This window comes from Amblyomma mixtum, chromosome 4 (assembly GCF_055824585.1).
Source record: "Amblyomma mixtum isolate Tamu chromosome 4, ASM5582458v1, whole genome shotgun sequence".
In the NCBI taxonomy this organism is placed as follows: Eukaryota; Metazoa; Arthropoda; class Arachnida; order Ixodida; family Ixodidae; genus Amblyomma; species Amblyomma mixtum.
In genome coordinates this window covers 126,581,351-126,637,116 of record NC_143015.1, presented here as the reverse complement: position 1 = coordinate 126,637,116, position 55,766 = coordinate 126,581,351, and the positions used below count along the sequence as shown (strand labels likewise).

The 55,766-nt window shown below is 44.0% G+C and overlaps 1 protein-coding gene across 1 annotated transcript; it reads right to left on the bottom strand.

Moving 5' to 3' along the window:
* Positions 1–1,757: 1,757 nt before the first annotated feature.
* LOC149348169 (uncharacterized) lies at positions 1,758–30,698 on the bottom strand. The gene is made up of 14 exons (XM_089585755.1): positions 30,649–30,698; positions 29,131–29,166; positions 27,991–28,138; positions 24,823–24,909; positions 21,729–22,067; positions 19,320–19,637; positions 17,467–17,620; positions 15,422–15,511; positions 13,120–13,364; positions 11,809–11,887; positions 7,286–7,527; positions 4,749–4,970; positions 3,242–3,385; positions 1,758–2,117 (listed from the first exon to the last, which is right to left on the bottom strand). Exons 1-14 carry the CDS (start codon positions 30,696–30,698, stop codon positions 1,758–1,760), a joined length of 2,514 nt encoding a protein of 837 aa, XP_089441881.1.
* Positions 30,699–55,766: the final 25,068 nt, after the last annotated feature.

Below are 55,766 nucleotides of genomic sequence, written 5' to 3'. Positions count from 1 at the left end.
GGTGAACTAGCAGTTTTAAAGAGAATCACTAAAAAACCACTCTTTAAGAGCACTGGCTGCGATTGGCTTTGCTTTAATTAGAATCGTTTACTTAATTCGTAGTGCTGACAAATCTATTACGTTTGAGATTTTATTTCTCGCTCTTCTTGCTCAAAAATGCATTCTGTTTGTTTTCACTTGCAAGAAAAGCTTTTCTTTTTTGTTGTTTTCAAGCACCTTTTCCCCCACTGCGGCGTAACGAGCGCTCGACCAAACGCTGTCTGCGTTTGACCCAATTCTCAAACTCTGCTGTTTGTCTAAACCCAAGAGCAACAACGCAACGCGGCTTGGGGGCCCAGTGTCTTGGGTGCCAAATTCTAAAACTCTCTAATGTGACATCGTGTACCTCTTCTCCACTATCCCGATCCCGTCCGGCAACTGGCGTGGAACGCAGTACTCCCTCCCCACTCTCCACACTCATCGTCGTCCCATTTTTCCTTCGTCTTACCTCTCCCCTCAAACCGGAGAAAAGGATTTTCCTTTCGTCACTTTGCTATTTGCCAACCGACGTTACAGACGCGCATATATTTCTTTTCCGACATAGGGGATCTAATGCTATAACATTGAAAGTTACGCGTAACAAGAGCGCGTTCGTGAATGCCAAACAGCGCTTTATGGTTAAAATTTTCAAAAGCCCTTCACTACGTGCGTCTCCCTTCATTCGGTTACGCCCTCTGTTAACGCTTCCCTTACGACGTAGTTCAAGTGCCCTCCGAGAGCGAGGCAGTTAATGTCGCATTGCTTTTCCCAAAACACTTTTTTCTTATCAACAAGGAGTGCCGTTGTCTCTTTTGCAGTTCGCGAAGCAGCTGATACGAACGGGAGCTCCTGGCGCTGCTCTGCTTGCCGCTGGCATGAGGTGACGTTGATGTGCAAAATTGTATTGTATGTATTGTAGTCACTCGTCCTGAGGCCCTAGGGTTTAAGGATAACAATGGTCACGTAAATAAATCTGCAGTGGAAGTTAGCAAAAAGCGAGTGGAGGATTGGTGGCTGAAAAGCACAGATGTGACATCAGGTTAGAATTGTAGGAAACCGTAGGTAAAGATGATGGCGAATCTTAAAGGGAATTGACAGCACAGTTAAAAAAAAATAAAGAAATAAAAGCTGAGCATAGTGGCAATTGCCACAGCCCCATTTCAAAGGGGGCGCTCCTATCCATCCATCTATCCATCCATTGTAGAGAATTAAGTCGTATCACCACCGGATAGCAGACTGCGTTCAGAGGACTTAGCAGGAAATGTTAAATCGCCTTCACACGGAATAAAATTGGCAAGTGCGGAGAAAAACCCATCAAGATGCTTTGAAAAAGGAAAAAAAGGGGGTAAGTTGCATTAAAAAACAAAAACAGGATATGCCCACCCTGAACTTTTTTGAGCAAGTAGTGATAACAGCGTGAAAACTACCTTACAACTAGTCCAACAGGAGCTAGGTCTGAGGGAATACGGCCTGCTAGAGCAGATTTCGTGCGATGAGATGAGAGCGTTAGAATATTTGGCGATTCTTGCTGTACTTGCTCTTGTGCATCTCATCTAATTGCGACGATCTCCGTGATCATCTCATTTTTTCATCCTCGTGCTAAGAGCTGAGAACGTGGAAAAATAATCGGTTTTAGGAGAGGAGACGGTGCCGGAAGTGTCTCGCTCCTCGAAGGAGAATATTTCAGAGTGCCTACCACAAATGCACACAAGCGTTATCCATTGCTTTTAATAGTTGCTTCATATGTAGTAACATTCATTCGGAATTTCTCTGCCCCCACGCTGCGCACACGGTTTATCCGTGGTCTGCTTTCGGGTGTTGTAGAGGACCATGCAGAGCTGATCGGCAGGCACAGGTAGGACGCCATCAGCGCTGCCTCCTATAGCGCAACGGAGCGCACAGTGTACGACGAAAAAGAGCTGCGTGCTTGAGAGTTCGAATCCCGGCAGCTGCCCCATCCGGCCGCTGTCGCGGTTAAACTCATCTCGCCGGGTCGTCAGGAATGCTAGGTAGGCAATCACGGAGCCGACGGCCTCATCAAGGGACGCCCTGTCGGCCAGCTCACTCTCGTTCAGCCTCGTCTGCCGCCAGGTGTCGTTCTGCGCGATAATTAAAAAACAAATGAATAAAAATACAAAAGCGCGAACTCTGAAAACCCTCTACTGTCAAAATACTGCGAACGCTAAATGGAGCAGAATGCGGTTGCTAAGTTTGCTAGGTTAGGCAGTGCATGAAGGCATCTTTTAGAGGTAAGAGGATCTTTGCGAACTGTTTATACATCGTGCTGGTATTGTGTCGCATTTCAGGCATCGTAAGAAACAAGCTATAAAAGACGCAGGAACTCTCTGTCAAGTGGCGTGTGTCTTACAGCGTAAAACAGAACCAAGTACCAGAGAGTTTGAAATTTTTATTCTCGAATCCCTTAATGCATTTCCGTGTTTCCGTGCCACTCTTTCCAGTTCGTTCTACAAGTCGCGTGTGTGTGTATATACATATATATTGTCACGAATATTACTCGGCACACAGTTAGAGACACAAGAACTGTTCCAGAATGCCGAGCGGTCACCAGCAAGATGGCGAAGCACTTCTTCGTCCACTTCTGAGCTGTATCATTTCTCCCTCCTCTGCAGCATAGCCTCGATGCGGCCCACTTTCACAGCAGGAAATAGGGGTAGACACGCAAAGTTACACAGTTATATTCGTGAATATTCGTTGACAATATCAACAAAAAAGCAAAAAAAATAAATAGAACGCAGGAAGGAATTGAAAAGGACCTCTAAAAGCGATAACTGAAGCATAGTAGAGCGGGCTGTAGTCAAACTTGGCTGCAAAAAAGCGAGTACTTGGTACACTGGTATTTAATTGCTGAGCGGTCACCAGCAAGATGGCGAAGCACTTCTTCCTCGTCTTCTGAGCTGTATCAATATATATATATATGTACATGACTTGTAGAATGAACTGGAAAGGCTGGAACGGAAATGCGTTAAGGCCACCCTGCTAAAGGCCACTTCGACATTTTTGCTCCAACACTACTTTTCGGGCTATTTTGAATGATTTAATTTCCTTTCAGAGGCTAAATTTTTCTTCAAAGCATTCTTCAGAGCTCATGTTTTGCATTTTGCCTGTGCGAAGCTGCTGGTTTCAATTTCAAAACTTAGCGATCCAAATACAGACGTTTCAAGCCAACCATAAATTCTACATAAGTGACAACGAGGCGCCCAACCTTGATGTGGCCAGTGCGCAGGCAGTAAATGCTGTCGGCGTCGACGGAGCCGATGTGCTCCCAGAATCGCCGCCAGCGTTCAGCCAATGCCGGGTCTCCCAGGCGCCGCTCTACAATTTCGTGCGCCATTGATTGGGCGATGATCTGTGTACAAATGAACAGTTTATTTTAAACACAAAATTTTTTATATTGGGGCCGAGAAAACACTCTTAGTCTCTTGGGCGCCGATTCTTCAGTGAAAGTGACACTTTCTTGCTCCAGTACTGCTTTTTAAAAGCGAAGTTCAGCTGTGTACTGCAACCCAGTAGACGTGATTTCTATTTTGTACCGGCATGCTTACAACCTGGCTCTGAGGCGATGTAGGGCAAGGAATTAGTGCAGGAAATCTGGCTTGTTGATAGACGCTAGTATTTGAAACAGCAGCATTGATTGAACTAGAGTAACAAATATCGCCGTAGATAAATGTGCATTGGTCGTCGCGTGTCGTTGACTGTGTCCAGACTTTGTATCGTTTAAAATAAGACGAGACAGTGAGAGGAAGGTGTTGAAGACCTGTGTAGGCTTGCCCAGCACAGCACAATTTTTGTTTCAAGCAGCTTGATATTTGGTGAAAAGCTGTTGAAGCAATCAAGGTTTAAAACTGCCCCTCAACCATCGAAGCCTATATCGCATCCATCAAAAATATCAGAGCTTCCTTAATGAATTAATGGAAAGTACTTTTATCTGCAATGACTGGTATTGCTAAGTGCTATGAGACGGCTTAGTTTGCAGAGACAGTGCCTTGCACGTATTTTTTCTATTGTTTGAAACCCTGAAAAAAAAAATCTCCCACATTATTCAATTATAATATTTATTTTCGTAATTACTTAATTCTTCTTACTTAATTAATTACTTAGTTTTTTTTAATTTCTTAATTTTATAACCATGATCTCTTTCCCGTTACTCACGACCTCGCAAAGCAGCAAAGCTGCCACAGACAAGGATAGAAAATGCATGATATTAAGCAGCACGGTCTCTAAACCGTTAGAAAAGTGAACCAATGCCTACTGAGAGCGTCAGAGCGTTTCATTAAAGTCCTGTCCTTCACTGAAAGAAAGTTGTAATGTACTCACATCCCTTTAGCCGAGTATTTGAGCCTCATAGAAGCATCTGCGCCGCGCAATATATGGTAAGCTAGCGACATGTAGCAGCGGTAATTTATGATCTGTGCGCTGGTTTCTTTCTTCCTAGCTTTTCATGGTTTTCTTTCAGTTCAAGTAATGTACGGACTAGGTCGACTAACCAGTCAACTCTCCAGAAAAAGTTCACTTCAGTTTTTTTTTATTTTTCTAATTTCATCAAAAGTAGTTATTCGTACTATGAGTTGTACCAGCTAGTAGAAACCTTCGTGCTGCCTCCAAGAAGAACCTCATAATGCAACTAGCCATCTCCTCAAACAAACTCGTAATATACAGATTTCGCGGCGCAAATAATAAGCCAGCTAATTAGAGCCTCCACGACATAGTACCTGGCCGAGTGCGGCGAAGTTATATGCCCGTGGAGCTGTGACGTCATAGTAGGGAGGCCGGAATAAGGCAGCCAGGCGTTCCACGTTGGCCACCGATGCCATGGCGGGAAGCAGTGCCTGCACCAGCGGCGGCAGCGAGTGCCAGGCGCGGAGACGCCGCAGCCAAGCCAGCGGAAAGCTTCTCCGGCCTGTCGCCAGCTTCTCTGTCAGCCCACTGGCATTCTGCGAGCATCGTTTGGGAGATATCAGGCGCAGTTTTAATCAGTGAGAAAGTACTTGAAATGAAGGTCTTTTCGGTCATTGCACAGATCCAAATGCGCTCCTCAACTAAGTGAGACACTATATGCTATGCATACCGAAGTCGAGCAATAATGCTGACAGTAATTTACGGTCTGTTTAGCAGGGCCCTGCAAGCTTATGAATAAAATTGGCGGGGGCTTAGCTTTGGTTAAGCCTGGTAGGTTGCGAAAGCAGTTGTTTTATACTGCATATGCAGCGCCTCTAGTGGGAAGAGCGCGGCGCGCAGTGCCATGCGGCCGCCGTTACCCGACGAGCCGAGTTGGTAGCCCGTCTCTCGCTCCTGGTATGACGTCACGCTGTGACGTCACTAGGTATGGTATGACGTCAGGGGTCATTCTAAAGGTCAAACGTCGCCAAGTGGCCGCCGCTACGCGAAAAGCCGTTCTTGGGAGTAGTATTGCTCTCGCAATAAAAGTTATGGTAAGCTTGGAGTGTTAAACCACGCCGCTTTACGAATATCTTCTAGAAATAACTTTTGAAATGGGTTGAGTGAAGAAGAGTTATCTGCAGAGAAAATTGAAAGTTTAGCATCTTCGTGCTGTGTTTTTTTCTCTAGACAATTTTCATACACTTCAAGGTCGGCGCACATCCGATGGCACCAAGCACCTAGCCGTACCGCAGGGCTGCGGACGTCGTCGGGAAATACCCTGTAGGCGCATCCTCCTCAAGTGCCGCCGCGCCACCTCCCATTTTTTACAAATATTTCAACGCGTGACACAGTTTTTGAAAGTTGCTGGAAAGGGCTCGCTAAATTTAAAGCGCAATTATGAGTTTTATGCTGCATGTAAAAGCGTATTATTTGCCTGCGATGGTTCCGCCAACATACTCTAGAGATGCGTCAGTTAATATCTGTTAAGGCAGAAGCCTACGGCGCCAATAGGCTAATTCCCCCCCTACCGTGTCCGTCTGAAGTCGGGAGGGGTTAGGAATGGCGACAGCGGGTCGCGCGCTTCGGATGCCGTCCAAGGCTGCGGGAAAGACCGCGACCGCCTTGTCGGGGACCAAGGGGTCGGCGACCGTCTCCCATTGAAGAGAGAGATGACCTGTCAAGTGGGGGGGAGGGACAGTAAGGTCGGCGACTTTTGAAACCCCCGAAGCAGTGGACTTGCTGGCGCCTCTGGAGTCGGGCTCTGGCGAGCACTGGGCTCCGCCTACTTGTATGTGCAGTGCCACTGCACAAGTATTGGTTGGAATTGGGCGAGAGCCGGTTTATTAAAGCTCCGCCCAATTATCGAGGGGATAAAAACCGCTGCAAACAAAGAGCGAGGAGCGCGCCGAGTCTCAGTCTCGGCCGCTTTTTTTTTTTTACAGCCCTTTTTTAAACAGCCTTTTTTGACAGCCCTTCTTTAAACCGCCTTTTTCTGTAAGTTTTTGCATTTTGGTCTCGTCTTGATTAAATCAGTTTTTTCTGTTAAGAAGTTTGGAGTTGCTGCCCCAACCGGCAACGTGTCGCCGGACGAGCACGAGCGGACGAAGTACCGCTGACCAACGTACGATCAGACCAACCGCCCATACTCGACTGATTTCTTTAACTATATCCTTCGCTCAAAACCTCTTACAGGGTCCCTTTAATTAAAATACTTATATTTGTCGCAATTGTACAGCTGCCTTCTTTCTTGTACTATCGTGTTAAACTTGTTAGTGATATTTATGTGGTACTTTTTGAGATTGTTATGAGTTGCCGAGAAAGCTCTCCTAATTACGTTTCTTATTTTCCAGGCAAGAAAACGGCAGGTATATCTCGCAAAAGCAGCTGTTGTTCAGTATCGCACACGAATCACGTGATTCAAAACATAGTGCCTTTTCCAACAGTAAGCAGGCAGCGAGGTTTGCTTCGAAGCATTATAGAAGAGCGCGTACAGCAACACTAACAGCCAAAAGATGTGGAGAGGTGTGGACAAGTGCTCGCGCTAAGTTACACAGATCCTTTTTTCTTAAGGTGTGCCACTAGTGTCCTCCTACACGCTTACGAACGAACAAACAAAAGCTTTTTTAAAAGGATATGTAAAACAGTTCGCGAGAAGCACACAGTTTATCGCACTGCCTCAGTGTTTTTCGTATACAGAGCTATTGTGAAAGAAAAAAACTACGCACAACACCGACCACACCACTAGGCATAAAAATAGGCGCTAAATGCAAATAATGCCCTTTCTGTTTGGCGTCTGTGTTTTCAAGATGAAAAACCTCCCTATGTCCTTTTTGCCTCTGTCGGCCTCTGATAAAATATTGTCCGCAACCTTCCTCACGTCACCGAACGCTGTGAAAACATTGCCGGGGTGCGCCCATCTAGGTGTCCTGCCAGGAAACGACACCACTTGAGTCGTCTTGGCTGCCTCTGCTGCTTTCGAGACGTTCCCGATCGCTGTAACGTCACTGGCATGGCCCGTGAGCTCTCTGAACACAGACGCGACGGCACCCTGGAATTCTGCCACGAGGTGGGCCACGTCCGCAATGGTTTGAGTGGGCACAGAGTCGGCGCCTGAGGATCAAAGGAAGCACAGTTTAATACCCAGCATGGCCGCAAGAATTCAGAGGCACTATTGGAGCCTCATGAAGATTGAAAAAGAAATACCGTTAAGCAAAATGAAGTCATGATAACAATATCCGTATCGATAGCCCAATCCCCCGGCACTGAACGCCTCCACTCCTGTTCGGTATTGCAACATTACAACTGGCCACACTTTGGAGAGGAACCATTTCCAGCCAGGCTCACACACATCATGCGCCACAGGTCGGTGGACTCCGCGCCTTCATTCTATAAAGCGCCGGCTGAAAACGGCATGCACATTTCAGGCCCGGCGCATATGCACCATTTTTACATCATCATCATCATCAGCCTGACTACACCCACTGCAGGGCAAAGGCCTCTCCCATGTCTCTCCAATTAACCCTGTCCTTTGTCAGTTGCCGCCACTGTATCCCCGCAAACTTCTTAATCTCATCCGCCCACCTACTTTCTGCCGTCCCCTGCTACGTTTGCTTTCTCTTGGAATCCAGTCCGTTACCCTTAAGGACCAGCGGTTATCTTGCCTTCGCATTACATGCCCTGGCCAAGCCCATTTCTTCCTCTTGATTTCAACTAAGATGTCATTAACCCGCGTTTGTTCCCTCACCCACTCCGCCCGCTTTCGATCTCTTAACGTTACACCTATCATTTTCCTTTCCATAGCTCCTTTACATATGCACCATTAATTTCAATCAAACACAGTCTATATTTACATATATTCTACGCTTTCAGACCGTGCGCGTGCAAAATGTAGACTTCGACAGATTTCTTCACAAGCAATAGTTTGCACTTCTAGAAGTTATTTAATTGACGCTTCGTAAAGATCACCTTACACAAGGAAGGCATTTCAAACGTCGATGATACACATGGATTGGTGAGTTTGCTTGAATGCCTTACGGTAGTTTTGCTTAGGTCCCCTACAAATATATTCCCGTAATATAAAAGAATTCAGGCTCCGCGCCTTCGTTTCCATTCTTGGGAGATGCAGTAACTGTTTGGCTGCACCACTTTCACCAAACAGGGCGCTGCACAAGAGAGATGACATCAAATGGTACATTGATATTGCTACTTTGTAGTGACAACGCCGGGGACAATGGACAAGCAGCCAGGCGTCACCGATATTAGCTCTTTATTGGGCTGTCTTGGGCGTGAAAGAACTTGACAACTCGCTAACACCGATAGCATCAAGAGTGTGGGACTTTAGTTGAATGAATGCCCAGCGCTCTTGCCGTGCTCAGTACAAAGTAGACAACATACTGTTGGGATACGGCACGGTAAGTAACCCGTAAAATCTCGAAAAACGCAGAATCATTTTCGTATGGATGTGATCATTTCAAATAAATCGGATCACGTTTCGCATCCCAAAAAAGTGATAAAGTGTTGTGCCGGTGGTCTTGAGCTTGAATAAATATACATTACAAACAGTCGCTGTACTATTTATGCCACAAAAGAACGCCTTGAATATACACAATCAGCAAATAATACCAGGATAATAGGTAACGTTGTATATTCAGATGCTTTTTAACATCCTTGTAACCAAGTGTATTTTTCTCTCTATTTTTTGAATATTTACCACTCCCCCTCTGCAATTCCAGTGGCCCTGAGGGGTAATGCAAAAAAATAAATAAAAAAATAATGGTTTATGGGTTTAACGTCCCAAAGCGACTAAGGCTATGACAGGCGCCGTAGTGGAGAGCTCCAGAAATTTCGACCACCTGCGGTTTTTTAACGTGCACTGACATCGCACAGTACACGGGCCTCTAGAATTTCTCCTCCAAAGAAATTCAACCACCGCGGCCGGGATCGAACCCGCGTCTTTCGGGTCAGCAGCCGAGCACCATAACCACTGAGCCACCGCGGCGGCAATAAATAAATAATGTGAAGCGTTTACGTCGTAGAGTAAATATTTCCAGAGCCAATTGGCGCCTCTAAATTTGGAAACCCTGTCCCTATCACAACACAATTTTTCTCTGGGCCTGGCCCTTCAATTTTTTTATAATGTTAGTTGAATGACTTGCGAACGCAATATACTGACTCTAAAGAGCCAATTAACAAACATATCAGCACAGCAATAACCACGTCTGAACCTAAAGAACTACGTTACAAACCAAGGATAATATTCATCGATTTTTGTTAGGGAATATCTGTATGGTCCTTAAGGAGTTTCGTGGTAGTCAAACACGGCATTCATTACCAATACGCTTTAATGCCCTCTACGATCCTTTGCGCGGATTGTTTTGTGATTGAACTTTTATTTTCTATCTCAGTGCCTTAGAGTCGAGCACAGCCGGTACAGATCTCACATCAAAAGGCAAAAAAATTATTGACGCACACCAATCATTTCAACCACAGTCTTTGCCTCCTGGAAGCTGCGAATCTCTCGGGTTCTCTAGAACGCGCAGCGTGAAAAACGGGATTTACCATTATACCAGCCGCACAGCAAAAATGGTATTGATCACGATTTATGCACTCCATAATGCTTGGCACCATCCCGCCTTTGCATGGCTCTGTAGAGTGATCAAGAAAGATGCCTTGCGGCTTTGATTTTTAACCGAAAGCCTTACTACGGGACTTCGCGCTTCAATCGCGGACCGTGTAAATTTCGCCTTCAGCTGCGTTAGAGAGCAAACCATGAAATTGAATCAATATCCATGACTGGTAGTCGAACCCGTGGCTGCGCGAACAGATCTCCTATAAGCGCCACTCAGCGAGACCACTAGGCTATCGCCGCAGCCAACATGCCTCGTGTTAAACTGCACCACACTTTCGCGCTGTGCATTGGAGAGCGTCGCCTTCATTAGCTTCCATCTGCGCCGTACCGCGGCACTGCCTGCTCACCGTCGCCTTCTACGTAGCACAAATCCTTGCTTTCGCTCCGATTCGAATGTAGGAAACATTCTCTGTAGTTTTATTACTTTGACGTGCCAAGCGATTAGGTAAACCGATGATAGGGATTGCTTTCATTTTTTTTTTCGCGTGCCTGTCTTCTTCCTCGTTATACGAGCGTGTTAGAAGATATCAGGCTGCACAGTTTCATCCAGGCACGTCATTCGCGTTCATTGCGGTGGCAATAGCCGGGAACTGCTGCCCCCTATCGTAACCAAGCTGTGCCATAGGGCGTTTGTCTACTGAAGTAAAAGAAACCGTTATTAGCTTCACCTGTCGCCCTGCGCCACTGGCACAATGCATTTCGCATGAAAAACAGCGTCATGCCTGATCGAAGTTTGACCCGATCGTCGCAGCTTTCTATGCGCAATTGCAAGGACCCAGGCTGAAGTTCAGAAGTGAATCATTAAGAACATGCGCTTGCCAGAATTTTGCTGATGCTAAAAGTCCACCGGCCGAATTACGGAACGCCAAAAGTGTGATCTTCGAATTGAGAGCGTTACTTAAGTCTGCCGCAGGAATGCGATTTAATCGGTGTTTTCATTAACAAACATGTAAGCTAGCTGCAGTGGCAAAGCAGCTTTTTAACTGACTTTGGTATAGCAAAAGTTAACGATGACAATTACTCTCGCCGTTTGCTTTCTTGTGGCCGCACAAGCCTTGTAAGAAAACTTTTTCTTGTACTATTAGAGTTTATATTTGCTGATTATTTACTTTTGAACACGCAGTTCATTTTTTGCAAATTTTTTCCGAAATAATGCACAACAATATTACGGCGAGAGAAAAATGTATGTCTGGGATGATCGGGAATGCCGAAAATAATTTGTTTGCATATTAACAACCCTCCATCGCATGCAACTAGTCCTCTTTGAAAAGATTTATTTCTCATCATGTGAAGATAAATTAAAAAGCCATGCGCTCGTATGGTTTCAGAACCCCTAGCATTACTTAGGTGCAGAAAAGCTTTGTTTTCCTAATTTGTACTCTACGAAAGCTCACATTCATATGTCGTACACGAAAAGCGCGAAAGGTTAAATGCCCTTGGAAAATGAACACATAATTTTAGTGTTAAACTTTCCTCATTTCGCTCTCTACAAAGGAGACTCGCTGGGAGAATTTTGAACGAAGCATAACAGACAATCTTCTTCGCCTTTCTGTACGCTACTGTCACTTGCCCATTGAATGCAGACGGTAGGGTTGACGGGAAGACGATGGTGGCACTTTCGCTTTAACCTACAGTATTCCAGAGAAGAAGTGAAAGCCTCAGAAATGTAATGTAACTAGCATTTCTTGCTTCTTAATCCAGCGAATCAATAACTAAATGAAATATCAACATGATATGAGCAGAAATACTAGTTGTGAACTCACCTTCCAGCAAATCCAGGGCTCTGTTTGGAACTCCACTTACTTTGGCTACCAGGCCACCGCACTTGTCCTCTGGAGTTGGCTAAACAACAATGGGAAAAACGTGGTCTCAATCGCCATTTTTATGCCATAAATCGTGGTGGGCAGCTGTCTCTTCAAGCATCTCCTTTGTCCTCTTCCGCAGTATTCTAAGAGCAGCAGTGCAATAACGAGCTTGCCATTTTAAGGCTTGAGAATCTATAGCATTACATCAGTGCTTGTTACAAAACCTGTGTCGTCGGTCAGCCGTTGCACAAAATACTCTAGAACAATATCTTTCGGATTAAAGCGGGTTTTCGTGCATGTTGTCATCACCTCCTGGAGTGCAGCTTATTCTCCTGTCAAGTTGTTAAACTCTGTCCCAGGATGTGTTGGAAGTAAACGGAAGCCACGACCACCGCCAGACATTCTACAGCTATTTCTAAAGTTTTTCATGATAGTGAACAGGGAACTATTAGTTGGCACTTTTTATATCGTGCTCTAGGCCAACAGTATTTTGGAACATTGCTACGATTCCTGTCGGGTCTGAATGGTCGGTAGCTTCGCCGAAAATTTGCTTTAGTTATTTAACTTTTATTTATCGGGTGAATGCTCGTGGTAAGTGTAGAATACCAACAAAGCGAAAGCCAGGGCAGGCGTAGCTGGGAAAATTTCTGTGCACGCCGTTGAACTTGTTTCTGTAGATCTGCCCACGTCCAGGTTTCATGTACCGTGGAGCAGGACTGCCTATCTTCAGCACGCGACCATTGCGCTGTCCGCGGCCAGCTCTCTATTCATCGATATATTTTCACGCTTTCACGACAGTGGCTTGCCAGCAGGGCTGGATAAATTTTTAAGCTAGGTTTTGCTACGCACTGGAAGGTTAGGCTATTCGAAATAATAAGTTCATAACAGTATTTTACGATATTCCACAATTGCCTCAAGAATAAAGCTGATGTCAAAGAAAGCTGAACTGGACTGTGTCAATCGATAAAATCTGACAGCAACCGATTCATTGCGTCTTAAACGATTGAGTGTGCGCATTCTTCTCATACAGCTTTCACGAAATTGAGCAGTACTGACTGCTGTCACGTGGATGACAACATAAGTATTTTTCACGTGAGCGCTCAGAAGCGCCAACAAAACGCAACGCTTTTACTTGACTTAACGCGTTTAACTGACCCGCACTCGCGTACATCGTACCACAGGAGTTTACCAATTGAATTTTCGGCTGTTTTGTCAAAACATGACCTTTTTTTGTCACATGCAGTAATTAATGGCGGTTAACACCCTCACTATGAAGATATTCTCGTCGGAAATGTCTCCTGCGGCTCGTGTCCGGTTCAGTTCCGACAGAAACTCGGCCTTCGGCCAGACGAGGTACCGTAGCACGTGCCACGCCAGAACGCGCCTCATCCCAAGCCGTTCTTCCGGGTGCGACAGGTAGGCAATGAAGGCCACGGCCTGCTCGTCCACGGTCACACGATCGTACAGGGCAGCCGCAGAACGACCGAACCGACCAAAGAGTTCTCGCCACCGGTCTGCAGATCCAGACAACTGCGTGAACACTAAATTCCGTACACTTACAAAATAGTAAAGTCTCAAGGCTCTTGAAGGTACGCTTCGGTGACAGCGACCTTAATTTCGTAAAACATTGCCCTTAGATGCTGTGTTGCAGTGAAAAAGAACATAGAGCGTAAAAAAACAGCTTCCATAAGCCTGCTGCCTTCATGTTCTCAATCATGCAGGCCCTGAGACTGGGAGCTTGCCACTTAGCTACTACTGGAGTGGTCCAGAAAATTATTCTTGAGTAGAGAGGAGTGAATGCTTGGCGTCGCAATATTTCTCGCTGGAGTATGTGAGTACATGGCGCCACCCTTCATTGCGTGCCTGCACTAAGTGCACTGCACCTCAGCGAAAATCAGGGTGACGAACAATCAGCGCTTCACAGTGCCAACTGCAAAAGCAGTCCAGCGAGCAGTTATGCGTAGAAAAGTTTGAATAAAACAGATCAAGTAGAAATTTCACAGTCAGAGGTCTATGGGAAACGGTCCTCGGAATTTCTGCCGTGGGCTTCCATTGCGCCCGCCGCACCGCCACACCCCATGTTGTACGACCTGGACAGACGCCCTGCTCAACAAGGTCACCCTGAGTCTCAACACCTTGTTATGCGTCGTAAGTCCCTAACACACTACACAAACCTGCACTCAAGACATCAAGTCTCAAAATAGCTGACTCCGTACTGCACTTGGCTACTCCAATACTGTCGACACCATAGTCCTACACTCACCGTATCTCTCATTATATCTCAGTAGACGGATTTCGTCTGTGCGAGCATCAGTTTGTGAGTATGCTTGGCGTATGCCTACCCCATATCACTTTCCCTGCAACACATGTCTAAGCAGAGTACATCAGCATTCCGTCGCACATCAGCTGTTGTTTAAATTTCTATTGCAAAAAAGTAAACATCTAGAAGCATATTTTGATTACTCTTTGAACCCATTTTGGGAAAAACAATTGCATGCGTTCTGTATCTATCCTAAGCGTAGAAAAGTGGTGCAACTGTTTCAAGTTAAGGCGTTAGATGAGAGTAAAGTACGTCGTAGAAAAGCACAAGACACAACGCTGACCTTATGGCTCGTATCTGGCGCTTCTCTTTTGCAGATGTCGACCCTGACGTGCCATCAAAGCTACGATTGGCACCCGACGTGTTCAGTCCAGATCCGATGACCTCAAATTACTGCTCCTACCTCAATATTTACCTGAGAGATATTGGCATTAGAAAGAACCGCAGAAATGTGCCCGGACAAGTATTGAATCGTTCTATTGCATTTTAAGAGTGGGTTTTTTTGTATATTAAAGCTAATGGAAAATTAATATATAATACAAGCTAGAGTGCAAGTACTAGGTAATTTTATCTGCCTAAACCTTACCTGGTCCATTTTCAGAACAGTAGCACGTTGCATAAGACAGGCTGAGAGAGAATATATTCCTAGGGATGGCATAGAATGCCTTTCTAAAATAGCTGCTTCACCACCATCATTATTTGCGCGACCTTTAGGTCATTAGGTAAGGAATGTATCGGCAAAAAGCCGATACATTATTTAAACGTATTGGTAAAATGCTAGAAGATACAATTTTCTAAGCTGCTTTGAGTTCTACAGACAATTTCAAGAGGGAGAACAAGACCATGAATGTTCAAGGAAAAAGAATGACAGGGTGATCTTTCCATGAATGTCGCTAAAGCATAGTGATGTGAGAGGTAATTGAGTACTGATGCGAAATATGCTTGGTAGCAAAACCATTTTGGGGGGACAACATGAGGTCCACCCCCCGCGAACTTGTGTAACCTCTACCTTTGATTTTCAGAACATCTGCATAGGGCTCTGGTGCTGTTGTAATAAAAAGAAAAAGCCTCACAAACATTGAATCTTTACAAATTCTGTTTTCAACGGCCTAAAATAAGGAAGCCACTACAATTTTAAAAAATAAAGCGTTGTTCTTACTCCGTCTGTAGCTGTATATACTACTGAGGTTTGAGTCAATGCAAGGGTACATGAAATGCTGTAGAGAGTTGCAAGCGTCGTCATGTACTGACCTGTTGTGACAGCTGTTAAGTTGGCCAAGTCCGCGATGCTCATTATGGCTGGTTGTCTATAATCCGTGGTCTCGTTCATGAAATCTGCAACTGAATTTCAACACAAATTCTAACCTCCTTAGCGAAACCGTGGGGCGAAACCGGAGCGGAACTATACGCTTTCGCCGTACGTTACTATATCTGCCTTCATCCGCGAGGGAACTATTCCGTCAGTCCAATAAAAGAGCGATTTCGGCTTAGTTCCTGGAACACTTCCCTACGGAGGTGTGCTTTGCTCATGCAGCACATTTCAGTCCAAGTCGGTCGGGAGTTCAATAATGTGGGCAAGGTATGAAGGTGAAGTACACTTAAGATTTCAATTGTATCCTTTTACCACGGCCTGCGCTTTGCTGAGGGCAAATCTTTCCGCACCGACGCAGTTTGAGGGCGTTTGTTCTTGCTCATGCTCAAAAAAGAACAGTATGATGCGGACGCTAGTCAAAATTCATGAACGATGATGCAGGCACCGGAGTTAAACCTCAGATAACGCCCTATGGAACGGATTTAGAACAATGGTAAAGGCTGCATGTATAGATAAAAAAATTTTGGTACTGTTAATGTGCCCTCTGTTCAAAAATATTGTGTGTTAAAGGTATATATATTAATAAAGCCTAATTGCCGTCAAAAAAAAGTAAAATTTCACTCCACGGTTGCACATAAGGTACCACATAACCATGGCGCGGCGACTGAATTGTTATCCTCTTCAGCTCTTTGTGCAAATTAAACAACAATATCTACTTCTGTATTTTGGATTCAGCCTATGTACTATCGGGGACAAAAGTGATATACTCCACGCGGCGGGCGCCACAGCGACGAAAAACGGCAGCATTTTGGCGAGCTTAACCACGAAACATTGAAACGAGCCATGCGACATGCCTGCTGATCATAAAGGTCACGCATTGGCCGTCTCGATCCCAGATGTCGTAGATGGAGTTGCAACGCAGTTTTCAGTTGTTCCGGCTCCCGTCGCGTGGAGTATACAACTTTTGTCCCCGATAGCGCACACTAAACAAAATTTGACGCAAATATTTAACCCAGATTATTAGTTCCTTTCGTGTTCGTGCTCGGCACCCGGACACCCATGCAGAAAGCTTAATTCATAAAAGCGCTCTGCGTGACGTTGCACCCAAAATAGAGAAGATAATCGTGGAAGCGAACTGGCTTCTTGCAGTATAATGGACACCCGTGAGAAATACTGTGGTAGCAGGGAATGTCTTTACCAACTACGAAAGCGCCCTTTAGTAATTTTTTGTTAAAAAAAAATTCCATGCAGTAAAGTTCCAGTTAATGCCCCTATGAGCCACAGGACGGTAAAACACCTTTTCGTTTCCAAATAATTAACTCTACCGCTATTATACAAAATGTAAAGCGCGCGCATAAAAGACACGGGCAGAGAAAAAAAAAAAAGTAATTTGACAGGGACACACACTACACATCAAATGAAATTGTTTAGAGCAAGCACTATCGCACGATGCCGCCCCTGCATAAGCGCTTCCAAAGGCTGCACCAAAGCTAATGCTAAGACGCCTGATTGTGGCGATCGAAATAGAACAGCGAAAGCGTGAGCGCTGTTTTCAGATGATATTTATTTGGAAGAGGAGGGCTTAAATTCGTGCGTCTCTCTATGCCAGCTACATTTCTTGGTTTTCTGCGTTTTATTGCACTGCTACTTATCTTGGCATCTTAGATAGCATCGGCAGGCCCGCCAGTTGTCGTTTTCACTGAACCAAGAATATGCATTTCACCTTAACTATACGCGTTATCCTTCAAAATTGCAATTTACTTGCGCATGGTCAAAACACTCGCCTTTGCTGAATAAATGCCAACTTGCGTTATATTTGCCTTAAATAAAAGCAGCCAGAAATTCTGGAACAAATAAAGTCCCAGGAAAAGTAAATGCGTTAAGCATCGTTATCCGAGTGCAGCCATCATTTTCGGCAACCTTCAGAAAGAATGAAACGTACACAGCTCAGTGCTTATCCGAGAGAATGTATCAAAACACTCACTTTCATTATCTGCATCCATGAGGTGCTTCGCCACGTCACTGTCATTAAGCAGTGCGTACCGAGAGAGGAGTAGGTGGTAAAAGTCTTCAATATCCTCTTCATCCAGGGACTGAAGCGCCGTAAGGAACTCTTTAACTTCGGCGTTCAGGGTAATCTGAGGAAGAAGATGTAAGCAAAATACTTTTCAGAGTATTTTGAAACGATACAATGCACGCCTCTATCTATAGCTTGTAGCTCTCAACTTGCATCGCTGAAATTATAGCTTCACTTACGCCTTACGACTATACGCTTCTATTCCTGACAACTCGTCCACAACGTACCACTTCCGAAAACAAAGAAAGCTGGTACCTAAAATCAGGTCCAATTATGGTAAACAGACACTACGCTACCAAGTTCCTACAGCCATAAATAATGTACCGCCACCTCTTGACTTCAATTCTTCCGCATCTTGGTCCAATAAGAACCTTAAACATTACTTAATAAGGAGTAACATTCAATTTCCATAATACTTCACTCGAGATATCCTTACAGTTACTGTGTGTATTATGTGAATCATGCTACTTTGTTTGATGATTATGTATTCTGATCAGTAAATCTTGGTTGTGTTGCCTGCTCTTGCTCTGTGAACTTTATGTACAAAAGTATGTGTTGCAAATTGTTTTTTTTGTGCATTATTGTATTACAACGTGCATTACAAGTGAGATTTTTTCAAATGTTTTACTTTTGCCATGCATTGCCAACCGTCTATGGGTGCTGATGCCTTCGTCAAGCAAGTCAGCCTTTTGCCTCAGCCCCTCTTTCCATGGAAAGAAATAAACTGAATTGAAACTGAATTGAAACTGAAACTTCCTCATAGAAATCTAAATGATTTATTGGAAAATAGAGAAGCGGCGCATAATATGAAGGTTGTCGCACACTAATGCGTAATATACAAAAAGCAAGCTCTTCTCCTCTGTGATGGTTGTTTGTTACGGCTTCGAGCGCGCACATTAGCCATGTGCTACTCGTGTGTGCAGTGGACTTTCGACTCGCTGTGCTTGAAGGTATGAGGCGGTAGCTTCCAGTGTATACCCACGGAGCGCCTTAGAAGTACCATATCTGTGTTCTAAGTATGTCAAGTCTTTCCAAGAGAACGTTGTAGTCACGGCAGCAAAAGCGTTGAGGGGGGGGGGGGGGGGGGGGAGCGTTTAAACCCGGAGCGGCGCTCTCATTTTCCTGCAAATATCCAGAAACAACCTGGACACAGGCCCAGAAGAGGGCACACACAGCGCTCTCATTGTACTGCCAAGATAGCTTGCACAAAAAGAAACAAATTAACGACACATCGCTTCAACAAGTATGAAATCTCTGTACAAAGCGCCTTCTAGTACGTCGAGTGACCGAAATCATTATAACTCTTCAGGAAAGGTTCAGAGGCTGAACTTTTATAGAAATAGAGGGCATCATGGTTTTATGGTCCCAAAGCGACTCAGGCTGAAGTACGCCGTCGTATTGAAGGTTTCCGGAAGTTTCGACAAACCGGGGATCTTTAACGTGCGCTGACATCGCACAGTACGTGGGCCTGCAGAATTTCGCCGCCATCCAAATTCGGCCGCCGCGTCCGGGATCGAATCCGCGCATTAGAGGACACCATGATACCGGATAGAACCACCTCATATAGAACAGCTGTTGGTTGGTGATTACGCTACGTATTTGACCACCATACTAGCGCAGCCTGCAAAGAGGTGTCACCGTAATGGCAGATCTCACGGTTAGCAAAAACTGGGGAGGCCCAGGATAAGATCGCGGCACCCGCCGTCTGTCTAGTATATAAACTCTTTCATCAAAGCAGTTCAAGCCAAGCGACAACTCACCTCGAACACAAATGGCGCTGAGGCCTCACCAGTGACGTTGTATTTCCGGGAGAAGGACACCGGAGAGTCGAGGCCGTAGTCGAGGGACAGCTCCATCATACGATCCACTGGGTCTTCCTTCGGGTCGTCCATCATGCGACGCAAGTCCAATTTGAAGTGGGACATGAATGCCCTGATGTCTTCCACGCCTTCGTGCGGATTGTACGCGTACTCCAGGCAAGACTTGAGCAGCTCTTCTTTGCCGTCTGCTGCGCTAGACACGTGGTGCTGATTCTTCGTCAGTGCAACGCCTCCACAAGTCCTGGTCACAGCTGTCCGCTGGTCGTTCGGAGCAGCCTAGAGAAAAATTCAGGAGGACACTTTGTTGACCTAAAGTGCAGTGAGGCGAAAGCCTTAAGCGCGATGTTGCTGCTTGCGTCACTGATGTGTGGTTAAGATATTAAGCTTCGCCTCTAAGAGCGGAACGCGACAGCGTCTTCCAACGCAGCCAGGGAGTCCATAGAACGCCATCGCCCGTTCGGTTCTATGCCTTGCTGGTCGGTAAATTCGTTTTTGAGGAAAGGAAATGTATCTGTCTCGCATATCTTGGTGGACGCCTATACCTCGCCGTAGCAGGAAGGGAGGAAGATGGGAGTGAATGAAGACATCGTATTCACTAGACGCGCCTTTGTTCATTCCAAACCATCGAGCTGGTTAAATGGGCTGGATGACTTGGTTGAACTGAAAAAATTTTAACCTGCCGTGTCAGTGCAAGTGTTGCTGAGATGTTTTACTTCTTTGTACCCGTTGTGAAAATGCAATAAAGAAAAAAAAAGCTGGCATGGCGGAGTGGTAGCGTGCTCGTCTCGCACTCCGGAGACAAGGATTCGATTCCCGAGCTCGGCCAATTTCCTACTCGGTTTTATTTATTTATCTGGTTAATTAGGCTACTTGGTTAATTAAGCATTTAACTAACCTCAGTACCACTTACTTGGAGCATCACTTGGCTGCATGGTTACTAGCCAAAGTATGATTAACCCCGTTTCAAATTCGCGCACTGTGACGTCACGACCGTTTCGACCAATTGAAAAGCGTGACATTTCTGTCGACAACTTCAGCTTACAACTATGAGGCATTAAAGGCTTCCGCCTTAAAAATTCGTACCCATACGCCTTTCCTAAATTTGCACCGCAAAACAAGAACTTTCTGGCATTATTTGTAAGCTATTATTGTGATAGCATTACGCGTACGCTTAGTCGAACGAAACATACTTATGGCCTCGCGCTGGATTAAAAATAAACGCCACTTGCTACTACTTTGGACACCTCGTACATCGCCGCAGCCTTTTCTCTACGCGTGTGAAAATGCCAGGCTCTTTCGCTGTTATTTCGAAATAGCCGTTTTCATCAACGTTCATCCATGGGCGTAAAGTTCAAATGTCAGATTACGCGACATTTGCATGTGCCAGCCTAATTTCGAAGGCGTAGCCAGCTTTGTGTGACCGCTTACAAATGCAGGAGAACGTCGGGACTTGGACGCGCGAGCTAAAGTTCAAACGCGTCCAAACACGTCTGGCGCGCTCCGTTCGGGTTTCAGCAATGCATTGAATTTTGCTACGATATATTAAACAACAAACACGGTTACTTCTACGTACGTTGTGTGCTAAAGCCCTCTATGTAGAAATGCCGATGTCCTGTTATGGCCAGCTATAGCCGAGAAAGACAGCAATCGATTATGTATATAAAAATGAGCACGGTGCCAACAAAAAATTGTTTCAGAAGCTTATTAGAATGCTAAGCTTGACGGCGGATGCGTCAGTCAGGCATGTGCATCCCCGAAATTTAGAGAACACATCCTCTAGAACGGATAATTGTTTTGGTTCCTAGATCTCTTCTGGAAAGATTGAAAGAGCAAATGTGCATGTATGTGCGGTGTATTTTTCTTTACCAAACAGCTTGCGAACCAGCGTCTGTGTTTTGTAGGCTTTATTCTTCTTTACCATCTTTTTTCTACCGACCTCGCAACAAAAGTAAACAAGCCCAACTCGCTTTTTTAGCAAAAACATAGTTTACCTTAAAGGGGAAATAATTTACAGTCTATATAAACCGATTACGACGATCAATTTCTTCCATTATGTGAAAAATCACGTCGCCTTCGACTGCAACGGGCACTATGTTCCGAACTCAAGACACGTTGTACATACTCGGCCCTTATGCAAGCTTTCATTGTAACCCTGCAGGCACAAGTAGTTCTACTCAAAGACGGTATCGCTCGGGGGCTGTTAACTGTCGGGGTGATTCTTCAAGGTATCTTAAACCCATCATAATCACGCAGAAAGCATTGACCACTGAAACGAGGCAAATGAAATGCCAGCGGGTGCACTATGTTGCCATGAAGAGCGTAAATACAGCGAACATATATGTTACACACCTTTTTGAATGAGGCGGTGAAGCCAGGGAAGGCCAATGATGGGTCGCAGACGAATATGTTGCGCTCCCTGCATGGATCCGCCTGCATGGCGATGGTCTTGTTGAACCAGTCTTTCAGCTTTCGGCAGAAGGCAGTCGTGCACTTTCCTGTGGAGTCGGTTGTAGGCAAAAGTGGTGCTCCTGAGGTCTTGATACTTCGAGCTGCAGTAGTTCTCGGCCTATCAGGAGCCGCTGTCGCAGACGGAGCATCGATAGCGGGCAGTACTAATTTCCTGGCCTTCGTCGGGATCGTGCGCGGCGCTGCCTGGTCTATTGGTCTGATCACGTCCTCCTCCCCAGTCTGCAAAGTAAATCAATCATGTAAATAAGTGCATCATCAGGCGACTCAGTTCACTCGGTCAATCAATGAAATGAACGAAGTGCGATGCATGACAACATGTGCGAAACTTCGCAGGCAGTGTTGTGAAAAGCATGCTAAGGAATACAAAGCGTGTGGTCCTAGGGAGCAAAAAACATAAATGGTCGAACACAATGTGCTCAAAAGCAACCGATACACGTTATGAACCTTTTTTGTAGTGGAGATCAGAAGGATTAAGAATGCGGGGTTGAGCCTTATTTTTCGCTTTTAATGTAATCAACTATATTCCTTGTCCCGTTCTAAAGTATAGCATACCGACAATCTTAACGGCAATACCAACTTGCTCTCTGGGTACGACGGCTGGTGAGTGCTGTTATGTATTATGGTTACTACTGTAATAACTGCACGCATGGTGGTCATCACCACTGAACTGCCACGGACCAAACTCAAGTAGCCTCAGTAGCCCATGCGCCATTGCCGGATTCTTAGGCCAAGTTAAGTACATTCTACATAAAGCTAGGGGTAAGACAGTTCGTTCCGAATTTGGTTTCCAGGTTAGCATTCGCGGTAGGGTGGTGACCAGCGTTGGGTACATATATGTACATAGACATGTAGATCTGTATGTGAACTTCTTTTTTCTGCAAAACTGAGCGCGAAACAGCCGACGCTACCGAGGACTCAAAAATATGGGGAACTAAGCCAATACATTTAGCACTGTAAAACTGGCCGATATAAAAGAGAAAGCAAGAGGCACGAGAATGGTCGGTCGCTACACCTATATCGGATCTTATGTAAGCTGTAGAAATCAGCGCACGAGTGGAGAACCTCCTCGGTGCTCTTGCCGTGTCTGTATCTCAACAGGCATACCTACTCGATTATATAAAATCTCGATCTAATTTTTAGAGACCGTTTTAAGACGACAGCGTTAATGCTGCCGTTGTGCCGAAAATTTGGTGTTGTCACAGTCGGTTGGCTACCAGGTCACGTAGCCCTGTGGTGTCATCACAATCTCTCCACTGGATTGTCATCAAACTAACCACCCCGGCACGTGGCGCAAGTTAATGACTGATCGCGACAGCTTGCTCGGGAAGAGAACTTGGGTCTCACGCGACCCATCGGTGGCAGCACCTGCCATCGCAGGTCAATGGCGCATTTCTTAACCGCTGCACTATTGCGCAAGGAGAGGTATGAACACTCCTAGGGAGATATGAATGTGAAGTTGAGAATGTCCAATTACGCATATATGGGCATTAATTCATTAACGCTATCGCTCCATACCCTTAAGACGGAGCTTAAGTGGCCCATCCAATTTTTTGTATTTTTGCATGTTGTATGAAACATGAAGTTTAGTTAAGTTCACGGTAACAATTATTTGCGTTGAACTAAATCCAATTTAATCTCGGCCTTCGGGATCGAACTACATAACATCGGCATTTCTGTGGACACAAAATAAATATTGATACATTGGGGAAAGGAGATTCCGCCTTCTTCGAGATTAGCACCAGCTTTATTTACTATTTTTATAAAAGATCCAGTACACTACAACGTGAATTATACCCCGCATCACCAGCGGTCGGGCGGTACCGGGCAGGCTTTGATATCTGTGTCAAAAAATAGGTTCTGTTCATGCTTCCTTTATTTCTTTAGTATTACTGCTGGGTTTTTCTTTCTTTTTTTTAAGCTTTGCTGGTATGCTGTTATGCTGTCTGCATATTTTTCCTGTACAACTTCTATGTATTTTTGCGGAAGCGAGAGCTCGTCAAGCTACATCCCTAGCCTTTTCTCTGTGCCTTCCTCATCCTTGTGATGGAAAATAAAGGCATTATTATTATTATTATCATCTGTCGACCCCAGTTTTCCTTCGAGCAGCAGCGGCGGTTCACCCAAAGTATTCAAGAAAGTATTCTTCGTCGCACTTTTTTATGCAGTACTCGTATGGTGCTGTTCGTCCACGTAAGCAGCAGTCCGACCGGTGATTTTCCTCAGCATGGAGGATAAGATCTGACGTCAAAGTGGCACTTAATCGATAGCAGAATCAGTGCTTACCTGCACATCTTAGTGCTAGGCAATAGACACAAGCTGGCATTAATTCTGCGCATAAGAGCTTCAACTGAGTAGTTGCATGTAAAAGGCATTTGACACCAACCTAAGCACCCTCTTGTTACTTTTGTAACGATGTGCGAAGATCTCCTGAAGCTGCGGTGTTTATCATTAATAGGAGTCAGGAGATTTGGAATGGAAGCTAGTAAAATGTGTTTACGCAAATTCTCTCCAAATAGAAGCTTTCTGACGCGTTGTTTCATCCCAAAAATGGTTTACGTACTTGTGTTCAGAGTTTATATTGTTGTTGTTTTATTGGTTTTTTTTTTAACGTCCCAAAGCGACTAAGGCTATCAGAGACGCCGTAGTGGAGGGCTCCGGAAATTTTGACCACCTGGGGTTCTTTAACGTGCACTGACATCGCACAGTACATGGGCCTCGAATTTCTCCTCCAAAGAAATTCAACCGCCACGGCCGGGATCGAACCCGCGTCTTTCGGGACAGCAGCCGAGCACCATAGCCACTGAGCCACCGTGGCGGCGCTGTTCAGAGTTTCAAGCCTCATGGCGGTTATATTAGCTCAATATGTTGGAGAATACAACCCCTTACCGCATTTCTTCAGAGACGGCTTACGCAAGCGCATACATATGACACCTGCTTCACCTTAACACTTTTTGCTGCACATAGCGCTACTCACATTCTCTGGATACTGAGCCTCCGTTGGCTCAGGAAGACCGAAAGGTCCTCTTTGGCGACTGCCCCGGAAAGGTTTCTTGCCGGACCCCTGCGTGCAAAAACAAAGTGAATTAAGCCGGACGACCAGCGTTTGAGGCGTTCATGAAGAGAGCGTTAACAATAAAGTGTTTACAAGTGGTGTGTCTTATTGGAGAAGGCATGAGGGTACGAGGAATGCACAGGTCCAGAAGCATTGTACTGGTAGGTACTTTAAACAGGCCGTAATGAGGTGACAAGGTTGTTGTACAAGTCGTATTTGTGCATTAGTTATGCAACCGCAGCTGCTGGCATAATACACTAGACTTGGCTGCTTGTTTACTGCGACCGTTGTGTTGACCATTTAGGGGAGTAAAATTCGCGCGCTTATATGTTTTTTCTAGAGATATTTGTATAAACTAAAAGGCTGGCATTAAAAATTGTTGCTGTATGGGCGGTTGTGGTTGAAGCTGAAAATAACAAAAATCAGAGGTGCTGACAGGTACCAACTCCCGAATTCCGATTGCAAGCCAAAATATTGTTCAGAGGGCAATAAAAGTGGCGCACACGTTTCCTCATAGCCTAGGGGAAGAAGCTGAAAATAAGTAAACGGCGGAAAGAAAAGTGGAGCTGCAAGTACACTAAACGCGGGAAAACACCTACATTCTAGCGCATCCACGTACAGGAGCAAAACCTAAAATATAATGAATTCCTTCTCCTTGACCTGTCCACTAGCATTCACTGGGAAAAGCATATAAGCAATATAAACATCAGCAAAAGTCGCACTTGTGCGTCTTCTTAGCACCTGTCACAAGGTGAAGCTGAGCACGTGCTATCGCGATAATCTATGTCGACTGCTGTCTTGTAAGCTGGCCCCTGGACCTTCGTCAAGTTGCTCTGTGCAACTTTTACTGCAGGGGACCCTACAGAGTTTTTATTTGTACCGCCCTGGAAAATGAACGAATTGAATAGAATACACAGTACCGCCACTTCTACATTTAGTTACATGTCACACACGTAGAAGCTAGGCATTCATGCTTAGTGTGCGTCTAGAGTGTGCTGTTGTACAATACGTTCCCTACCAGGAGCGGGTTCGGCTCACCCAAGTACGCCCCACATCACGTGTAGTATGTACCTTCTTTCATTTCTTTTTCCCTAGAGGTGCAGTTGAAGTTTTTGCCTTGAGTGAGCCAGGTACCGCATTTTATATCCCTCGTTTTGTTCCTCCTCGCAACCCAACGCTTCCCTTTCTCCTCCATTCAACTAACAGCCAATCCCAGCTCTGCAGCCTTACTCAGTAAGACACTCAAAAAGGGGGGGGGGGGGGGGGGTGAAAAAAGCTGGTCTCGAGTTGCAGAGTTAAATAATAGCTTGTCCATTGGCAAGCTTTCAGGGACCGGGATGAATACTAACGCAAAAGCGCGCTTGCTCGTGAAGGACAGTCGAAATATAGAGAGTTTCTGTAATCTACCCAGAGAGAAGTGGCGCCGCTGTCTATCCGAGTTCCTTGCAACGCATTTCATGAATCGCGCGATTTCGGTGAAGAGTTGACTCCGTAATTCGCTTTGCTGGTCTAGGACATACTATGTGGATGCTGCCTCAAAACTGGTAGGTGTGTCATGGTGCCGTGCTTTGTGCGCATGTGTAATCATTTTAAAATTTTTTTTTTTTATTTCGGTAATAAATTTAATGCAGCTGAATTTTCAGTGTGCGGCTGCGTGAAAACATTTCAATACATTTATTTAAGGTTTTTGAATAGAACTCAGACTTTTCCTGGAATAAAACGTAACCCCGATGCTTCCGCGAGAGTTTAACAACGCTCTGTTCTACAAACCCCCGTTATTACTCACGCGAATTGTCTTGAGAAGCGCAGCATTATCGAGATCGAATACGCGTTTAATGCCCAACAATGTCAAACCAAATAGACTCTCATTAGGGGATGAAATACCGCAGTGGTCCTTTCCCTTGTTGGCAATTTTGAGAAACTCTACAGCCTCCACTGATGCCACGGAAGATGAGCGCATGGCGGCATTGCAAGCGTGCATTTGACGCGTGAACAGCGCCCTAGCATAAGGTGCTTCAACACGCACAGCTTAACCACGCGTTTGATGGACGCATGTCCATGGTTGACAGCTATGTGAAGTGCTCGAAAGTATGTTAAGTGTTATAAAAACTTAAGGAACGACACTTAAAGCAGAAGCCAGAGACGCTGCCGACAACGTTTCGATTTCACTCCTGCTTCTGCGCTCTTTGTTGTGAAAGACGAACAGGTAAAAGTTTCTGATTATACACGACGCCGCAGCTACCACAGGTACAAAATCTGAGTTGTGGTGTAGGAACATGAAAGAGATCGGCGAAGTGCGTCAAATGCTCTAGAAGAAAATGTGCCACTTGAGTTCCATGCAGTTAGTTCACATTGACTCAGATTTCTTTTCGGACACATCCAGTAGCCACCTGATCGTGGACTTCGTAGGTTCTTCTGGTCTTTCGACTGCACATTTTGATATGTTCTGTGCATCTCAGAGCGAGTAACCCGAAAAGGTAATAGTGTGATCTACTGAAAGTGCAGCTTTCTGCGATGCAACGAAAAATGGTTTGGTTCGGTTTGGTTTATGAGGTTTAACATCCCAGAGCGACTCAGGCTATGAGAGACGACGTAGTGAAAAGCTCCGGAAATTTCGACCACCTGGGGTTCTTTAACGTGCACTGACATCGCACAGTGCACCGGCCTCTAGAATTTCTCCTCCAAAGAAATTCAACCGCCGCGGCCGGCATCGAACCCGCGTCTTCCGGGTCAGCAGCCGAGCACCATAATCACTGAGCCACCGCGGCGGCAACGAAAAATGTTTTTGTTCTCCGGCGGTATTAATTAAAAAAAGCTTCGAGGTTGATTATCGCGTTTTTATCTGATCAGTGACAGCTGTTCTCGACGGTGAACATAATATTGGTGATTATTTATGACTTAATTGGTTCTCTTATATAATCGGGTGACGTCACTGCGATGTCGGTCGCAAAGCCACTGCATTCTGCCCAATCGACCTGGTGCGATGCTACGCTATCGCCGCCAAGGCCAACGGAAGCAGAACAGTACAACGGGCTCTTAACAGCCTTCGCTACAAAACTACTGTGATCAACCCGCCGTAGTTGGCCTTACCATCTTCCTACTCCAGCCAGTGATGAAGGCGACGACCATGACGCAGCACGCGATCAGTATGAACGAGGCGAAGATCTCCTTAAAGTGGCGCCGTGCTTTCGCCTGGTAGCGACGAATCAGCTTTTGCCCAGCCATCCTCCCAGCAGGCCTACAGGAACGGTGAACGTAGTTTAGTCGAGAACTGCACGCTGACGCACTCCAAAGCGCGTGCCCTGTATATATTCTCGATGGAATGATAAGTTACACTAATGTCATGTTGTCGCCGTAAGAGGCTGAAGTTCATAATAAAACAGTTCCTACTTTAATATGTGCTTCTTCCTCCTAAGAATGAGACATCTTGTTGGACAGGTTCAAGAGCAGTACAGGACATTTACAATTAATCTGAACTCGGAAGAAATAGCGCCAGGCTGAACGTTTTCATATGTGTAACGATATTTTCGCTGGAATTCGCGGTGATAATCACATCTAGGAATGAAACTGTTCAAGTTACGGCTTGATGATGAGCACTAGCAATGCATGAAAGATAAATGGAATGTGCTACCACTTCAAGAAAATGTTCTGAATTTTTCGCTACGATGTCACTAGTAGCCCAATGTGCTCATTTTGCATGTAAAGGACGCAAAAATGATATTACTTTAATACAGCACTGTGCACATAAAATTGCGAAGAACTAGAACATAATGCAATTTTCTATGTCGCATTTTCCCCGTACGTCCTGGAGAAACCTTATAGAAATTTGTTGTGAAACCCTATGAGCTCTGCAATAAACACTTCTGTTGCTCTATTCTCACAGGGCATTTTTTTTATATTTGTAAAGGGAGTGGTTGGCACCTCCCACTAATACACTTAAGGGGACAAAAAAAAAACGAATTTGGAAGTTGCCTTTCGCAAATTCTGAGATATGAGAAGAATGAGGCGCTTGAGTAATTTATACAGAATTTTATGTCTAAAATTTAGTTCTCAATTAACTTTTGCGTGCAAAGAAAGTCTGGATACCTCGAGCTTCCCTAGCGTCACCAAATTTTATGGCGCGTAAGCAACTTAAGCCATCACGCGCCGATCAGAAGGGGATGTGTGTCTTTTTTGTCGAAAAAGAAAGTTGTTAATGCCAAACTTTTGCGTAGTCAGTGATCGACTTACGTCAGGGTTTCTAGCGACGGTGAGCGAGGGCGTGACCTGTGGTGAAAAGAAATTATTAAAAAGCTTTTCGTTAACAGGACGGCTATATTAGATTAGAAAGCTATATTTTAAACAAAACTACATGTACTTCTAAAGGAAGTGCAATATCCTACGCTTTAGCGACGGGCACTTTTCCCACTGAGCAATCCTACTTGTGGTGAAATCAGTAAGGTACGACAGAAACGTTGACAAGGCTTGATTTAGCTGTCCTGTGTATCGTATCGCCGTTGGGAGTGAATGTATCGTGCACTTTATTTACTGGCGTTTCTTCACGCATGCACTTCGCTCCTTTATGACAATGGGCGTCGCGTCTATTGAAAAGGATATGGCTTTGCGTTCGTTGTGAATATTCCTGAGTCTAGGTTACGATCCGTTCAATATATGAGTCCTTACGGAAACTTCCCGGAGGCGCTAATTGAGAGAGGTTACCACTTTGAACTCCGGATTCCTGTCAGATAATTGGCACATGCGTGGTTAAGGTCGCATTATTCTATTATTGTTTTACCATACGAAAACGTTCTTATTTAGAAAACGTTCTTATATAGAAAGCAATTCTCCCAGTATTTCTCTAAGACACTTCTTTGCAGCCGTGAATTATCGAAGTGGTTAATCACACCTAGACACACCGGAGCGCAGTCACTTCAAGATTCAAAATAGTTTTCGCACGTATCAGAAATTGCACGTTCCGAAAAATGTCACAACAGTGTCTCCTTTAGATGCATTCCTGGAACTCACCGAGTTTCAACACAGTCATATGCAAAACGGTGATCCTTGTTATTCTAAGCCGCTATCAATTCTCCCACTACAGTGGCTAAATTCATGCACCTGATCATAGGCCCCAGCGTTTGGCTAAAAGATTCAGCAAAAGGTAGCGCAGAAAAGGGTTCTTGGGATGGCGTTGCGCACACGAATAAACATACACAGGAAGGAGCAGAAGACAGAAAGAGCGCAAACTATCAACTAGATTTTTTGCTTTCGCAACAGAATATATATGCAGCAATCACACGTGCAAAACAGAATAGGGAGAGGGAAAAAAGGAGTGGGGGGACGGGGATAGCAAGTCCCTGGGGATAGCAAGGGGATAGCAAGATTCTGGGCAAGAGCAAAAGCAAAATAGCCCGCGAACCTTTAGAAGCTTTCCACATCAGAGAAAAAGGCGAAAATTGTATTAGTGATACCTCGGTCACCTTATATGATAGGGAAAGGAATTTTATCCGTGGCTTTCGCTGACCTTTGCAGGCCTGACTTGCTATCCGCGTCCCTCCACTCCTCACTCCTTTTTTCCCTCTCCCTATTCTGTTTTGCACGTGTGATTGCTGCATATATTTTCTGTTACGAAAGCAATAAATCTAGTTGATAGTTTGCGCTCTCTCTTCTGCCTCTTCCTGTGTATGTGTGTTCGTGTGCGCAACGCCATGCCAAGAAAGCTGTGCACCAACTCGCCCAGCAAGAAGTTCTTCTGCAGAATAGGGTCCTTACCTCACCAGTAGCACCCGAGGCGAAGGAGATCTCAGGAAGAAACGAGACATCTTAGTGGACAGGTGTGGAGAGAGGCACTAGGAATAAAAATGAAGCCTGCACCAAGCGCACTGAGAAAAGATATTTCCCTAATCTTCCGGAAGCTTCTGATCGGTATCGCCGTTTGTGCACAACCCGACTTTATGTTCTTCTTCTTCTTCAGATAATTTCTGAGAGTTCATGCTGCCTCTTAGGCGCGGTCCTGCTTTTTTTTCTTTTCTTCGACCGTCCAGAATAAGTACGGGCTCTTTTACGCCATTAATAATGAGCTGCTAGTCTTGGCCACTTGTTTGTTTGAGATAAATGAACAGCAACTTCATAAGTGATATTGACGAAAGAAGACAGAGAGGTTGAAATACATTTGCGCACAGTTTGAGCACCACTACCTTCGTTAGTCATAGCAAGAAATATTGTTCCGAAGAAGACGAAGCTGGCTGTGGCGCGGGACGGAGCGCTCGTGCTAGGCTCATTCAGCCCGAGGACATCATCATCATCATCATCATCTCAAACACTAAATCATATCATCGCCATCGGTCATGTGACCCTGTGTTCATCGCTTGCCGTCACGTAACATTTGGTGTAAGGTGCTGGGTTCCTTTCTTATCCCGGTCCCGGAGCTTAGGAGCCTGCTGTCCACCGAGGTCTTCTGTGGAGTGCTCGCGGCTTCGAACCTCTCGGCACTTCGCCAGCTTGCCAGGTATGCCCTGACGCCGCCGCTTTCCTACACCCCGCCCCAAGCCCCGACCGGAAGACTCGACGGCACAACTACCGCCGCAACTGCCATGTGACTCCACGCACCTCCCACATGAGAACCTAGAAGACACAACGACCTACAACCCCACTGAACCGAGACCGCCGCCACTGACCAGAGACCCCATTGACCACCCACCCACACACGAGAAACAAGTACCCCAGCCCCTGCCGTTGGGTGCGTCCACGAGCCTCGACGCTGATTTCCAGAAACCGGTGGCTCCTCAGCCTGCGTGGACCTGGCTTCACCCGCTCATCATCCCTTTCATCATGACGGCAAGCCCTTCATCTTCTCTTCTCTTTTCATACGTACTGCCACGCACGTCGTCGCGTCCTGCTTGTCATCGTCTGCGGCATTCTTCTAGTCCGCACGATCGGGACGATCGCTCGGTGGCCCCCAGTCATGTGACGGACTAGAAGACGATGAAGCGGGCATTGGCATGGTGAGGAGCGCTCGTGCTAGGCTCTCAGACATTAAATAATATCATCGCCATCGGTCATGCAGTCCTGTGTTCATCGCTTGCTGTCACGTAGCAATATATTGTCACATTCGAGATATGGCATCGTCATATTAAAAGGCGCATTGCAGAGTGAGGACATCACGCTTTCTCAATGTGCCAATGGCACTCGTACCACAGGATGTTTCTTTTCTTATCTGTTGAAATTGCCAGCCTTGGCATTTTTATATTATTGGGTCCATGCTTACTTACTCTTTTACCTTTTTTATTTATTTACTTCTTGACAACTGAGAAACTGAGCATTTCAGTAACGGGCCAAAGTGCATAAAAAATAATATATTTGCATAAACTACAAGAATTTATTGAACTGCGTGTAAACGTCTTATTTTGAGGCGTTGTTTTGCAATAACTTCTAGCGGTTTTCTTAATTTGCTTAGAAAGGGTTTTCTTGTTTGCTTCTTAATTTGCTTCGTGTGGTTATCTTCGTTCTTTGCAAAATTTAGAGCTATTGTTCTTGTAACAGTCAGCCACAATTTATCAATATTTTACTGCTTTTTTGTGAAGAAACGTTTCGTGAACATGCAATCGTCATGCGTTGAACGGCTCGATAAAGGGAAGCGAGAAATTTTAAGTTCGCTACTGCAAACAGCGTAGAGTTAGCGCCTATAACCGACAACTTCTTGAGCGCCGCACTTGCTCGGAACGCCACCTTCTTTGTTTTTCCTTGTGATTTTTTTTTGTTTAATATCTATACTGCAGCGTTTTTATCAGTGTGCCATTGCCAAGGCTGCTAGCCTTGTAGTCTTAAAATGTAACGTCTAATTAGGACGCTCTTCCTTTTAGAGGAACGAAAACGAAAGATAGCGACAAAGTTCTCGTCTGACAATATATTTTATTTTCAAGGTCAAAGGCGCACGTAACACACGGCCTCATGAACCTGCGTTCTGTGGGCCCTCTGCCTGTTTGAAGCAGTAGTCGAAAGCAGCCTTGAATTCAGCCTATAAAAGAAAAATAAAATGAGCAGAAGACAATGACTACAACGGCTGACAACGATTGTCGATATTTTCACGGCAACAGGGCCTGAAAACGGGACTGCCCTTGCAGGGGCAAGGTTGGACAATTATTAATTTCCTGTGGTATCAGATAGTATGGTTGGAGCTTCCGAATCATTTGGACACGTTTATTGAAAAACAGTAATTTGTCCAGTCGTCTCGATTCACGGCGACACAATCTATAATCGCCCTCTCAGCTTCCGCTGCGTAATACTAAAGAGCTTTTTCGAAAGATTTGATTTAGTCGCAGGCTTCCTAAATAATAATGCAAAAATTTCCTGGAGTAACAAAACAGTTTTACTTTACCTTCTGGGGAAGATAAAAATGTTACTGCTCTAAATCTGTGTTTGAAATAAAGCGTACGGTGCCAGTACCATTCACTCGGAGGAGGCAAATTGGGGAATTTGAGTTTGTAAAGCGATCTACAACTACTTTTAAGATTAATCATTTGCCCTCCGCCAACAGGCGCTATTTTGACACGTCTGCAATCAAGTACATTATTTCTATGCAAAGCTCTATTTTGCCCAACTAGTTCCTGGTCCAGGGAAACTGCTGGCACTTTTGGCACAGAATGAGCAACCTAACCTAACCTAACCTAACCTAACCCAACCTAACCTAACCTAACCTAACCTAACCTAACCTAACCTAACCTAACCTAACCTAACCTAACCTAACCTAACCTAACCTAACCTAACCTAACCTAACGAAACCTACAGGATTGCTTGAACCATAAACTTTAAGCCCAGGTTAAAACTGGCATAGGTTATAACTGAGAAGCATGTTTTAAGGGAGTAAATACTCATTGACGTCCACCCGAACGCAGCCATAGGGCTACAAAGGAAAGCTATACAGCTGTATAGCTTTCCTTTGTAGCCGTATGGCTGCGCTCGGGTGGACGTCAATGAGTAATTACTCCCTTATAACAAATATACTCCACCTTGGGGGTTTCCTTAAAACATTTGGTCAACACTGTTCCCACTTCGAGCTATTGATCAATTCGCTCCCCTACCATAAGCTTGCCGTCCCGGTTAACTCAATTGGTAGAGCGACTGCTCCGGAGGAGCGGTGGTCCCGGGTTCGAACCCCGGACCAGGACGAATTTTTCTTTAACTACGAAGTTTCTGAGAAAGCTGTATAGCTTTCCTTTGTAGCCGTATGGCTGCGCTCGGGTGGACGTCAATGAGTAATTACTCCCTTATAATAAATCTACTCCACCTTGGGGGATTCCCCTAAAGCATTTGGTCAGAAGCATGTTTCCGGTGAGGTACCTACATCTCTCATGTTACAAAACAGAATAAAAGAAAAAAAAACCTATGTGAAAGTTTTCTTCTCTTCTCTGGACGGGGATAAGATGACAGTAGTTAATCCACACACCCTGCTATTATCTCTACAAGTTGTCGTGCTCGTTAGCCGAAGTTTTTTCCGGCAACCACTGATTTTTAGAGCAAGCGAAATAAAGGATTTAAATAAGTGATCTTGAGCCTGCATTAGCCCGCTTAGGCCATCTTAGAGAGTTCCACACTCCCGCTTTCGTTTTCGTTATGGCTCCCATGTACGCAACCTTTTCTTAGAACAGCCGGTGAACGCCAGAAAATTCTGCAGTGGCAAACTGCTGTACAGGCTTCTTTCACTCCAGTTAAGTCCTACCCATCTCTATCTTGGAAAATTTCACGATATTGTAAGCAGGCCCTAGATCCTGTCGAATGTAATCTTCGCACTCTCCAGCGGGACCGTGAGGTTGCTGAAGGTTTATTAGGTTGTACAGCAAAATATTGTTTTGAAAGCGGTGAAAATTTATAAAAGTTATAGGCGTGATAACCAAATTTTAATGAACCGCAAAAATACTTCCAGTACCATATATTTTGTTTTTAGAGCCCATCCACGATGGAAAATAAATTTTTTGAAGTAAACAGTTCAGAGTTTCAACGTAAGCTCGTATTATTAGTCAGCATCTTATCGTTGTGAACACTTCAAACATAAAACATATATCCTGGTTCTCCTTGCTTTTACAATGATAGCTTTATAACGGAATCACCCAGAGTAACCGCTTTCGTTGGGGTATATAACAAACAGAAGAACGAGTTCTTAAGCTAGACAAACAGAATGCTTTCCGTTTGGCTTCGAGCCATAGCCAGGACAAGGATTTCGACCATGAAGGATGTTCTACTGATCCTGCCGCCGGTTTCTTGGCAAGCTCTCTTGATAGGGCAGGGCTAATAAAATCTTGGTTGGTGGGTTTTAACGTCCCAAAGCGGCACAGGCTATGAGACACATCGTAGTGAAGGGCTCCGGAAATTCCTACCACCTGGGGTTCTTTAACGTGCACTGACATCGCGAGGCTAATAAAATATTCTGGAAGTCTCAAGAATGTGGCATCTACAGTCATGTCATCTGATTGTGCCTGCAAGTTTGTACGCACTGGAAAGAGAAATCTCCGTGCGAGTTCCCTGACTTCATCCTTTGGAATATTGGGCAAATATCGATATCTTTACCAGCCCATGAAAAGGTAGCATAAAACCATTTTCGCGTGTATAGATGAGAGCTCACGTTCAATGTTAAGAACGAAGAAATATAGTGTTTTCAGCATTCTAAGACTGCTGACCACGGTCAGTGGCGCCTTTAGTTTTCATCAGGAAGTGAACCGTAGCTTACTCTTATGTACTCAGTTTGTCGCATAGCAGCGGTGTAGCTACAACGACGGCGCAGTGAACGGAGCTATGTCAGATAAATTTTAAGCTAGGTTTGGAGATAAAATAAGCATGTATTCTACAAATAATGGCACTTCAAGGGTAACAGCAACACTGTACTCACCATCTCAGTAGTCATATCGTCACTTTCCTCTAATTTGTTCTGAAAAAAAAAAGCAAACCGAAATCAAGGTCGATGCAGACCGAACATGCTTGTAAGCCAAGCGCTCTGTTTCTCAGTAAACGGCTTCAGCGTATACCGAGCCGTTCATATCAAATCTTTTAAAGCTTTCTGGAATTATGTTTCACTTAGTAACGGCATGTTACGTGCAGACGCTGTGGCGTAATTATAAAAAAGTAGCTCTCAATATATTATTGCGATCTTCTATACCATAGACATGGTTACCGAAGAGGGACTGTATGAACGCATGACACTGATAGAATAGTTCGCCTATTTTTGACGGATGTTGTCGATAGTAGATTCTTTAGTAACACGGCCGGAGAGGGCTTCATAGTGGCAAGACATCAAGGAGTGCCAAGCTGGAGCCGAAATGTCGGTTATCTCCTGATTACACAGGAGCTGACGTACGGCTTTCTTTTCCCTCAAAACATTGTCAAGCGGTACAAGGTGCTATTGCAGGCTGCCTCTCGGGTGAGGTTGCTGAATATCTCCTGAACGACTTAAATAACCGGCAGCAAGCGGCACACAGAAGGAATCTAACACGCGCGCAATACACAAATCGAAATCATATGTTGCCTTGGGAAGCTCCGAGCAGCAATTCAGATAGGGCACCTAGGTGTACAAAGCAAAAGTCTACTTACTATTTCCTTGTTTAACTGGTTTTGCTCCTAAATAAGAAGAAAAGGACGCTGCAGTGAAAATTTATTCTCACAAAGGGTAAAAGTTAAGAGTCAGTTAACACACACCGTGTTGTAATCTCCCTCACAGTCAGCTGTATGTGGCTCGCAAGACCTTTTCATATTTGTTCTGACTGAATATGGATCTTCACAGCAGCTGTTACGCTGTGCCTTTGAAAACTATTTCCATTTTGTGAAACATACCCACTGCTTACTAGACAAAATCTAGCTGGTTATGGTCTGCTGAAATAATTTTTGTGGAGCCTAATACATAATTCCTCGCATTCTAGCGACGTGTACAATTGCTACAAAGGAGGCGTAACAACCATTTTATTGGGCAGGGAAGGAACACATCCTTGTCCCACATACATTTCTGGTTTCCGCATGGTAGTAGCGAAAGGAAAAATGCACAGCGAAGAATTCAAAATCGCGCTCTCGGTGAATTTTTATTGCGTTTAGAAATTCGGTCAAAATAACCGCACCACAAACATATCCCTTAAAATACGGAACTTCTAGATCAGCTTAACCTCCAAGGGCAACAATTTGTTGAGTAAATTCGCCATTTGGGAAACAGGAAACGCTAACGCTAGGAACATAAGGTAAAGACGTACGTACTGCACATAGAAGCACAATTTAAAAAAAATATTCTGAAGATTTTCGTTCCACTCTGTCGCTCTGGAAACTGTGCACTATATTTGCAGGCAAATCAGCATCAGCGTGTTGGTCATTTGTACGCTTGCGACATTCTTGTTTTGTTTAAGCCCCTCGGGCATTTTCGCTGGTGTGTTAACAGCGATGAGAACCCTTTCACTCTTCAGTACGCCGCACCGGATTAGCGTGAGCCCCTCGCGCTGCCTCTGAGATGCGATTGAGTTGGTCCACCACAATCTGGGTACCAACACGCGTCGCACCGCGAGACGAACTGACACTGCTAACTACCCCCTTCTCATGGCTTCTACAACATAACCTTTCTCGTGCACCAGTAACCACCGGTACCTCTGCACTCACACGAAGATGTTTGTTTAGAGAGTCATTACGTAATCCATGCGAAGAATCTTCTCCCAATTCGGCCGCGAATGTCAGCAGCGCCATCCTTCGGGAGCCCCGCGAACCAACACTGGTTTCCACGCGCACACGAGACGTCCAGCGACTATGTTGGCTTTGTTACGAGCCATACGTGTATTCACTGCGAAAGCCATTGAAAAAAAGAACTCCTACTGTTCCAACGAACGAGTTGCTATAAAGAATTAATTGCTCAAAACATAGCGATATTTTGGCACCACACTTCACGAATTCTTCTCAGAGTTTCGTGACATTTTTTTCGCTTGTTTTCCCACAGTGGCACCAATCTCACCGATAGGTGGTGGACAAGTAATTTATGAGGAGGCACGTTATTAAAATTATTGGCACAATCTAATAAAGATAGCCATTATAGTTTTGTCTTATAATATAAGTCTACGTTGACGTCGACATCTCCTGTTGTCTTGTGCATCATTAGCAGACGCCATCTATCCACTGTCAAGACCTCAAGACCCAAAAGGCCTTGGTTCAACGGACGCGGGTGGCGTTGCTTGCCAATAGGGCCCAGAATAGGATCTCCACATAGTATTGTGAGGGGAAAGGGCCGCTAGGGTCCTACCCTAATCCCCTCTCTGTAAAAATTTAATAAAAAATAAATTTCTTTCACCACGACCAGCACAACCACAGCCAGCGGTTTAACTCAATGGGAATAGTTTCATTTCAAACTGAGAGAAGACAAAGCCTTACTGCGAAATGCTTTGAAAGTTAGTCATATAGTGATGGCTTTGCCTTACTTTGCGATGCAGAATGTGGCTTGATAAAAAATTCCTGCCCTGTCACATAGGATTTGGACGCCCCTCTGGAGTCAGTTATAGGAGAGATTCAAATTGGAAGCGCATGTCCAGATTTCCCGGGTAGGGGTTAGCATGTGGTTTTCTGTCTCCTGGTACGAACAGTATTTATTTATTTATTTATTTCTGATACCCTCATGGCCCACAGGGCATTATTGAGGGGAGTGGTACATAGATATAAAATGAAACTGTTACAAAAAGGGGGTTAACGCATACATAGACATGCCTACAAAAAATGATACGCATGATTGCGAAAAGAAAACTAGCTGCAAGAAAATACATGATTCAAAAAAGCGAAACAATACAATAATTAGGAATACCAACACCAAAACGAATAAATTCACAAAAACAGTAAAAAAAATTTCATGCAAACACAAAGATATGAACTAGAACATCACCCTTCGTAGAAACATTGAACGGGTACGATAGCAGAAGACTATAAATAAAATAAAGTGCATGCGAAAAAAAGGAACAGGGCTAAATACACAATATACAAAACGAAGTGAACCAACTGAGGCTATGGTAAACCATATTGTAATGACAACAGTGTCCTAAACTCATCAACGTCCTTTGCAGCTACAATATGTGGCGGTAGGTGGTTCCACTCCGACGATGTTTTTTGGAATAAAGGAATTTATGCAGGATGTTGTCCGGCAACGAGGAACGCCAACTTTCCGTGAGTGATCGATGCGGGATGAAACATAAGTTGGTGTTGTGATCAATGCTTCTTTCAGAGTGGAGTTCATGCTGTAAATTAAAAAAAAACAGACAGACGCGACACTTTTCTGCGCAGAGCAAGAGGGGTTAATGATAAACTATTTTTAATTTCTGTGACACTAGAAGCACGATCATAGTTGCGCACAATAAAACGCGCTGCTCTATTCTCCACAGCTTCTAGGGCGTCGATGAGTGTTAGTGAAAGGGTCCCATACAGAGTTAGCGTATTCTAATTTTGAGCGAACAAGTGACTTATACAGAAGAAGCTTGACAGGGCTTGGTGCTAAGTAAAAATTGCGCTTAAGGTATCCAAGCATGCGGTTAGCGGAAGCTATGATAGAGCTGACGTGTGCTTTCCAAGTTAGATCTGTTGTTAGAATGACGCCGAGATATTTATAACATTCCACGGGTGTTAGCAAGGAAGAAGAAATAGTGTAGGCAACGGGACTTGAATTTTCGCGACGGGAAAAGCGCATTACTTTGCATTTAGTCGTATTAAGAGTCATTTGCCATTGTAAACACCAATTAGAGATAGTGGTTAGGTCTGCCTGAAGTAATTCAACGTCATTCATATTTTGTATTTCGCGGTAAACGACTCAATTGTCCCAAATAGTCCTACTGAAGATATTACATTGTTAGGCAGGTCATTAATATATGAAAAGAAGAAACAAGAAACAAGAAGAAGAAGAAGAAACAAGAAACAAAGAAGACACAAGCGTTGCTTCCTGTGGGGAGTTGTGTTTTGGTGCTTTTCTAAGAAGTGTGCTGCAGTCGACGTCTTATCAGCAGAACTTTGTTGTTGAGTCCTCTAAAAGCTCTTTTTGTTTGCTGCGTAAATGGAGTGTCTTTGTTTCACGATTGGTCATGACTTGAGGTAGATAGTTTGTATAGCAGTACCAATGGCATTGAGATCAAGCTAACGTTTCTCATTATTGACACTGTGATACCCTAATTCCGGTTACAGCGTTGTTGGCTACAATGCTATTGTTTATTTTTGGACTCTCCTAAAGAATATTTGTGAAAGGCTGGCCCTACCTTGTATCCCACGCTCCGAAATTAAACAATGCATGGGAAATAGTCGCGTTATTCCAAGTGGTAGAGTTGTTATAGGGTCGAGTACGCCAAACAGTTTCAATGGCATACGTTTAGCACTACCATCTCTGCCGACAGGGAACAGGCGTCTGGAGGAGTTAGAACAGTGCTTAAAGGGAAAATGAACAGTGACTCTCATGAGAGCAAAACGCACAGCCGACATGGCCTGTAGACAAGCCGTGCAAATCGTCTTGGATCACTGGGATGAGGTGAGGTAAAAAAAAAATGTCGAAATGCACTGGGGAAATCTAGAACGCCTAGTAATGACAATCAGAATAATTCCACGTTGGTTTTAGGAATCCATGCCTGAGGAACTGATGCTGGCATTCAGCTTACAATACATGTTTTTACATGCATGATTCACCAAGCAGGTTTACTGTAGAGTATAGATGGATGACAGTAAAATGATGGGCATAAAGTTCGCACAGAGGGTTTTCAGTGCCTTGTGAGCAAGCGGAGGACAAAAATTCACTTTTTTTTGTGGAAAAACCTCTTTTCTCCACTAATATTACATAACATAAAAAGCAAAAAAAATCATTATGATTATATGCGGTAGTTATTAGGACTATAGCGAACATATACAAGAAGAAAGAGCTTCTGCCTTCCTGCCTTACTGGGGGTGATCTGGCAGAACGCGAAAATGAAATACAATAGCAATAAGTTCTCCAATAGGTGTTTATTACGTTTATTACGGCATACGGAGCGAGGATATGTATGCACTGATTTTATTTCTTCCCTAAGATCGGAATATCTTTCTTTAGGTCACTTTCTCCACCTTTACTTCTCCTCCAGCTCCTCCTTAGGCAAGTTTGCTGGACACTGTGAGTAAGAAGCTGCCATGGATGTTGTTAAGAAATAAGAGTTGACTTACTCCTGTGCCGCACAATTCTTCGAAAAGCTCTTCTATATCATTTTCTTCATCCTTCGCTGGGTCTCGTTCCAGATAAATCTGTAAGGCGTTCTTAATTCCCGGTCGGTTCACCTTGCAGATCATCAAATAAAAGAAAGGGAGCGCTTAACCGCTATATTTGGTTCGTGCGTTGGTATCAGCACAGAGTAAAATAAACTTGCATTTATTTTGAGTTCAACGCCAGGGTCTACATTAAGCAACGCAGAAAAGAGGGCATTCAGTACAAAAACATTACTATAAAACAATTTTCGGCAGCTTGCCAAAGAACAAAAGTTGCTGTATATATGACCTGAATGAGAAACACAAATTAATTTTTTAAGTTGTAAAAATCGCGAACATTGCACGATACGTTTTACTTCTCTCCTGCTCTGTCACTCCGGGTGCTAATGGGAGCCAAATTTTCTGTTTCATGTCTGAGTTTTTGAGGCAACAAAGTTGAAGTGATTATGGGGTATGGCCTTTAGTCTGGCATTAAGGTTTAATGTTAAATTTGATACCCGCACACTATAATTGCATTTCTCTATTCACTTTTATTCACTCTAAACAAAAACGATTAAAATTTGCTAACTTCTTCTATTTCTTAACCATCCACGATTATTACATACTGTAGCGGGAAAAGGAAAGCAACAGAGCGTCACATAAAAGTAATGTAGGCATGACAGCGAGGACCAAAAAGCGCGGGAACCATGCCAGCTGTTTTTTTGCTGCCTATGCGCGTCTGTTTATTTCCGGGGTTCTTAATAAGTGTTCAAATGTTCAATCCTGGAGTGGCGACCTCGAGCATACTGAGCTTCGTAAAGCTACTGGGATAGCTTGGTGAAAGGGTTATGTTCTGGTCTTACTGCAGTTGTAGAGTTACGCCACTTCTTCGCAAGAAGAAATCCTGAAAACTCTGCGATTTGTGTATTTCTTTTCACTGAAATGATTCAAATGCATGTAGAGATTCAAGGCACTAAAATGTTCGCCTATTGCCAGCGCAAATCTCAATTCTTTCATCTTGAATGCTTCTGGAAGAGCATGAGCGCAACCCCTTAGCCACTGATCAGTACTTAATCCTCTCTGCGTACTAAGTAAGCATCGGATGTCTATGGACCATGCTGCGCTGCTGCGCTGCGCTTTCGTGGCTCCTGAGTCATTAATCAATTGTGAAAGATTGTCTTTGCACTGCTGTTTTTTGCCCTCAGAAGCATTCACACCTACTTTGAAGCACCGCCGATGAATACTTCACTCTAAATAGTGACAGAGGAAGGTAATATGATAAACGGAAAGAATACACCTTATTCGTTGGAGTGGCATCGCTCGCAGAGGCGAACTTGAAGAATAAGAAAAAGGAAAAGTGGCACTAAAGAAGCGGCAATGCAGCATGTTGTGCAGTTAATTTTATGCTTCTGTGCGCTAACCTGGCATGTCTTTTCCGGGAAGGCACACATTGCAAACTGCTCTGTCGATTTTCTTTGGTTTGGTTTGGTTTGGTTTATGGGGTTTAACGTCCCAAAGCGACTAAGGCTATGAGAGACGCCGTAGTGGTGTGATGAAGAGAATGGTGTTTGAAAGCTCATCTAAGTTAAGGACACAAAATTTCTGAAAACTTACATTTCTTCGAAGTAGCAAAAAAATAAATGCTCTGACAAGCTAGTGGTGACATAATATATCCTGGAATATTGATTTGTAACGGCCAAGAAATAATTTCCGATCTACAATGCTTCGATGGACAAAGGACGGTGTACAAACTTTGACACACGAAGCGCTAACTACCAACAACAATATTCGGGAAAGCACAACTATTTACACATGCTGCGTTGCAACGACATCAAACGACGTGCATGGAATCACTTGCAACGGAGGTAGTTAAGTTTTTTTAGACAAATGAACAGATGCCGGGCTTACGCAAGCACTTCCTGGTCTCGCTATCTTTTACGCCTGAATAATTTCTTGTATGGGCTTGTTCTTACTCTTTCCGACTTAAAAACACTTATCAAAGAGCGGCCTACAACATTTGCGCGTGTTCCAATGTTTTGTAAGTTGTCGATATTCTTAATTCTTATTTTTTACATGGCGATTATTCTCTCGAAGGAGATCATTATGACAACGGCCGGTTTTGCCCTCTGTGTGTCGACCGCATGAGAGCAGAAATTGATACACAACACCTTGTTTGGATTCAATGAACGGCAATTACAACTGATGCTTCTTTTCGTTTTCGTTGGGCCCATTATGGTCAGTTCTATTTACTTTCATAGTCTGTCTAACTTCTCAGGTGCTGTAAAACTGACAACTCTATTTTTTACCGCAATTCGTTTCAGATTATAACAGACGGTGTGCATGTCAGGCACATGCATGCTATAGAGTGTTCAGTTTTCTTAACAATGCTTCTACAAAAGAAAATTGAAGATCATTGCGATAGCCTGCGAGCGATAGCATATTGCATTGTTTCTGGTAAGTTTCATACATAGAATGTGGACAGGATTTTGAGGCGTCATGAATGAAAATATTCTTAGTAGCTCTTTTGACCGGTTTATAGAGAACTGAATTGAAGGGTAACGGGGGATAAAGATTATGTGGTTCATAACATGGCTCATACCGCTGTGCGTCGATTCGTGTTAACCTTCGCTACTGCTTCGATATGCTATAACTAAGAACTATGTCCCAACAAACCCCGAATCACTACGTCACGGAAGAAATAATTTACAAAAGAAACAGAATTCAAACAACAAAATCAACCAGATCAAATAAATAAGAAATGCAGATCAAGCAAAATGACACAATTGTCAAAAAGTGCATTAAATGTATCCAATTCTTAAAAAGAATGGTAACAGTTAATATACTATAATGTCACGACAGTACCTGGTAACATTCTCACTCTGCGCGGCTCTTCATTCACTTGCTCATGAAGGAGCGCAGAAATATATTAAAAAAATCGCGCAGCTCACCTGTTCTCCTGTTTCTGCAACGCAATGGAAAACAGTTTTTTTGTCGGCAGTTGGAAGCTCTATGGGCAGAAGGGAAGAAGACAATTTTTAAATCATAGCGTAAGTCACCACTTACAAATACAAGAGGGGACCTGGGTTCGCACAGATGTCTCCAGTGCCCCTATCGCCCTATCGGGTCATGAATAAAAGCGACACAAAAGAAGAATATTATTTATGAATACAGGAATGCTTCATGCCCGTGGAATTAACTGTTTCACTAAAGGATTCTTAATATAATTATTATTCATTGAATATCCATCATGTTTTCTTAATCACAGACTCACCTCGAACTAATTGGGAAGACTGTCGATAAACAATTTTTTTTCCTGTGAAAAATTAGGGGAATCACGCATTGCCATCCAGGCTCACGTTCCTGAGAGTGACAACCAAATCTACGAGATCGCTGGCCCCTGTGGCATCGTGGCACAGAATTCACGGCCACTGTGAGTTTCATTCATGCGTTCGGAAACGCAAGGGAAATGCTGTGAATGTTTTCGCAGACACGTAGCTGCCCTGACACCGTGCCTTACTTAGTTGTCATGACAGCGGACACCACGTGATTTTGAAGATTGTGCGACATCGCCTCGAATGTAGTGGCCTCTCTTCGTCATGGACTCTTGGCCTTGGGTTCTTGGCCTTTCAGAAAGACCAGTGTGTGTAAGTGCACTTCCTCCTCACTATTGGTTACGTGCCGTTTTCTGCATCTTCTTTCTGCGTAACTTATGCATGCATACTGGCTTGCAATAAAATACTTAAAAATATCAAGTCCTCTTGTAGGAGTGAGACACCGGAGCCTTCAGGTAAAGTAAACAAGAAATTTGCTGTCGTGCCCTACGTTCACCATTTGGCCCACCGTTTAAAGCAGGTAGGCCGCAGATATGGGGTGGATGTGCTTTTTTTAGCACCTAATAAGCTGGGAAAATATGCGCCAGGGTTGATAGGGAAATTAGAGAAGAAAAACAAAAAAGACAAAAAAGAAAAACAAAAAAAAAGAGTGTGAAGTAAATCATGATTTAAAGTTCGTCCCTTGTGCCAAGGGTGTGGTATACAGGGTTCCCTTCACGTGCGGCAAGAACTATATAGGCCAGACCGGAAGATGCCTGAGTTCCCGCCTGCGTGAACACAACACCTCTTTGAAAGGGGCTCAGCGGGTCTTTCGCCCGATAAGAGTGCTTCATACACCGCTTGGACACAAGGACCTCATCATCGTTCACTGCTCGATTTCATTAGATCAGCGAACCTTTACTCATTTATTTAGGCATCCTCATTTATCATTACATGCCGTTTTATGCCCTGAGGCAATCAACATCGCATTAAAAAAAAATGGGGGCTCCTTCCTCGAACCTAGCCTTGCAATACAAAAAATGTGGTAGTAACACCTCCGCTCCTGCTGCCCAACCATGTATTCAACTTTTTAACAGCACAAAGGTCTTGTACACTTACAAAGATAGATTAACTACGATAATTAGCGAAGCATTTCATATTCAGAAAAACCGCGACACATGCGTAAGCACCCCATCCGTACTCTTTCATGACTGTGAGATATCTTTTCTTGAACATCATGACTGATTGTGACATCTTATCAGTGTTGTTGGCGTCGATCATGTGTGCCCCTGGTTGTTTGGAGAGTATATTTTTTGTGTTCCGTGCAATAAATCTTCAGTTGCTAGTCAGCGCCTGTCCCGTCGTCTTCTTTTCTTGTGTCCCTGTTCCTGCGCTGTTTTCCTCAAGTAACTTATGCGGCCGTCATCTTTGAGCTCATTCTCAACCATCAGCTTCTTCTTCTTCTTCTTATTTTATCGATGCGTCCAAGTAATTTATTTTTTTCATGGTATATAAAATGTTCATTTCGCAATCCTGTCTTTTCTGACATTTGTTGTTTCTGTGTTCAGCTTTTCTGCCATGAAGCCGTCGCTTACCTACACTCAACGCAGGAAACTCAGTTTTTCAAATGGATGTGGCTCCAAGAAACATGCATAGGTGTGTTAGGTGATAGCCGAGCTGTGCAAATCGTCACACATGGTTGCGTTTGCCCTCTTAGGTGGCTGAATTTTTAGCCTCGACGGGACCTGGAACAGTTTAATAATCTTTCACTATCGGAATTTTTTTGGGTGTTTATAAGGACGAAAGAAAAAAAATTAGCCTTCATGGCGAGGAAAAAATGGAGATCTAAATCGCATTATTGCGTTAGTAAATTAGGGGTCTATTAAAAGATACTGCAGATCCCTAAACACAGAGTTTTAGAAGCCTATTATGTATTTCAGCTTTTGGTAAAACGTACAAAGCTCTCTTTTTTTTACTGCTTTCTTTTTGCATGTCCCATTTCGCCCATTTAAAAAGATTTTCTTGTTTTACTCAAGAAATTATCTCTTAGCATTCTTTTTTTGCGTATAGTGCAAATGAAGGAGTGCGTTCTAATTCTCTTTTCTCGTATGGTATACCTTGCCCGCTTCTACACTGTATTAAGCATGCCATATGTTATGAACTTTGCAGCGGAAAGGACATGAAGGTCAAACTTACTACAAAACCTTTCCTCTAGCACAGCAAGTTCTTGATTTACTTCATCTTCGGCGGCTGTTCTATAGACTGCAGCAAGTGAAGCCATAAAAATCGGGAGCATGGTCTTCTTCATCTTTTATGTGCAGGCAAGCTCTGCGTGGGAACCTGCGATTTTTTTAGAAAAATGAGAACTTCGAAACAGCGGTTGTCACTATCATATAGATACCAGTAATGTGCATCTCATTTTGGACCATAGGGTTAGGAACATGAAGGACATGCAAACATGACGGACGGAAGGAAATGTATGTCAGAAATAAAAGTAGATAGCACACAACTTTATGGCAGTAGTAATAGCATGGTGGAGAATATTTTTGGTTATTTAATGTAAAAAATAAAAGTAGCTGGCACACAAATATATAGCGGCAGTATTTCAATGCCGAATCAGAGTTTAGGGTTTTTAAATGAGGGCTAAGCTCCCATGATTATAAAATTAAAAAGCTGAATGTTTGACGCGTCTGTTTAGAGAACGGCAAGGGGACAGTGTGAATTGCAGGTTTTTGCTGCCAGTTTATTTTTAAGCAGTGAGACGAGGAACTGAAGAATTGGACTGTACCAAAATGGTAAACTTTGCAAGCACTTCATGAATCTGTTCATATTTATTAATAACATACGACCAACGCAGCTAAATCAGAGATGAATGAATTCGAAACTCACTATTCTTCTCTTGGACAAATAAATTAATATTTTCGCTGTGTTCTCTTCCTTCAAACCAGGCATGGATTTATTTTCAAGACACTCATAACTCTCTAAACGCAAAATATTGGGAGTGAAATATCATAACAAATCTTATTCGATGCTTCATCAATGATTATTTAATTTCTAAGCTTTGTCTCAGAGGCATAAAAGTAAACGGAAAAAATATTTACATATGAAGTGCTGGGAAGGTCGGCAGTGCGTATTTTTTCTCGCCGTTTTTGCTCTTACCATGGGCAACCCCTTAGCAAAGGACTACATGAGCGACGGAATGTACTCTAAGTAGAAAGGAACAAAAAAAGGAATAAGCTATCTTCTAGCGCAGTCGATTTTATAGCGCTAGAGGTCAGACTACTTCCTTTTTACTCCCATGTAGGTGTATTTGTACTCGGCGTTTCTATGTATGTATTTATTTATGTATTTATCTGACACCGACAGCGCCGTTCGGCATTACGGGGGGGGGGGGGGGGTTACAAAAGCAAAAGTATATAGCACAATACAAAACGCGCTCCATTCAAGTGATGAGAATAACACAAAAAGTATGCACCATAATAACAAAAAAAGCAGATACGTGATCATACACACGAAAATGGGAACGCGCGCCTGTGCTTACATAACAAGAGGGACAAGGCTGTCGACACATGTAATCATGACGTATGCTTTCGAAATGTTTATTCCTACTGGTTGTTTTATATTTGTGAATTGCAAATGACATTTTGTATTTTATACCTCTTGCAGATTTTAAGCCTGACTTGCGAATGAATATTTCCTGCTCATGGAGGTTATGACCACGTTGACTAAAATGTTTCAAATTTGTTGCCTCAATACATCTGACAGCAGCTTGCCTTCACCTTTACTTTATTTTTTTTGCTGAAACACCGTACTTCCCTTGACTGCGCACAGTCAGCGTTGTAATTTTCGTTTTGCTAAAATCGCAGCTCAATCATTTTTAGGTGTTACTTTCAAAAACAGAGCTGTATACTACTCTAGACATAGAATACTTAGAACAAAACTGGGGCAGATCTCCAGCTACACATCAAAATAGCCGAGTGCAAATTTATGGTGATGGTAATGACCACAATATTTCTGTAATTTTTACGTACGCGATAGTGTAGAGCTGCTCTAAATCAGATGTAAAGCATATCTTGCAGTGGCTTGCATACAGCAATCGTTTATGCAAAGAGGAAACTTTCATAGTTTTCTCAGTTCTTTCTCATGAATAGTTCACTGTTACATTATAGTTGTTTTAAGTTTCGTGTAAATAAGTCTATAAATGTAACGATAGATGCCTAATGGACGCTTATCAAACAAATATCATCTGTGCCATTAAATGTACGAACTTTAGCAATGTCAACGGGGGCTTCAAATACGTAATGTTGAATAATCTGTACAATTTCAATAAAGGTGACTGCCTCATTAGTTAAAGAATCTTAATTGTTCCCTCAGCTACAATGGGGTGCTGTAGCTGCTTGACAGGAACAACAAGTCGACGGTAAGCTTGCTGGCTTGGTAAACTATGGCTTAACTACGGAAAAGAATAGAAAGAAGGCTGGCTTACTTTGGAAGGACACGGCGTTTGAGTTTCCCCGAAGGCGATGTAGTGGAAACGAGCGAGAGAATTCTGCATACAGCAGAACGGTTTGACGAAAAGCGCCAAACAATGGGGACACAATAGGGGACACGCAGCTAGCTTTGGCGCCAACACTTCGTGTCTGGCGAGAGTACGCTGCCGACAAGGTGAAGACAGCATCGTCGATCGAAAAAAACCAACAGTAAAAATAGTCTTCAAACGCAAGATAAAAATAAAATATCGTCCGGTATAGAGTTCACGTGTAAACGAGAACAATAATATGACTAAGCACTCTGGCGTCATATACTTTGGATAAACACTGAAAAAGGCCGACTGTTTTGAAAAGCATCACAAGGCCAAGTCACATCATTACAGTTAGATTTTGCTCTTGTGCAGGTTGGTGCTTGAGACGTGCTTAGGCATTTCGAGTTGTGTAAAATGAATTCGTACCGTCAGTGTGTTAGTGAAAATGTGATGATTTCTGCGCGTTTAACAGTGCGCTCCAAATGGTTCTTTGTAAACTATTGAGTAAGAAGAAGAGGGAAATATATGTTCCGGCTTGCCATCGCTGAATTCGTTGGCTTCAATAAAGTGCATGAAATTCATAAAGGCTTAACGTTGCTCTCAGATCGGTGTTCACCATGGGTTAGACAATGAACCAGGAAACTTGCATTTTGCAACGGCACTTTCACTACACAATAACCCGATAGTGTTGATGTCAGTGACGTGATCTGAACTTTCATCATCAAGCCATATTGACTCAGACGTTTCAGTTTTTGAAGTTTCTGTGAGTCTCAAGGTCGGTGTAGGTTACGTCCAATGCCTGTTTTTGGTAATAACGTTTTAATATTCACACGTAGTAAGGCAATGGCGAATTTAAACAACTTGTTCTCTTTCATTGTGGTAAGCATGATTTTATCCTTCGTGGCTGCAAGGGCCAGAGCGCTCACCTAGCCAACATTATAATCATGATAACCAGCCTCACTACACCAACTTCAGACCTAATGCCTCTCCCATATCTTTCCAATGAACACTGTCTGTGCCAGCTTGGGCTTCCCTATCCTCGCAAACTTCTCAATCTCATCTTCCCACCTAACTTGTGGCCACTCCCTGCTACGGTTGCCTTCTCTCGGTGTGCATTCCGTCACTCTTAAAAACCAACGGTTATTTTGCCCTCGCTCACCTAGCCGCACCATTTAAATAAAATTCCTTTCTGCACCAGTTAGAAATAGTGGCGTGCTTCCACCATAGCATTCCTTTGTATTGGGAGGTATAGGTGGTGACAAAAGCAAACGGGGTAGTCTCTTGGCTTCTAACATTTTTCACGAGTTGCCTAAATACAAATGGCAACAATGGCATATGCATGCTGGAAGTTCATGCATGTACACGTTTTCGTGGACCAGTTCTGTTTGTTCATTTCCGAAAGGGAATGCGCGGCGGCACCCCGACTGGAATACCGGGCTCCTTTTATTATGCTGTTCCTGTACGTAGTGGCGATACTAAAACACGCACTCAAGAATAAATGTTTTTTTTTCCTAAACACGTATTAGTGAGTGAGTGAGCGAGTGAGTGAGTGAGTGAGTGAGTGAGTGAGTGAGTGAGTGAGTGAGCGAGCGAGCGAGTGAGTGAGTGAGTGAGTGAGTGAGTGAGTGAGTGAGTGAGTGAGTGAGTGAGTGAGTGAGTGAGTGAGTGAGTGAGTGAGTGAGTGAGTGAGTGAGTGAGTGAGTGAGTGAGTGAGTGAGTGAGTGAGTGAGTGAGTGAGTGAGTGAGTGAGTGAGTGAGTGAGTGAGTGAGTGAGTGAGTGAGTGAGTGAGTGAGTGAGTGAGTGAGTGAGTGAGTGAGTGAGTGAGTGAGTGAGTGAGTGAGTGAGTGAGTGAGTGAGTGAGTGAGTGAGTGAGTGAGTGAGTGAGTGAGCGAGCGAGCGAGCGAGCGAGCGAGCGAGAACTTTGTCGCAAAGGGATGCTCCCGGCGAAATGGGAGTCTGGTCGGTTCACGCTTAGCAGGTGTCCGTTCTTCAATTTAAAACACCTCGATATGCACACCACTGTGGGTACGCCCAGCCTGCTGTGAGGGCATGCTCAGCCGTGCCTATGCGGGGACGCTGACGCTAATAGGCTTTTCCCATCTGCGACACACTAGTACTACTGTGCTTGCTGGTCTTCCTCTCTTCTGGGCACACAGAATACAGTTGTACACATAGAGCAAATATGAACGACTGAGATTGCCACGTGTATGTTTCCTGCCACTTATGAGAAGTGGCACGAAATTAGCTTGGCCACCCCGTAATCGTTGGCCGGAGATGCGTCGGGGCAGGGTGGGATCAGCTGACGCTAGGCGACGCCTTTGGCGTTCGCTTTCGCTCTGCCTTCGCGTCGCTGCGCTCAAAACACGGAGCAGAGGGTTGAAGCGACGACCACAACTTCGTCACAGGTACTTTGTACGGCATTCTTCATAAACGACGCAACACACAAAATGGAGCTCGACCGGTCATGTCGCCCCATGCGGCTGCTCCGATTGGCAGGAGGATGTACAGAATTTCACCTGTCACGTTACACAATTTTTGAAAATCAGCTTAGTGACTTAAAAGAGCGCTCTCATCGGCATGCATTGTCAGCGGTGTAGTTCATCATAATACTGATAAGACGTCTTTATTAGGAGGATGGCTAACTAATATTGAAAAGTTAACTTTTTAACTATCACTGTAAGGCTGCTTAAGTACTTAGAAGCATGTAGCTCATGGTAAGTAATATCCATACCAGATTTTAGAATTTTTAAAACGCGGTTACTCTCGGCGCTGTGGCCCAACAAATTTTTCCTACATCACGCCAAAATACATGTTTTAGAAAAGCTTGCAGGCAAAGCAACCTCTCCAGTACACGTAAATGGTCGAAATAGCCATGCTGCTGAAATGAAAACTTCAGGAGCATGAAAACCAGAGAAACCAGAGCATGGAAGGGCATGGTGGTCTTGCTTCAATGTCAGAACATTTTAGGACAATTGTTTTGCTTCAGGATATTTGTTTTGGCTAAAATTTTCGCTTATATTTTAGGCTCGTAGTGTTAAAATCTATAGACGCATCAGGCTACTGCTTCTTTTTGCTTGAAGGAATACAAAATATTACGAGAAACATTGCTTGTGACAGTTAGTTTTATTGTGACGATCCAAGGAACTATTACTAACCAGGCTCAAGTGCTTCGCTACTGTGGCCTCTGTAGCTCCTTAAAGCACTCCTCGATGGAAGTCTTCATTTCAACCTACAAAGGAGAATAGTATAAGCAGAGCCCAAAGAATAAAACTTTTTAAAGCAGTTGATGCTTTTCCGGCGACTGGGCCTCGATATGCGACTGCAATTCAAAGTACCTGTGGCATAAAAGTGTTTCTTAGACACATCATTGCAAATATGATCAGGTTTATTGAAACGGAGTAAAGTGCTGACTAGTCTCCAGTCTCCACTTCTGGCCACACATTGTATAACCGCCGCACCAATACGCAGATTCCTAATAAAAAACGTTGACTGAAAAGTTTATTTAGCTTCAAGGTACGCAAATGAGCCCGAAAGATTTTGGAATAAGAAGACGTGGATCTTAAATTTTCTTTCTGTTAAACATAAACGGTTGGCCTTGTAAAAAACGCTGTTCAGAAAGTAACTACACAGTACAAATGCGATTCTGCTCTAGTAGGCAAGTAAGATTCTCTAGGGAGAGGTCTGAGCGTGGAGGTGAGTCTCTACGGAGAGGTATAAATATTTTTTGAATATATCCCTTGCGCTCCTCTCCCGCCAACAGGCGCTATTTTCTGTTGTCTACAATCCGGAAAATTATTTATGTAGCAAGGTCTATATCTGCCGACGTATTTGTGTCGGCAGTGAATCTACTGACATTGCTAACAAAGAATGGGCGAAGCTATCTCCAAGCAAATTTACACGATTGGTCCAGCCCTTAACATCCAGCCCGGAAATAAGCTCTGTCGTACCATAAGATTAAGAATCGCACGTTTCCACAGAAGCGTATACATTGAACAAGTCACAAAACACCATAATAAAAAAAAATCAATAGAGTTTTCTTTCCTTCCTCCGAGTAGGAAAGGACAGCGGAAGCTCTAAGCAACACCTCGCCATTGTCTCCACAAGTTGGCCCACTCCTTGGCCTTACTCCATTCACATGATAGCGGTTTCCAGTGGATGCAAAATAACAGATTTAAAGTAACAGATTTTGAGCGCGCATTACCACGCGCAGCGCATTTTTGAGAGTTCACAAACAGATTCTTCAATTTTCGCTCACGGCTCAATCCCCTCTCCAAAACGTTGTTTTAGAGCAGCCGGGAAACACGAGAGCTTTGCGGAGAGGCTAACAACTGCACAGGCTTCCTTAACTTCTGAAAAAGTCTTTCGCAGCAGTTTTGCATGAAATGTTATTTATAGAGCGAGCAAGATCTCTCTTTCTTCGCAAAATAATCATCTCTGTCTCCTGTCGATACAAGAGCTGCAGCAGGTTTTAGGGGTAGTTTAGTGCAATTTTTTTACAGTGATCAAAATTAATAAAGTTTAAAAGCGTACTACTAAACTTTTATTCAGCACAGAATCCTATTCATTGCAAAATATTTTGCTCTGACAGCCCATCTCACGTTGGAAAAGAAATTCTTTGAAGCAAACAATCAGCATGACGGTTGGTTGCATACAAATATTTTCTTCATTGTCGTAACATTCACACGAGCAACTACATAACGGGCTCATCGGCTGTATGCATCGGCGTCGTGAAATATCTTCAACGGAAGCCCGAATTATTACGCTGGAGAAACAATGTTGTCTAGCTGTATTCGAGCCGGAGCCTTAGCCGGCATAGGGACGCTTAAGTGCACGCTTGCCTATTTAGCCTGGAAGCCATTTTTCTGGAGATTTTAATTCATCTGGGAAGGCAGAATATTGCGAACGTTTTAAGAATCAGACATCTGCATTCATTTTATCCCAATGTTCCTGGGAGTTTGTCCACTATGTAAAGATGCGTGTGTGTGGCAATTCTCTAACTTCAGCGTCTATATAAATGGGGAAAATATCAAGTCCTTAGTTAGCTCACGCAGAGGCTTGCAGATAACCAACTCCCATATTATGGATGAGCGTTCCCAGGAAATATTGAGAATGAATGAATGAAGTTTTTATGCATTATTTACTGCTCCTCACTCTTCGTGGGGCTTTTAGTTTTCATTGGGAAGTGGACCATAGGTATTTTGATTTACTCGAATTGTCGTTTTGAAATGGTAGCACCAAGAACAGTTCTTCCATTAACGGAGCAATATGAGATAAATTTTATATAATGTTGGGAAATGTGACTAATCATATATGCGAAAAAAATGCCGTTCAGACGATAAGAACACTGTCCTCACCATATCAGCAATGGCATTAGAAGGGTACGGCGGTCTTTGCTGAAAGTAAAGCAAGAGGACAGGAGTCACAGGTTAGCAGGCCGAACATGCTGCTATGCAAATCGCGGAGTGCCACACTAAAAGGTATGTGGGTATAAGCAGCCCTTCATTTCAAATCTTTGAAAGGTCTTAGATGTTTGTAATTTCTTTTTACTTTGAGACGACAGGTTTCCAGAACACGGTGCACTGTGATCACAGCACAGTGCTTCTCAACTTGTTAATGCAATGCTCCTTTTCATATACATGGCCCCTCAACAGCAGTCATAGAAACATTTCGTACTGATATCATGTTTTGGCACATTTATACCTCTCGGTGCAAATGGTACAACTTCAGCCAGAATAGGCAGCATAATGACAAGATTCCGAGGGGTGCCAAGTTGGCTCCGAAATGTCGGTTGTCTGGGAGCATGACAGCTGGGTAGGTTACGTCGGAGTGTGATGTTCTTTTAAGGCGGAAGCCTTTAATGCCTCATCGTTGTAAGCAGGAATTGTCGACAGAAATGTAACGCTTTTCAATTGGTCGAAATGGTCGTGACGTCACAGCACAAGAATTTAAAATTGGGCTAATTGTACTTCTGCTAGTAACCATGCAACCAATTAAAGAGATGGTATAGTGATACTCCAAATAAGTGGCACTGAGTCTAGTTAATTGGTTAATTAATCGATTAGCCTAATTAACCTTTGTAGTCACACCAGACAAAGAAATAAAACCGAGTAGGAAGTTGGTCGAGTTGGGGAATCGAACGAGCATCTCCGGAGTGCGAGACGAGCACGCTACCACTCCGCCAAGCCAGCTCGCTGGTTTGGAATGAACAAAGGCGCGTCAAGTGAATACGGTGTCTTCGTTCACTCCCATCTCCCTCACTTCTCTTACAGCAAGGTTCAAGTGTCCACCGAGACATGCGATACAAATACATTTCCTTTCGAGCCGCCGCGGTGGCTCAGTGGTTATGGTGCTCGGCTGCTGACCCGAAAGACGCGGGTTCGATCCCTGCCGCGGCGGTTGAATTTCTTTGGAGGAGAAATTCTAGAGGCCCGTGTGCTGTGCGATGTCAGTGCACGTTAAAGAACCCCAGGTGGTCGAAATTTCCGGAGCCCTCCACTACGGCGTCTCTCATATCCTTAGTCGCTTTGGGACGTTAAACCCCGTAAACCAAACCAAACATTTCCTTTCATCAAAAACTAATTTACCGACGAGCAAGGCGTAGAGCCGAACGGGCGATGTCGTTCTGTGGACTCCCTGGCAGCGTTGCAAGACGCTGTCGCGTTCCACTCTTACAGGCAAAGCTTAACATCTTAACCACACCTCAGTGACACAAACAGCTACGTCGCGCTTAAGGCTTTTGCCTCACAGCACTTTAGGCCAAGCGCCCCCCAGAATATTTTCTATCTGAAACTGTATCAAGCACAATAAGTTGCTGTTGCACCTGGCTTGCCAGATGCGGTCGCTACAGTTCTGCTGACCGGCTGAAAGCAGT

What these genes read in the sequence shown, in the direction of transcription:
- LOC149348169 (XM_089585755.1), bottom strand. Translation starts at nt 30,698, where the DNA reads ATGTCTCGTTTCTTCCTGAGATCTCCTTCGCCTCGGGTGCTACTGGTG. An exon ending in CAGCGCCATTTGTGTTCGAG is followed by an intron (nt 17,621 to 19,319) that starts GTGAGTTGTCGC and finishes CTTCTTCCTCAG; the next exon opens with ATTACCCTGAACGCCGAAGT. An exon ending in CCGACGAGAATATCTTCATA is followed by an intron (nt 11,888 to 13,119) that starts GTGAGGGTGTTA and finishes ATTGTTGTTTAG; the next exon opens with CCAACTCCAGAGGACAAGTG.